Raw genomic sequence first — 72,089 nt, 5'->3', positions numbered from 1 at the left:
ACATCAATGAGCTCAATTCTCTTCGGGACCTTCTGTATCCAAGGAGTGAGCAGAGTGTTTCACTTGGCAGGTAGGGCTTGGTGCATCTCAGGAGAAACTGGATCACTGCATGACCGAGTAAGGAATATACCGACGGGGGTGGGAATGAAGCAGGGCTTTGGGGAGAGTACGGGCCACCTGGACCGAATGGCCTGCACAGATGTTTTGCTTCGATAAGTAAGTTGCAATTCTTTTGACATGTGACCTGCAAACGAGTTAAGAGAGAGGGCTGCCTTTCATGACACTGGGTTGAAATGAAGATCACATTTATTTCTCGATGTTCAGACCAGGTCAGGGCTGGCTCCAAACAGTGTACACATCACTCCCCCTACAGTTACCTCTCCTCCCTTCAGTATTCTGTGGGTCAGCTCCGTGAAAGGCTGAGATTTCATACTCAGGAGATTCCTAGCTTTGATTCAGCTTCAGAGATCAGATTCCCTACAGAGCGGAAACAGGCCCTTCGGCCCAACAAGTCTACACCAACCCTCCGAAGAGTAAACCACCCAGATCCATTTCCCTACTCTACACTTACCACAACTAACACTACGGGTAATTTAGAATGGCCAATTCACCTGACCTGCACATCTTTGGACTGTGGGAGGAAACCAGAGCACCCGGGGGAAACCCACACAGACACGGGGAGAATGTGCAAACTCCACACAGAGAGTCACCCGAGGCTGGAATCGAACCTGGATCCCTGGCGCTGTGAGGCAGCAGTGCTAACCACTGAGTCACTGTGGGGTTAGTCAGTAGAAGATTAGCCAGATCTCGAGCTGATCGACAGTGGTATCTCCTGCGGTCACTCACTGTGGTCAGTTACAGGAAGAGTTGGGCTACACGATCAGGTAAAGACAAATTAAATGTTGGCCTTTACTTCAAAGGGAACGGAGAATTAAAGTAGGGAGGTTTTGATAAAACTATACAAGGGACTAATCAGACAACCACCATTATTGGGGGGATTCAGGGAGACCGTGCCAATTGGATGCAAAATTGGTTGAATGGCCAGAGACAGAGGCTGGTTGTGGAGGGTTGTTTTTCAGACTGGAGGCCTGTGACTAACAGTGTTCCACAGGGGTCGTGCTGGGTCCACCATTTTGTTTGTCATTTGTATAAATGAGTTACATACAAACACAAAAGGCACAGTTCGTAAATTTGCAGATGGCCCCAAAGCTGGGGGACAGTGAGGAAGGTTACCCAAGGTCTTGATCGATTTGGTCAATGAGCTGAAGAGTTTAATTTGGATAAACGTGAGCTATTGCATCTTGGTAAAACAAGAAAAGGACTGAGACAATTAAAAGTAAGGCCTTGGGCAGTGTAATAGAACAGAAAGACCAAGGAGTTTAGGTGGATAATGCTTTGAGGTTTACATTCCAGATGGACAGGGTGGTTCAGAAGGTAGTTAGCCTTCATTTACTCAGACCTTGGAGTACAGGAGTTGGAACATTATGTTGAGATTGCACAAGATGAGATTACACAGGCCTCTTCTGGAGCACTGTGCCCAGTTCTGGTCAACCCTACTATAGGAAGGATATTATCAAACTGGAGAGGGTTCAGGAGAGATTTACCAGGATGTTACCGGGTAAGGAGGGTTTGACTTATAAGGAGAGGCTGGATCAGCTGGGAGTTTTCTCCCTGGGAGTTGAGGGATGGTTTATAAAATCACGAGGGGTATAGATAAGGTGAATAAGATAAGCAGGTCTCTGTTACTCAGGGTGAGAGATTTTCGAGACCAGGGGACATGGTTTTGAGATGGGAGGGGAGAGATTTAAAAAAAGGCCTGAGGGACTTTTGTTTTAGTCAGGAGAGGTTCATGTGCGGATTGAATTTCCAGAGGAAGTGGTGGATGCGGAATCAGGCGCAACGTTTAAAAGGCATTTCGATATGTACATGAATAGGAAAGATTGGGAGGGATATGGCTCAAGGGGGGACTAGTTTAGTTTGGGATATTGGACAGGTTGGACCCAAGGGTCTGTTTCCATGCTGTAAGACTCTGTAACTCAATAACAGCTTGGAATAGGATGAAGAGTGTTGACTATCTAAGGAAAGACATGCTGGCATTGGACGCAGCCCAGAGAAGGTTCACTGCACTGAGGGAGGGACTGTCTTATGAAGCGAGGTTGAGTAGGTTTGGAGAATGAGGGGTAACTTTATGGAACCATGCAGGTTTCTCAGAGGGATTGACAGGGTCAATGGGGAAAGGGCCTTTCTCCTTGAGGGCATAATCTCAGACTAAAGGGTCCCACATTTGGTGACACAGTGGAATTTCTTCTGTCAAACAGTAGGGAATCTGTGGAGGTCCGCACTGCAGTGGGTTGTTAACGTATACTCAAGGCTGAGACAGGCAGATTTTTAATTCGGACTGGAGTCAAGGGTTAGGGGGAAAAGGCAGACAGTGGGAGAATGAGCACCTCCCGAAGGGGAAGGATACTGGCCTGTGGGATGCAGAGGACAACAGCGGAAGAGCCACCCTTATCGTGTGAAAACATCTCAATGTTTCAAAACCCCGGGGGGGGTAGTAACAAACCCCAGCAAAGGCCATCCACAGTGAGAACGTTCCGACATACTTTGTGTCTCCTTCCGAGCTCAGAGATGTTCGTAACCATGAGAAAGGATAGGGTTTACAGGGAAGTCGGAACAACGAGCACAGCAAGATCTTTACAGAGAGTCACCTGGAGCTGTGTGAGAACACACCTCAGACTGAGGCCGGGCTGAGGCACAGCTCGGAGGGGAAGGCTGCTGTCAGCCCTAGGGTCTACCTGACCCACAACATATCACCAACACACTAACACACAACTCACACTCACACATATTCACATACACACACTCACACACACACACTCACACACACTCACACACACTCACACACACACACACTCACACACACACACACACTCACATTCACACACACACTCACACACACTCACACACACAGTCACACACACTCACACACACTCACATACACACACTCACACACACACACTCACACACACACTCACACACACAGTCACACTCACACACACACACTCGCACACACACTCACACATACACACACTCACACACACACACACAAACTCACACACACACTCACACACACACACAGTCACACTCACACACACACACACACACACACACACTCACACATACTCACACTCACACACACACACACTCAAACTCGCACACACACACTAACACACAACTCACACTCACACTCACACATACACACACACACACACACTCAAACTCACACACACACACTCACACAAACACATACACTCACACTCTCACACAGACACACACACTCACACACGCACACTCACACACACACATTCACGCACACACATACACTCACACTCACACACACACACTCACACACACATACACTCACACTCACACACAGACACACACACAGACACTCACACACACACACACTCACACACACACACTCACACTCACAAACACATACACACACACTCACACACACACACTAACACTCACACACACACACACTCACACACACATACACCCACACTCACACACACACTCACACTCTCACACACACACTCACACACACACATACACTCACACTCACACACACACACACACTCACACTCACACACGCACACACACACTCACACTCACACTCACACTCGCAGTCACACACACACTCACACACACAGTCACACACACACACTCACACACACACTCACACACACAAACACTCACAGTCACACACACACTTACACTCACATTTACACACACACACAGTCACACTCACACACACACTCACATTCACACTTACACACACACTCACACACAGTCACACTCACACACAGTCACACACATACACTCACACACACACATTCACGCACACACTCACACTCACACACACACTCACACACACACTCACACTCACACACACACATTCACACATACACACACACATACACACACTCACATACACACACTCACACACACTCACACACACACACTCACACACACACATACACCCACACTCACACACACACTCACACACACTCACACTCACACACACACTCACACACACTCACACTCACACACTCACACACACACTCACACACACTCACTCTCACACTCACACACACACTCACACTCACACACGCACACACACACACACTCACACTCACACACACACTTCACAGTCACACACACACTCACACACACAGTCACACACACATTCACACACACAATCACACACACACTCACACACACAAACACTCACAGTCACACGCACACTCACACACAGTCACACTCACACTTACACACACACACACTCACACACAGTCACACTCACACACACATTCACACTCACACATACACACACAAACACTCACAGACACACACTCAGACACACACTCACACACTCACACACTCACACACACACACAAACACACACACTCACACTCACACACACACTAACACACACACTCACACTCACACACACTCACTCTCACACACACTCACACACAGACACTCACACACAGACACACACACACACAGACACTCACACACAGACACTCACACACACTCACGCTCACACACACTCACACACACACTCAAAGTCACACACACACTCACTCACACACACACTCACACTCACACAGACATAGACACTCACAAACACACTCACACACACTCACACAGACACATACACACGCTCACACTCACACACACACACTCACACACTGGCAAACATGCACACACCCACACACTCACACTCACACACTCAGACTCACCCTCACACACACTCATGCTCACACTCATAAAAACACACACAACTTACACTCACACACTCACACTCACTCACAGACACACACACACACTCACAATCACACTCACACACACTCACTTACACACAGACACACACTCACACTGACACGCACAGACACACACACACACTTACTCACACACACACTCAAACCTTCTCACTCACGCTCACTCACATAAACACACACTCACACTCACACACCCTCACTCACTCTCACACAAACACTCACACACGCACACTCGCACACACTCTCACACACACACAGACACACACACTCACACTCACACACACATACTCACACTCACACACACACTCACACTCACACTCACACACACTCACACACACTCACACAGACTGTTACACACACTCACTCACACATACACACACACACTTACTCACACACACACTCACACACACTCACACTCACACACACTCTCACACTCTCACACACTCATACTTACACACACTCACACTCACTCACACAGTCACACTCACACACACACACATACTCACACACATTCACACACACACATACTCACACTCACACACACTCACTCTCACACACACACAGACACACACACTCACACTCACACATACTCACACTCACACACACACACTCACACACAGACACACACACTCACACTCACACACACACTCGCACACTCACACACACTCACAAACACACTCATACTTACACACACTCACACACTCTCACACACAGTCACACTCACACACACACGCATACTCACACACATTCACACTCACACACACACATACTCACACTTGCACACACTCACAATCTCACACACACTCACACACAGACACGCACGCCTACACTCACACACACACTCACACACTCACACACACTCACACACACTCACACACATACTCACACTCACACACACACACTCACACTCACACTATCACACACACACTCACACTCACACACACACTCACACTCACACACACTCACACACAGACACTCGCACACACAGACACTCACACACACACTCACACCCACACACACTGACACACAGACACACACACTCACACACACTCACTCACACTCAAAGACAAACTCACACACACACTCACAAGCACACACGATCACACACGCACTCAAAGTCACACACACTCTCACAGACATAGACACTCACAAACACATACACAGGCTCACACACACAGACACAGACACACTCACACTCACACACTCACACACATGCACACACCCACACACTCACACTCACACATGCACTCACACTAACACACAGTAACATTGACACACACTCACACAGACTCGTACACACACACTTACTCACACATAAACTCACACATACTCACACACTCACACACAGACACACACGCCTACACTCACACACACACACACTCACACACACTCACAAACACACTCACACTCACACACACGCACTCACACTCACACTCATACTATCACATACACACTCACACTCACACACACACTCACACACACACTCTCTCACATACACACTCACACACAGACGCACACACTCACACACACACTAACACACACACTCTCACGCACACACACTCACACACACATTCTCTCACATACACACTCACACACAGACACACACACACTCACACTCACACTCACACACACACTCACACACACACACTCACACTCAAACATTCTCACACACTCTCATACTTACACACACTCACACACTCACTCTCACTCACACACAGTCACACTCACACACACACTCCTACTCACACACATTCACACTCACACACACACATACTCACACTCACACACTCACTCACTCTCACACACAGACACACACACTCACACATACTCACACTCACACACACACACTCTCACACACACTCACACACAGACACACACACTCGCACAAACACACACACACTCGCACACTCACACACACTCACAAACACACTCACACTTACACACACTCACACACTCACACACACAATCTCTCACATACACACTCACACACAGACACACACACACACTCACACACACACTCGCACACTCACACACACTCACAAACACACTCACACTTACACACTCTTACACACTCATACTTACTCACACTCACACACTCTCACACACAGTCACATTCACACACACACTCATACTCACACACATTCACACTCACACACACATACTCACACTCACACACACACTCACTCTCACACACACTCACACACAGACACACACACTCACACACTCTCTCACATACACTCTCACACACTAACACACACACTCACACACACACACTCACACACACACACTCACACACACACTGTCTCACATACACACTCACACACAGACACACACACACTCACACTCTCACACACACACTCAAACTCACACACACACTCACACAAACTCACACTCACACTCACACACCCGCACCCTCACACTCTCACTCACACACACTCACTCACTCTCACACACACACTCACACACTCACACTCTCACATACTCACACACTCACACACACACTCACACACACTCAAACTCTCACACACACTCACACAGACTCACACACATTCACACTCGCACACAAACTCACAGACTCACACTCACACACACACTCACACACTCACACACTCACACACTCATACTTACACACTCACACACTCACTCTTACTCACACACAGTCACACTCATACACACACTCATACTCACACACATTCAAACTCACACACACACTCACACACTCACACATACTCACAAACACACTCACACTTACACTCACCCACACACTCACACACACACTCTCTCACATACACACTCACACACAGACACACACACTCACACTCACACACACACTCGCACACTCATACTTACACACTCACACATCACTCTTACTCACACACAGTCACTCTCATACACACACTCATACTCACACACATTCACACTCATACACACATACTCACACTCACACACACACTCACAAACTCACACATACTCACAAACACACTCACACTTACACTCACCCACACACTCACACACACACTCTCTCACATACACACTCACACACAGACACACACACTCACACTCACACACACACTCGCACACTCATACTTACACACTCACACACTCACTCTTACTCACACACAGTCACACTCATACACACACTCATACTCACACACATTCACACTCACACACACATACTCACACTCACACACACACACACTCACACATACTCACAAACACACTCACACTTACACTCACCCACACACTCACACACACACTCTCTCACATACACACTCACACACAGACACACACACTCACACTCTCACACACACTCGCACACTCACACACACTCACAAACACCCTCACACTTACACACTCTCACACACTCATACTTACACACACTCACACATTCTCACACACAGTCACACACACACACACATTCACACTCACACATACACACACAAACACTCACACACACACACACTCACACACACACAAACACACACACTCACACTCACACACACACTCACACACACACTCACATTCACACACACTCACTCTCACACACACTCACACACAGACACTCACACACATTATCACACACTCACACACAGACACACACGCCTACACTCACACACACACACTCATACACACTCACACTCACACACACGCACTCACACTCATACTATCACATACACACTCATACTCACACACACACTCACACACACACTCTCTCACATACACACTCACACACAGACGCACACACTCACACACACACTAACACACACACTCTCACGCACACACACTCACACACACTCTCTCACATACACACTCACACACAGACACACACACACTCACACTCACACTCACACACACACACACACTCACACACACTCACACTCAAACATTCTCACACACTCTCATACTTACACACACTCACACACTCACTCTCACTCACACACAGTCACACTCACACACACACTCCTACTCACACACATTCACACTCACACACACACATACTCACACTTGCACACACACTCACACTCTCACACACACTCACACACAGACACGCACGCCTACACTCACACACACACTCACACACTCACACACACTCACAGACATACTCACACTCACACACACACATACTTACACTCACACACTCACTCACTCTCACACACACAGACACACACACTCACACATACTCACACTCACACACACACAAACTCTCACACACACTCACACACAGACACACACACTCGCACAAACACACACACACTCACACACTCACACACACTCACACACAGACACACACACTCACACTCACACACACGCGCACACACACACTCACAAACACACACACTTAAACACTCTCACACACTCATACTTACACACACTCACACACTCTCACACACAGTCACACTCACACACACACTCATACTCACACACATTCACACTCACACACACACATACTCACACTTGCACACACACTCACACTCTCACACATACCCACACACAGACACCCACGCCTACACTCACACACACACTCACACACACTCACACACATATACTCACACTCACACACACACACTCACACTCACACTATCACACACACACTCACACTCACACACACACTCACACTCACACACACTCACACACAGACACTCGCACACACAGACACTCACACACACACTCACACCCACACACACTGACACACAGACACACACACTCACACACACTCACTCACACTCAAAGACAAACTCACACACTCACACACACACTCACAAGCACACACGATCACACACGCACTCAAAGTCACACACACTCTCACAGACATAGACACTCACAAACACATACACAGGCTCACACACACAGACACAGACACACTCACACTCACACACTCACACACATGCACACACCCACACACTCACACTCACACATACACTCACACTAACACACAGTAACACTCACACACACTCACACAGACTCGTACACACACACTTACTCACACATAAACTCACACATACTCACACACTCACACACAGACACACACGCCTACACTCACACACACACACACTCACACACACTCACAAACACACTCACACTCACACACACGCACTCACACTCATACTATCACATACACACTCACACTCACACACACACTCACACACACACTCTCTCACATACACACTCACACACAGACGCACACACTCACACACACACTAACACACACACTCTCACGCACACACACTCACACACACATTCTCTCACATACACACTCACACACAGACACACACACACTCACACTCACACCCACACACACACACACACTCACACACACTCACACTCAAACATTCTCACACACTCTCATACTTACACACACTCACACACTCACTCTCACTCACACAGTCACACTCATACACACACTCCTACTCACACACATTCACACTCACACACACACATACTCACACTTGCACACACACTCACACTCTCACACACACTCACACACAGACACGCACGCCTACACTCACACACACACTCACACACTCACACACACTCACACACATACTCACACTCACACACACACATACTTACACTCACACACACACTCACTCTCACACACACAGACACACACACTCACACATACTCACACTCACACACACACAAACTCTCACACACACTCACACACAGACACACACACTCGCACAAACACACACACACTCACACACTCACACACTCACACACAATCACACACAGAAACACACACTCACACTCACACACACACTCGCACACTCACACACACTCACAAACACACTCACACTTACACACACTCACACACAGACACACACACTCACACTCACACATGCACTCGCACACTCACACACACTCACAAACACACTCACACTTAAACACTCTCACACACTCATACTTACACATACTCACACACTCTCTCACACAGTCACACTCACACACACACTCATACTCACACACATTCACACTCACACACACACATACTCACACTTGCACACACACTCACACTCTCACACACACCCACACACAGACACCCACGCCTACACTCACACACACACTCACACACACTCACACACATACTCACACTCACACACACACACTCACACTCACACTATCACACACACACTCACACTCACACACACACTCACACTCACACACACTCACACACAGACACTCGCACACACAGACACTCACACACACACTCACACCCACACACACTGACACACAGACACACACACTCACACACACTCACTCACACTCAAAGACAAACTCACACACTCACACACACACTCACAAGCACACACGATCACACACGCACTCAAAGTCACACACACTCACGCAGACATAGACACTCACAAACACATACACAGGCTCACACACACAGACACAGACACACTCACACTCACACACTCACACACATGCACACACCCACACACTCGCACTCACACATACACTCACACTAACTCACAGTAACACTCACACACACTCACACAGACTCGTACACACACACTTACTCACACATAAACTCACACATACTCACACACTCACACACAGACACACACGCCTACACTCACACACACACACTCACAAACACACTCACACTCACACACACACTCACACACACTCTCTCACATACATACTCACACACAGGCACACACACTCACACACACACTAACACACACACTCTCACGCAGACACACTCACACACACACACTCTCTCACATACACACTCACACACAGACACACACACACTCACACTCACACTCCCACTCACACACACACATACTCTCACACACGCACACTCACACACATTCTCACACTCACACACACAGACACACACCCTCACACTCACACTCACACACACACTCACACACACTCACACAGACTCACACAGACTCAGACACACATACTCACTCACACATACACACACACACTTACTCACACACACACTCACACACACTCTCACACACTCATACTTACACACACTCACACACTCACTCTCACTCACACACAGTCACACTCACACACACACTCCTACTCACACACATTCACACTCACACACACACATACTCACACTTGCACACACACTCACACTCTCACACACACTCACACACAGACATGCACGCCTACACTCACACATACACTCACACACTCACACACACATACTTACACTCACACACTCACTCACTCTCACACACACAGACACACACACTCACACATACTCACACTCACACACACACAAACTCTCACACACACTCACACACAGACACACACACTCGCACAAACACACACACACTCACACACTCACACACACTCACACACACACGCGCACACACACACTCACAAACACACTCACACTTAAACACTCTCACACACTCATACTTACACACACTCACACACTCTCACACACAGTCACACTCACACACACACTCATACTCACACACATTCACACTCACAAACACACTCACACTTAAACACTCTCACACACTAATACTTACACACACTCACACACTCTCACACACATTCACACTCACACACACACATACTCACACTTGCACATACACTCTCACTCTCACACACACTCACACACAGACACCCACGCCTACACTCACACACACACTCACACACACTCACACACATACTCACACTCACACACACACACTCACACACACACACTCACACTCACACTATCACACACACTCACACTCACACACACACTCACACTCACACACACTCACTCTCACACACACTCACACACAGACACTCACACACAGACACTCACACACACTCACGCTCACACACACTCACACACACACTCAAAGTCACACACACACTCACTCACACACACACTCACACTCACACAGACATAGACACTCACAAACACACTCACACACACTCACACAGACACATACACACGCTCACACTCACACACACACACTCACACACTGGCACACATGCACACACCCACACACTCACACTCACACATACACTCACACTAACATACAGTAACACTCACACACACTCACACAGACTCATACACACACACTCACTCTCACATGCACACACACTTACTCACACATAAACTCACACACACTCACACTCACACACACTCAGACTCACCCTCACACACACTCATGCTCACACTCATAAAAACACACACAACTTACACTCACACACTCACACTCACTCACAGACACACACACACTCACAATCACACACACACTCACTTACACACAGACACACACTCACACTGACACGCACAGACACACACACACTCACACTCACTCACACACACAGACACACACACACAAACACATCACACTCATACTCACACACACATTCTCACTCACACACACACGCACATACTCACACTCACACACACTCATGCACACTCACACTCACACACACAGAGACACTCACACTCACAGACACACACACTCGCACGCACACTCACACACACACATACTCACACTCACACAAACACACAGACACTCACACTCACAGACACACACACCCGCGCACACACACACTTACTCACACACACACTCAAACCTTCTCACTCACACTCACTCACATAAACACACACTCACACTCACACACCCTCACTCACTCTCACACATACACTCACACACTCACACTCTCTCACACACTCACACAGACTCACACACATTCACACTCGCATACAAACTCACAAACTCACTCTCACACACAAACTCACACACACACACTCATACTTACACACACTCACACACTCACTCTCACTCACACAGTCACACTCATACACACACTCATACTCACACACATTCACACTCACACACACATACTCATACTCACACACACACTCACTCTCACACACACTCACACACAGACACACACACTCACACTCACAAACACACTAACACACACAATCTCACACACACTCACACACAGACACACACACTCACACTCACACACACACTAACACACACACACTCACAAGCACACACGATCACACACGCACTCAAAGTCACACACACTCACACAGACATAGACACTCACAAACACATACACACGCTCACACACACAGACACAGACACACTCACACTCACACACTCACACAAATGCACACACCCACACACTCACACTCACACTCACACATACACTCACACTAACACACAGTAACACTCACACACACTCACACAGACTCGTACACACACACTTACTCACACATAAACTCACACATACTCACACACTCACACACACTCACACACAGAAACACACGCCTACACTCACACACACACACACTCACACACACTCACAAACACACTCACACTCACACACACGCACTCACACTCACACTCATACTATCACATACACACTCACACTCACACTCACACACACACTCACACACACTCTCTCACATACACACTCACACACAGACGCACACACTCACACACACTAACACACACACTCTCACGCACACACACTCACACACACATTCTCTCACATACACACTCACACACAGACACACACACACTCACACTCACACTCACACACACACACTCACACACACTCACACTCAAACATTCTCACACACTCTCATACTTACACACACACACACTCACTCTCACTCACACACAGTCACACTCACACACACACTCCTACTCACACACATTCACACTCACACACACACATACTCACACTCACACACACACTCACTCTCACACACACAGACACACACACTCACACATACTCACACTCACACACACACAAACTCTCACACACACTCACACACAGACACACACACTCGCACAAACACACACAACTCACACAGATATAGACACTCACAAACACATACACACGCTCACACACACAGACACAGACACACTCACACTCACACACTCACACACATGCACACACCCACACACTTACACTCACTCTCACACTCACACTAACACACAGTAACACTCACACACACTCACACAGACTCATACACACACACTTACTCACACATAAACTCACACATACTCACACACTCACACACACTCACACACAGACACACACGCCTACACTCACACACACACACACTCACACACACTCACAAACAAACTCACACTCACACACACGCACTCACACTCACACTCATACTATCACATACACACTCACACTCACACACACACTCACAAACACACTCTCTCACATACACACTCACACACAGACGCACACACTCACACACACACTAACACACACACTCTCACGCACACACACTCACACACACACACTCACACACACTCACACTCAAACATTCTCACACACTCTCATACTTACACACACTCACACACTCACTCTCACTCACACACACACTCACACACACTCACACACACACACACTCACACACACTCACACTCAAACATTCTCACACACTCTCATACTTACACAAACTCACACACTCACTCTCACTCACACACAGTCACACTCACACACACACTCCTACTCACACACATTAACACTCACACACACACTTACTTACACTCACACACACACTCACTCTCACACACACAGACACACACACTCACACACACTCACACTCACACACACACAAACTCTCACACACACTCACACACAGACACACACACTCGCACATACTCACACTCACACACACACAAACTCTCACACACACTCACACACAGACACACAGACTCGCACAAACACACACACACTCACACACTCACACACACTCACACACAGACACACACACTCACACTCACACACACACTCGCACACTCACACACACTCACAAACACACTCACACTTACACACACTCACACACAGACACACACACTCACACTCACACATGCACTCGCACACTCACACACACTCACAAACACACTCACACTTAAACACTCTCACACACTCATACTTACACACACTCACACACTCTCACACACAGTCACACTCACACACACACTCATACTCACACACATTCACACTCACACACACACATACTCACACTTGCACACACACTCACACTCTCACACACACCCACACACAGACACCCATGCCTACACTCACACACACACTCACACACACTCACACACATACTCACACTCACACACACACACTCACACTCACACTATCACACACACACTCACACTCACACACACACACTCACACACACTCACACACAGACACTCGCACACACAGACACTCACACACACACTCACACCCACACACACTGACACACAGACACACACACTCAGACACACTCACTCACACTCAAAGACAAACTCACACACTCACACACACACTCACACGCACACACACTGACACACAGACACACACACTCACACACACTCACTCACACTCAAAGTCACACACACACTCACTCACACGCACACTCACACTCACACAGACATAGACACTCACAAACACACTCACACACACTCACGCAGACACATACACACGCTCACGCTCACACACACACACTCACACACTGGCACACATGCACACACCCACACACTCACACTCACACATACACTCACACTAACATACAGTAACACTCACACACACTCACACAGACTCATACACACACACTCACTCTCACATGCACACACACTTACTCACACATAAACTCACACACACTCACACTCACACACACTCAGACTCACCCTCACACACACTCATGCTCACACTCATAAAAACACACACAACTTACACTCACACACTCACACTCACTCACAGACACACACACACTCACAATCACACTCACACACACTCACTTACACACAGACACACACTCACACTGACACGCACAGACACACACACACTCACACTCACTCACACACACAGACACACACACACAAACACATCACACTCACACTCACACACACATTCTCACTCACACACACACGCACATACTCACACTCACACACACTCATGCACACTCACACTCACACACACAGAGACACTCACACTCACAGACACACACACTCGCACGCACACTCACACACACACATACTCACACAAACACACAGACACTCACACTCACAGACACACACACCCGCGCACACACACACTTACTCACACACACACTCAAACCTTCTCACTCACACTCACTCACATAAACACACACTCACACTCACACACCCTCACTCACTCTCACACACACACTCACACACTCACACTCTCTCACACACTCACACAGACTCACACACATTCACACTCGCATACAAACTCACAGACTCACTCTCACACACAAACTCACACACACACTCATACTTACACACACTCACACACTCACTCTCACTCACACAGTCACACTCATACACACACTCATACTCACACACATTCACACTCACACACACATACTCATACTCACACACACACTCACTCTCACACACACTCACACACAGACACACACACTCACACTCACAAACACACTAACACACACAATCTCACACACACTCACACACAGACACACACACTCACACTCACACACACACTAACACACACACACTCACAAGCACACACGATCACACACGCACTCAAAGTCACACACACTCACACAGACATAGACACTCACAAACACATACACACGCTCACACACACAGACACAGACACACTCACACTCACACACTCACACACATGCACACACCCACACACTCACACTCACACATACACTCAAACTAACACACAGTAACACTCACACACACTCACACAGACTCGTACACACACACTTACTCACACATAAACTCACACATACTCACACACTCACACACACTCACACACAGAAACACACGCCTACACTCACACACACACACACACACTCACACACACTCACAAACACACTCACACTCACACACACGCACACACACTCACACACACTCTCTCACATACACACTCACACACAGACGCACACACTCACACACACTAACACACACACTCTCACGCACACACACTCACACACACATTCTCTCACATACACACTCACACACAGACACACACACACTCACACTCACACTCACACACACACACTCTCACACACTCACACTCAAACATTCTCACACACTCTCATACTTACACACACTCACACACTCACTCTCACTCACACACAGTCACACTCACACACACACTCCTACTCACACACATTCACACTCACACACACACATACTCACACTCACACACACACTCACTCTCACACACACAGACACACACACTCACACATACTCACACTCACACACACACAAACTCTCACACACACTCACACACAGACACACACACTCGCACAGACATAGACACTCACAAACACATACACACGCTCACACACACAGACACAGACACACTCACACTCACACACTCACACACATGCACACACCCACACACTTACACTCACTCTCAAACTCACACTAACACACAGTAACACTCACACACACTCACACAGACTCATACACACACACTTACTCGCACATAAACTCACACATACTCACACACTCACACACACTCACACACAGACACAAACGCCTACACTCACACACACACACTCACACACACTCACAAACAAACTCACACTCACACTCATACTATCACATATCACTCACACTCACACACACACTCACACACACACTCTCTCACATACACACTCACACACTCACACACACTCACACACATACTCACACTCACACACACACATACTTACACTCACACACACACTCACTCTCACACACACAGACACACACACTCACACATACTCACACTCACACACACACAAACTCTCACACACACTCACACACAGACACACACACTCGCACAAACACACACACACTCACACACTCACACACAATCACACACAGAAACACACACTCACACTCACACACACACTCGCACACTCACACACACTCACAAACACACTCACACTTACACACACTCACACACAGACACACACACTCACACTCACACATGCACTCGCACACTCACACACACTCACAAACACACTCACACTTAAACACTCTCACACACTCATACTTACACATACTCACACACTCTCTCACACAGTCACACTCACACACACACTCATACTCACACACATTCACACTCACACACACACATACTCACACTTGCACACACACTCACACTCTCACACACACCCACACACAGACACCCACGCCTACACTCACACACACACTCACACACACTCACACACATACTCACACTCACACACACACACTCACACTCACTATCACACACACTCTCACACTCACACACACACTCACACTCACACACACTCACACACAGACACTCGCACACACAGACACTCACACACACACTCACACGCACACACACTGACACACAGACACACACACTCACACACACTCACTCACACTCAAAGACAAACTCACACACTCACACACACACTCACAAGCACACACGATCACACACGCACTCAAAGTCACACACACTCACACAGACATAGACACTCACAAACACATACACAGGCTCACACACACAGACACAGACACACTCACACTCACACACTCACACACATGCACACACCCACACACTCGCACTCACACATACACTCACACTAACACACAGTAACACTCACACACACTCACACAGACTCGTACACACACACTTACTCACACATAAACTCACACATACTCACACACTCACACACAGACACACACGCCTACACTCACACACACACACACACTCACACACACTCACAAACACACTCACACTCACACACACGCACTCACACTCATACTATCACATACACACACACTCACACACACACTCACACACACATTCTCTCACATACACACTCACACACAGACGCACACACTCACACACACACTAACACACACACTCTCACGCACACACACTCACACACACATTCTCTCACATACACACTCACACACAGACACACACACACTCACATTCACACTCACACACACACACACACTCACACACACTCACACTCAAACATTCTCACACACTCTCATACTTACTCACACTCACACACTCACTCTCACTCACACACAGTCACACTCACACACACACTCCTACTCACACACATTCACACTCACACACACACATACTCACAATCACACACACACTCATTCTCACACACAGACACACACACTCACACATACTCACACTCTCACACACACACACACTCTCACACACACTCACACACAGACACACACACTCGCACAAACACACACACACTCGCACACTCACACACACTCACAAACACACTCACACTTACACACACTCACACACTCACACACACACTCTCTCACATACACACTCACACACAGACACACACACACTCACACTCACACACACACTCGCACACTCACACACACTCACAAACACACTCACACTTACAAACTCTTACACACTCATACTTACTCACACTCACACACAGTCACACTCACACACACACTCATACTCACACACATTCACACTCACACACACACATACTCACACTCACACACACACTCACTCTCACACACACACACACAGACACACACACTCACACACTCTCTCACATACACTCTCACATACTAACACACACTCACACACAAACACACTCACGCACACACTCTCTCACATACACACTCACACACAGACACACACACACTCACACTCTCACACACACACTCAAACTCTCACACACACTCACACAAACTCACACTCACACTCACACACCCTCACCCTCACACTCTCACTCACACACACTCACTCACTCTCACACACACACTCACACACTCACACTCTCACATACTCACACACTCACACACACACTCACACAGACTCACACACATTCACACTCGCACACAAACTCACAGACTCACAGACTCACACTCACACACACACTCACACACTCACACACTCATACTTACACACTCACACACTCATTCTTACTCACACACAGTCACACTCATACACACACTCATACTCACACACATTCACACTCACACACACATACTCACACTCACACACACACTCACACATACTCACAAACACACTCACACTTACACTCACCCACACACTCACACACACACTCTCTCACATACACACTCACACACAGACACACACACTCACACTCACACACACACTCGCACACTCACACACACTCACAAACACACTCACACTTACACACTCTCACACACTCATACTTACACACACTCACACACTCTCACACACACAAACACTCACAGTCACACACACAGTCACACTCACACTTACACACACACACACTCACACACAGTCACACTCACACACACATTCACATTCACACATACACACACAAACACACACACACACACACTCACACACACACACAAACACACACACTCACACTCACACACACACTAACACACACACTCACACTCACACACACTCACACTCACACACACTCACACACAGACACTCACACACAGACACACACACACAGACACTCACACACAGACACTCACACACACTCACGCTCACACACACTCACACACACACTCAAAGTCACACACACACTCACTCACACACACACTCACACTCACACAGACATAGACACTCACAAACACACTCACACACACTCACACAGACACATACACATGCTCACACTCACACTCACACACACACACTCACACACTGGCACACATTCACACACCCACACACTCACACTCACACATACACTCACACTAACATACAGTAACACTCACACACACTCATACACACACACTCACTCTCACATGCACACACACTTACTCACACATAAACTCACACACACTCACACTCACACACTCAGACTCATCCTCACACACACTCATGCTCACACTCATAAAAACACACACAACTTACACTCACACACTCACACTCACTCACAGACACACACACACTCACAATCACACTCACACACACTCACTTACACACAGACACACACTCACACTGACACGCACAGACACACACACACTCACACTCACTCACACACAGACACACACACACTCACACACACACAAACACATCACACTCACACTCACACACACATTCTCACTCACTCACACACGCACATACTCCCACTCACACTCACACACACTCATGCACACTCACACTCACACACACAGAGACACTCACACTCACAGACACACACACTCGCACGCACACTCACACACACACACATACTCACACTCACACTCACACAAACACACAGACACTCACACTCACAGACACACACACCCGCACACACACACACACACACACTTACTCACACACACACTCAAACCTTCTCACTCACACTCACTCACATAAACACACACTCACACTCACACACCCTCACTCACTCTCACACACACACTCACACTCTCTCACACACTCACACAGACTCACACACATTCACACTCGCATACAAACTCACAGACCCACTCTCACACACAAACTCACACACTCACACACTCATACTTACACACACTCACACACTCACTCTCACTCACACAGTCACACTCATACACACACTCATACTCACACACATTCACACTCACACACAAATACTCATACTCACACACACACTCACTCTCACACACAGACACACACACTCACACTCACACACACACTAACACATAAATCTCACACACACTCACACACAGACACACACACTCACACTCACACACACACAATAACACACACACACTCACAAGCACACACGATCACACACGCACTCACACTCACACTCATACTATCACATACACACTCACACTCACACACACACTCACACACACTCTCTCACATACACACTCACACACAGACGCACACACTCACACACACACTAACACACACACTCTCACGCACACACACTCACACACGCATTCTCTCACATACACACTCACACACAGACACACACACACTCACACTCACACTCACACACACTCACACACACTCACACTCAAACATTCTCACACACTCTCATACTTACACACACTCACACACTCACTCTCACTCACACACAGTCACACTCACACACACACTCCTACTCACACACATTCACACTCACACACACACATACTCACACTCACACACACACTCACTCTCACACACACAGACACACACACTCACACATACTCACACTCACACACACACAAACTCTCACACACACTCACACACAGACACACACACTCACACAGACATAGACACTCACAAACACATACACACGCTCACACACACAGACACAGACACACTCACACTCACACACTCACACACATGCACACACCCACACACTTACACTCACTCTTACACTCATACTAACACACAGTAACACTCACACACACTCACACAGACTCATACACACACACTTACTCACACATAAACTCACACATACTCACACACTCACACACAGACACACACGCCTACACTCACACACACACACTCACAAACACACTCACACTCACACACACACTCACACACACTCTCTCACATACACACTCACACACAGGCACACACACTCACACACATACTAACACACACACTCTCACGCAGACACACTCACACACACACTCTCTCACATACACACTCACACACAGACACACACACACTCACACTCACACTCACACACACACATACTCTCACACACGCACACTCACACACACTCTCACACTCACACACACAGACACACACACTCACACTCACACTCACACACACACTCACACACACTCACTCTCACACACACTCACACACAGACACTCACACACAGACACTCACACACAGACACTCACACACACTCACACACACACTCAAAGTCACACACACACTCACTCACACACTCACACTCACACAGACATAGACACTCACAAACACACTCACACACACTCACACAGACACATACACACATACTCACTCACACATACACACACACTTACTCACACACACACTCACACACACTCTCACACTCTCACACACTCATACTTACACACACTCACACACTCACTCTCACTCACACACAGTCACACTCACACACACACTCCTACTCACACACATTCACACTCACACACACACATACTCACACTTGCACACACACTCACACTCTCACACACACTCACACACAGACACGCACGCCTACACTCACACACACACTCACACACTCACACACACATACTTACACTCACACACTCACTCACTCTCACACACACAGACACACACACTCACACATACTCACACTCACACACACACAAACTCTCACACACACTCACACACAGACACACACACTCGCACAAACACACACACACTCACACACTCACACACAGACACACACACTCACACTCACACACACGCGCACACACACACTCACAAACATACTCACACTTAAACACTCTCACACACTCATACTTACACACACTCACACACTCTCACACACAGTCACACTCACACACACACTCATACTCACACACATTCACACTCACACACACACATACTCACACTTGCACACACACTCACACTCTCACACACACTCACACAGAGACACGAACGCCTACACTCACACACACACTCACACACTCACACACACTCACACACATACTCACACTCACACACACACACTCACACTCACACTATCACACACACTCACACTCACACACACACTCACACTCACACACACTCACTCTCACACACACTCACACACAGACACTCACACACAGACACTCACACACACTCACGCTCACACACACTCACACACACACTCAAAGTCACACACACACTCACTCACACACACACTCACACTCACACAGACATAGACACTCACAAACACACTCACACACACTCACACAGACACATACACACGCTCACACTCACACACACACACTCACACACTGGCACACATGCACACACCCACACACTCACACTCACACATACACTCACACTAACATACAGTAACACTCACACACACTCACACAGACTCATACACACACACTCACTCTCACATGCACACACACTTACTCACACATAAACTCACACACACTCACACTCACACACACTCAGACTCACCCTCACACACACTCATGCTCACACTCATAAAAACACACACAACTTACACTCACACACTCACACTCACTCACAGACACACACACACTCACAATCACACTCACACACACTCACTTACACACAGACACACACTCACACTGACACGCACAGACACACACACACTCACACTCACTCACACACACAGACACACACACACAAACACATCACACTCACACTCACACACACATTCTCACTCACACACACACACTCACACTCACACTATCACACACACTCACACTCACACACACACTCACACTCACACACACTCACTCTCACACACACTCACACACAGACACTCACACACAGACACTCACACACACTCACGCTCACACACACTCACACACACACTCACTCTCACACACACAGACACACACACTCACACATACTCACACTCACACACACACAAACTCTCACACACACTCACACACAGACACACACACTCGCACAGACATAGACACTCACAAACACATACACACGCTCACACACACAGACACAGACACACTCACACTCACACACTCACACACATGCACACACCCACACACTTACACTCACTCTCACACTCACACTAACACACAGTAACACTCACACACACTCACACAGACTCATACACACACACTTACTCACACATAAACTCACACATACTCACACACTCACACACACTCACACACAGACACAAACGCCTACACTCACACACACACACTCACACACACTCACAAACAAACTCACACTCACACTCATACTATCACATATCACTCACACTCACACACACACTCACACACACACTCTCTCACATACACACTCACAAACAGATGCACACACTCACACACACACTAACACACACACTCTCACGCACACACACTCATGCACACTCACACTCACACACACAGAGACACTCACACTCACAGACACACACACTCGCACGCACACTCACACACACACATACTCACACAAACACACAGACACTCACACTCACAGACACACACACCCGCGCACACACACACTTACTCACACACACACTCAAACCTTCTCACTCACACTCACTCACATAAACACACACTCACACTCACACACCCTCACTCACTCTCACACACACACTCACACACTCACACTCTCTCACACACTCACACAGACTCACACACATTCACACTCGCATACAAACTCACAGACTCACTCTCACACACAAACTCACACACACACTCATACTTACACACACTCACACACTCACTCTCACTCATACAGTCACACTCATACACACACTCATACTCACACACATTCACACTCACACACACATACTCATACTCACACACACACTCACTCTCACACACACAGACACACACACTCACACATACTCACACTCACACACACACAAACTCTCACACACACTCTCTCACATACACACTCACACACAGACGCACACACTCACACACACACTAACACACACACTCACACACAGACACACTCACACACACATTCTCTCACATACACACTCACACACAGACACACACACACTCACACTCACACACACACACTCTCACACACTCACACTCAAACATTCTCACACACTCTCATACTTACACACACTCACACACTCACTCTCACTCACACACAGTCACACTCACACACACACTCCTACTCACACACACACATACTCACACTCACACACACACTCACTCTCACACACACAGACACACACACTCACACATACTCACACTCACACACACACAAACTCTCACACACACTCACACACAGACACACACACTCGCACAGACATAGACACTCACAAACACATACACACGCTCACACACACAGACACAGACACACTCACACTCACACACTCACACACATGCACACACCCACACACTTACACTCACTCTCAAACTCACACTAACACACAGTAACACTCACACACACTCACACAGACTCATACACACACACTTACTCGCACATAAACTCACACATACTCACACACTCACACACACTCACACACAGACACAAACGCCTACACTCACACACACACACTCACACACACTCACAAACAAACTCACACTCACACTCATACTATCACATATCACTCACACTCACACACACACTCACACACACACTCTCTCACATACACACTCACACACAGACGCACACACTCACACACACACTAACACACACACTCTCACGCACACACACTCACACACACACACTCACACTCAAACATTCTCACACACTCTCATACTTACACACACTCACACACTCACTCTCACTCACACACACACTCACACACACTCACACACACACACACTCACACACACTCACACTCAAACATTCTCACACACTCTCATACTTACACACACTCACACACTCACTCTCACTCACACACAGTCACACTCACACACACACTCCTACTCACACACATTCACACTCACACACACACTTACTTACACTCACACACACACTCACTCTCACACACACAGACACACACACTCACACATACTCACACTCACACACACACAAACTCTCACACACACTCCCACACAGACACACACACTCGCACAAACACACACACACTCACACACTCACACACAATCACACACAGAAACACACACTCACACTCACACACACTCGCACCCTCACACACACTCACAAACACACTCACACTTACACACACTCACACACAGACACACACACTCACACTCACACATGCACTCGCACACTCACACACACTCACAAACACACTCACACTTAAACACTCTCACACACTCATACTTACACATACTCACACACTCTCTCACACAGTCACACTCACACACACACTCATACTCACACACATTCACACTCACACACACACATACTCACACTTGCACACACACTCACACTCTCACACACACCCACACACAGACACCCACGCCTACACTCACACACACACTCACACACACTCACACACATACTCACACTCACACACACACACTCACACTCACTATCACACACACTCTCACACTCACACACACACTCACACTCACACACACTCACACACAGACACTCGCACACACAGACACTCACACACACACTCACACGCACACACACTGACACACAGACACACACACTCACACACACTCACTCACACTCAAAGACAAACTCACACACTCACACACACACTCACAAGCACACACGATCACACACGCACTCAAAATCACACACACTCACACAGACATAGACACTCACAAACACATACACAGGCTCACACACACAGACACAGACACACTCACACTCACACACTCACACACATGCACACACCCACACACTCGCACTCACACATACACTCACACTAACACACAGTAACACTCACACACACTCACACAGACTCGTACACACACACTTACTCACACATAAACTCACACATACTCACACACTCACACACAGACACACACGCCTACACTCACACACACACACACTCACACACACTCACAAACACACTCACACTCACACACACGCACTCACACTCATACTATCACATACACACACACTCACACACACACTCACACACACATTCTCTCACATACACACTCACACACAGACGCACACACTCACACACACACTAACACACACACTCTCACGCACACACACTCACACACACATTCTCTCACATACACACTCACACACAGACACACACACACTCACATTCACACACACACACACACACACTCACACACACTCACACTCAAACATTCTCACACACTCTCATACTTACTCACACTCACACACTCACTCTCACACACAGTCACACTCACACACACACTCCTACTCACACACATTCACACTCACACACACACATACTCACAATCACACACACACTCATTCTCACACACAGACACACACACTCACACATACTCACACTCTCACACACACACACACACTCACACACACTCACACACAGACACACACACACTCGCACAAACACACACACACTCGCACACTCACACACACTCACAAACACACTCACACTTACACACACTCACACACTCACACACACACTCTCTCACATACACACTCACACACAGACACACACACACTCACACTCACACACACACTCGCACACTCACACACACTCACAAACACACTCACACTTACACACTCTTACACACTCATACTTACTCACACTCACACACAGTCACACTCACACACACACTCATACTCACACACATTCACACTCACACACACACATACTCACACTCACACACACACTCACTCTCACACACACACACAGACACACACACTCACACACTCTCTCACATACACTCTCACATACTAACACACACTCACACACAAACACACTCACGCACACACTCTCTCACATACACACTCACACACAGACACACACACACTCACACTCTCACACACACACTCAAACTCTCACACACACTCACACAAACTCACACTCACACTCACACACCCTCACCCTCACACTCTCACTCACACACACTCACTCACTCTCACACACACACTCACACACTCACACTCTCACATACTCACACACTCACACACACACTCACACAGACTCACACACATTCACACTCGCACACAAACTCACAGACTCACACTCACACACACACTCACACACTCACACACTCATACTTACACACTCACACACTCACTCTTACTCACACACAGTCACACTCATACACACACTCATACTCACACACATTCACACTCACACACACATACTCACACTCACACACACTCACACATACTCACAAACACACTCACACTTACACTCACCCACACACTCACACACACACTCTCTCACATACACACTCACACACAGACACACACACTCACACTCACACACACACTCGCACACTCACACACACTCACAAACACACTCACACTTACACACTCTCACACACTCATACTTACACACACTCACACACTCTCACACACACAAACACTCACAGTCACACACACAGTCACACTCACACTTACACACACACACACTCACACACAGTCACACTCACACACACATTCACATTCACACATACACACACAAACACACACACACACACACTCACACACACACACAAACACACACACTCACACTCACACACACACTAACACACACACTCACACTCACACACACTCACACTCACACACACTCACACACAGACACTCACACACAGACACACACACACAGACACTCACACACAGACACTCACACACACTCACGCTCACACACACTCACACACACACTCAAAGTCACACACACACTCACACACACACTCACACTCACACAGACATAGACACTCACAAACACACTCACACACACTCACACAGACACATACACATGCTCACACTCACACTCACACACACACACTCACACACTGGCACACATTCACACACCCACACACTCACACTCACACATACACTCACACTAACATACAGTAACACTCACACACACTCATACACACACACTCACTCTCACATGCACACACACTTACTCACACATAAACTCACACACACTCACACTCACACACTCAGACTCATCCTCACACACACTCATGCTCACACTCATAAAAACACACACAACTTACACTCACACACTCACACTCACTCACAGACACACACACACTCACAATCACACTCACACACACTCACTTACACACAGACACACACTCACACTGACACGCACAGACACACACACACTCACACTCACTCACACACAGACTCACACACACTCACACACACACAAACACATCACACTCACACTCACACACACATTCTCACTCACTCACACACGCACATACTCCCACTCACACTCACACACACTCATGCACACTCACACTCACACACACAGAGACACTCACACTCACAGACACACACACTCGCACGCACACTCACACACACACACATACTCACACTCACACTCACACAAACACACAGACACTCACACTCACAGACACACACACCCGCACACACACACACACACACTTACTCACACACACACTCAAACCTTCTCACTCACACTCACTCACATAAACACACACTCACACTCACACACCCTCACTCACTCTCACACACACACTCACACTCTCTCACACACTCACACAGACTCACACACATTCACACTCGCATACAAACTCACAGACCCACTCTCACACACAAACTCACACACTCACACACTCATACTTACACACACTCACACACTCACTCTCACTCACACAGTCACACTCATACACACACTCATACTCACACACATTCACACTCACACACAAATACTCATACTCACACACACACTCACTCTCACACACAGACACACACACTCACACTCACACACACACTAACACATAAATCTCACACACACTCACACACAGACACACACACTCACACTCACACACACACAATAACACACACACACTCACAAGCACACACGATCACACACGCACTCACACTCACACTCATACTATCACATACACACTCACACTCACACACACACTCACACACACTCTCTCACATACACACTCACACACAGACGCACACACTCACACACACACTAACACACACACTCTCACGCACACACACTCACACACGCATTCTCTCACATACACACTCACACACAGACACACACACACTCACACTCACACTCACACACACTCACACACACTCACACTCAAACATTCTCACACACTCTCATACTTACACACACTCACACACTCACTCTCACTCACACACAGTCACACTCACACACACACTCCTACTCACACACATTCACACTCACACACACACATACTCACACTCACACACACACTCACTCTCACACACACAGACACACACACTCACACATACTCACACTCACACACACACAAACTCTCACACACACTCACACACAGACACACACACTCACACAGACATAGACACTCACAAACACATACACACGCTCACACACACAGACACAGACACACTCACACTCACACACTCACACACATGCACACACCCACACACTTACACTCACTCTTACACTCATACTAACACACAGTAACACTCACACACACTCACACAGACTCATACACACACACTTACTCACACATAAACTCACACATACTCACACACTCACACACAGACACACACACCTACACTCACACACACACACTCACAAACACACTCACACTCACACACACACTCACACACACTCTCTCACATACACACTCACACACAGGCACACACACTCACACACACACTAACACACACACTCTCACGCAGACACACTCACACACACACTCTCTCACATACACACTCACACACAGACACACACACACTCACACTCACACTCACACTCACACACACACATACTCTCACACACGCACACTCACACACACTCTCACACTCACACACACAGACACACACACTCACACTCACACTCACACTCACACACACACTCACACACACTCACTCTCACACACACTCACACACAGACACTCACACACAGACACTCACACACAGACACTCACACACACTCACGCTCACACACACTCACACACACACTCAAAGTCACACACACACTCACTCACACACTCACACTCACACAGACATAGACACTCACAAACACACTCACACACACTCACACAGACACATACACACATACTCACTCACACATACACACACACTTACTCACACACACACTCACACACACTCTCACACTCTCACACACTCATACTTACACACACTCACACACTCACTCTCACTCACACACAGTCACACTCACACACACACTCCTACTCACACACATTCACACTCACACACACACATACTCACACTTGCACACACACTCACACTCTCACACACACTCACACACAGACACGCACGCCTACACTCACACACACACTCACACACTCACACACACATACTTACACTCACACACTCACTCACTCTCACACACACAGACACACACACTCACACATACTCACACTCACACACACACAAACTCTCACACACACTCACACACAGACACACACACTCGCACAAACACACACACACTCACACACTCACACACAGACACACACACTCACACTCACACACACACGCGCACACACACACTCACAAACATACTCACACTTAAACACTCTCACACACTCATACTTACACACACTCACACACTCTCACACACAGTCACACTCACACACACACTCATACTCACACACATTCACACTCACACACACACATACTCACACTTGCACACACACTCACACTCTCACACACACTCACACAGAGACACGAACGCCTACACTCACACACACACTCACACACTCACACACACTCACACACATACTCACACTCACACACACACACTCACACTCACACTATCACACACACTCACACTCACACACACACTCACACTCACACACACTCACTCTCACACACACTCACACACAGACACTCACACACAGACACTCACACACACTCACGCTCACACACACTCACACACACACTCAAAGTCACACACACACTCACTCACACACACACTCACACTCACACAGACATAGACACTCACAAACACACTCACACACACTCACACAGACACATACACACGCTCACACTCACACACACACACTCACACACTGGCACACATGCACACACCCACACACTCACACTCACACATACACTCACACTAACATACAGTAACACTCACACACACTCACACAGACTCATACACACACACTCACTCTCACATGCACACACACTTACTCACACATAAACTCACACACACTCACACTCACACACACTCAGACTCACCCTCACACACACTCATGCTCACACTCATAAAAACACACACAACTTACACTCACACACTCACACTCACTCACAGACACACACACACTCACAATCACACTCACACACACTCACTTACACACAGACACACACTCACACTGACACGCACAGACACACACACACTCACACTCACTCACACACACAGACACACACACACAAACACATCACACTCACACTCACACACACATTCTCACTCACACACACACACTCACACTCACACTATCACACACACTCACACTCACACACACACTCACACTCACACACACTCACTCTCACACACACTCACACACAGACACTCACACACAGACACTCACACACACTCACGCTCACACACACTCACACACACACTCACTCTCACACACACAGACACACACACTCACACATACTCACACTCACACACACACAAACTCTCACACACACTCACACACAGACACACACACTCGCACAGACATAGACACTCACAAACACATACACACGCTCACACACACAGACACAGACACACTCACACTCACACACTCACACACATGCACACACCCACACACTTACACTCACTCTCACACTCACACTAACACACAGTAACACTCACACACACTCACACAGACTCATACACACACACTTACTCGCACATAAACTCACACATACTCACACACTCACACACACTCACACACAGACACAAACGCCTACACTCACACACACACACTCACACACACTCACAAACAAACTCACACTCACACTCATACTATCACATATCACTCACACTCACACACACACTCACACACACACTCTCTCACATACACACTCACACACAGATGCACACACTCACACACACACTAACACACACACTCTCACGCACACACACTCATGCACACTCACACTCACACACACAGAGACACTCACACTCACAGACACACACACTCGCACGCACACTCACACACACACATACTCACACAAACACACAGACACTCACACTCACAGACACACACACCCGCGCACACACACACTTACTCACACACACACTCAAACCTTCTCACTCACACTCACTCACATAAACACACACTCACACTCACACACCCTCACTCACTCTCACACACACACTCACACACTCACACTCTCTCACACACTCACACAGACTCACACACATTCACACTCGCATACAAACTCACAGACTCACTCTCACACACAAACTCACACACACACTCATACTTACACACACTCACACACTCACTCTCACTCACACAGTCACACTCATACACACACTCATACTCACACACATTCACACTCACACACACATACTCATACTCACACACACACTCACTCTCACACACACTCACACACAGACACACACACTCACACTCACAAACACACTAACACACACAATCTCACACACACTCACACACAGACACACACACTCACACACACTCACACACATACTCACACTCACACACACACACTCACACTCACTATCACACACACTCTCACACTCACACACACACTCACACTCACACACACTCACACACAGACACTCGCACACACAGACACTCACACACACACTCACACGCACACACACTGACACACAGACACACACACTCACACACACTCACTCACACTCAAAGACAAACTCACACACTCACACACACACTCACAAGCACACACGATCACACACGCACTCAAAGTCACACACACTCACACAGACATAGACACTCACAAACACATACACAGGCTCACACACACAGACACAGACACACTCACACTCACACACTCACACACATGCACACACCCACACACTCGCACTCACACATACACTCACACTAACACACAGTAACACTCACACACACTCACACAGACTCGTACACACACACTTACTCACACATAAACTCACACATACTCACACACTCACACACAGACACACACGCCTACACTCACACACACACACACACTCACACACACTCACAAACACACTCACACTCACACACACGCACTCACACTCATACTATCACATACACACACACTCACACACACACTCACACACACATTCTCTCACATACACACTCACACACAGACGCACACACTCACACACACACTAACACACACACTCTCACGCACACACACTCACACACACATTCTCTCACATACACACTCACACACAGACACACACACACTCACATTCACACTCACACACACACACACACTCACACACACTCACACTCAAACATTCTCACACACTCTCATACTTACTCACACTCACACACTCACTCTCACTCACACACAGTCACACTCACACACACACTCCTACTCACACACATTCACACTCACACACACACATACTCACAATCACACACACACTCATTCTCACACACAGACACACACACTCACACATACTCACACTCTCACACACACACACACTCTCACACACACTCACACACAGACACACACACTCGCACAAACACACACACACTCGCACACTCACACACACTCACAAACACACTCACACTTACACACACTCACACACTCACACACACACTCTCTCACATACACACTCACACACAGACACACACACACTCACACTCACACACACACTCGCACACTCACACACACTCACAAACACACTCACACTTACAAACTCTTACACACTCATACTTACTCACACTCACACACAGTCACACTCACACACACACTCATACTCACACACATTCACACTCACACACACACATACTCACACTCACACACACACTCACTCTCACACACACACACACAGACACACACACTCACACACTCTCTCACATACACTCTCACATACTAACACACACTCACACACAAACACACTCACGCACACACTCTCTCACATACACACTCACACACAGACACACACACACTCACACTCTCACACACACACTCAAACTCTCACACACACTCACACAAACTCACACTCACACTCACACACCCTCACCCTCACACTCTCACTCACACACACTCACTCACTCTCACACACACACTCACACACTCACACTCTCACATACTCACACACTCACACACACACTCACACAGACTCACACACATTCACACTCGCACACAAACTCACAGACTCACAGACTCACACTCACACACACACTCACACACTCACACACTCATACTTACACACTCACACACTCATTCTTACTCACACACAGTCACACTCATACACACACTCATACTCACACACATTCACACTCACACACACATACTCACACTCACACACACACTCACACATACTCACAAACACACTCACACTTACACTCACCCACACACTCACACACACACTCTCTCACATACACACTCACACACAGACACACACACTCACACTCACACACACACTCGCACACTCACACACACTCACAAACACACTCACACTTACACACTCTCACACACTCATACTTACACACACTCACACACTCTCACACACACAAACACTCACAGTCACACACACAGTCACACTCACACTTACACACACACACACTCACACACAGTCACACTCACACACACATTCACATTCACACATACACACACAAACACACACACACACACACTCACACACACACACAAACACACACACTCACACTCACACACACACTAACACACACACTCACACTCACACACACTCACACTCACACACACTCACACACAGACACTCACACACAGACACACACACACAGACACTCACACACAGACACTCACACACACTCACGCTCACACACACTCACACACACACTCAAAGTCACACACACACTCACTCACACACACACTCACACTCACACAGACATAGACACTCACAAACACACTCACACACACTCACACAGACACATACACATGCTCACACTCACACTCACACACACACACTCACACACTGGCACACATTCACACACCCACACACTCACACTCACACATACACTCACACTAACATACAGTAACACTCACACACACTCATACACACACACTCACTCTCACATGCACACACACTTACTCACACATAAACTCACACACACTCACACTCACACACTCAGACTCATCCTCACACACACTCATGCTCACACTCATAAAAACACACACAACTTACACTCACACACTCACACTCACTCACAGACACACACACACTCACAATCACACTCACACACACTCACTTACACACAGACACACACTCACACTGACACGCACAGACACACACACACTCACACTCACTCACACACAGACACACACACACTCACACACACACAAACACATCACACTCACACTCACACACACATTCTCACTCACTCACACACGCACATACTCCCACTCACACTCACACACACTCATGCACACTCACACTCACACACACAGAGACACTCACACTCACAGACACACACACTCGCACGCACACTCACACACACACACATACTCACACTCACACTCACACAAACACACAGACACTCACACTCACAGACACACACACCCGCACACACACACACACACACTTACTCACACACACACTCAAACCTTCTCACTCACACTCACTCACATAAACACACACTCACACTCACACACCCTCACTCACTCTCACACACACACTCACACTCTCTCACACACTCACACAGACTCACACACATTCACACTCGCATACAAACTCACAGACCCACTCTCACACACAAACTCACACACTCACACACTCATACTTACACACACTCACACACTCACTCTCACTCACACAGTCACACTCATACACACACTCATACTCACACACATTCACACTCACACACAAATACTCATACTCACACACACACTCACTCTCACACACAGACACACACACTCACACTCACACACACACTAACACATAAATCTCACACACACTCACACACAGACACACACACTCACACTCACACACACACAATAACACACACACACTCACAAGCACACACGATCACACACGCACTCACACTCACACTCATACTATCACATACACACTCACACTCACACACACACTCACACACACTCTCTCACATACACACTCACACACAGACGCACACACTCACACACACACTAACACACACACTCTCACGCACACACACTCACACACGCATTCTCTCACATACACACTCACACACAGACACACACACACTCACACTCACACTCACACACACTCACACACACTCACACTCAAACATTCTCACACACTCTCATACTTACACACACTCACACACTCACTCTCACTCACACACAGTCACACTCACACACACACTCCTACTCACACACATTCACACTCACACACACACATACTCACACTCACACACACACTCACTCTCACACACACAGACACACACACTCACACATACTCACACTCACACACACACAAACTCTCACACACACTCACACACAGACACACACACTCACACAGACATAGACACTCACAAACACATACACACGCTCACACACACAGACACAGACACACTCACACTCACACACTCACACACATGCACACACCCACACACTTACACTCACTCTTACACTCATACTAACACACAGTAACACTCACACACACTCACACAGACTCATACACACACACTTACTCACACATAAACTCACACATACTCACACACTCACACACAGACACACACGCCTACACTCACACACACACACTCACAAACACACTCACACTCACACACACACTCACACACACTCTCTCACATACACACTCACACACAGGCACACACACTCACACACATACTAACACACACACTCTCACGCAGACACACTCACACACACACTCTCTCACATACACACTCACACACAGACACACACACACTCACACTCACACTCACACACACACATACTCTCACACACGCACACTCACACACACTCTCACACTCACACACACAGACACACACACTCACACTCACACTCACACACACACTCACACACACTCACTCTCACACACACTCACACACAGACACTCACACACAGACACTCACACACAGACACTCACACACACTCACACACACACTCAAAGTCACACACACACTCACTCACACACTCACACTCACACAGACATAGACACTCACAAACACACTCACACACACTCACACAGACACATACACACATACTCACTCACACATACACACACACTTACTCACACACACACTCACACACACTCTCACACTCTCACACACTCATACTTACACACACTCACACACTCACTCTCACTCACACACAGTCACACTCACACACACACTCCTACTCACACACATTCACACTCACACACACACATACTCACACTTGCACACACACTCACACTCTCACACACACTCACACACAGACACGCACGCCTACACTCACACACACACTCACACACTCACACACACATACTTACACTCACACACTCACTCACTCTCACACACACAGACACACACACTCACACATACTCACACTCACACACACACAAACTCTCACACACACTCACACACAGACACACACACTCGCACAAACACACACACACTCACACACTCACACACAGACACACACACTCACACTCACACACACGCGCACACACACACTCACAAACATACTCACACTTAAACACTCTCACACACTCATACTTACACACACTCACACACTCTCACACACAGTCACACTCACACACACACTCATACTCACACACATTCACACTCACACACACACATACTCACACTTGCACACACACTCACACTCTCACACACACTCACACAGAGACACGAACGCCTACACTCACACACACACTCACACACTCACACACACTCACACACATACTCACACTCACACACACACACTCACACTCACACTATCACACACACTCACACTCACACACACACTCACACTCACACACACTCACTCTCACACACACTCACACACAGACACTCACACACAGACACTCACACACACTCACGCTCACACACACTCACACACACACTCAAAGTCACACACACACTCACTCACACACACACTCACACTCACACAGACATAGACACTCACAAACACACTCACACACACTCACACAGACACATACACACGCTCACACTCACACACACACACTCACACACTGGCACACATGCACACACCCACACACTCACACTCACACATACACTCACACTAACATACAGTAACACTCACACACACTCACACAGACTCATACACACACACTCACTCTCACATGCACACACACTTACTCACACATAAACTCACACACACTCACACTCACACACACTCAGACTCACCCTCACACACACTCATGCTCACACTCATAAAAACACACACAACTTACACTCACACACTCACACTCACTCACAGACACACACACACTCACAATCACACTCACACACACTCACTTACACACAGACACACACTCACACTGACACGCACAGACACACACACACTCACACTCACTCACACACACAGACACACACACACAAACACATCACACTCACACTCACACACACATTCTCACTCACACACACACACTCACACTCACACTATCACACACACTCACACTCACACACACACTCACACTCACACACACTCACTCTCACACACACTCACACACAGACACTCACACACAGACACTCACACACACTCACGCTCACACACACTCACACACACACTCACTCTCACACACACAGACACACACACTCACACATACTCACACTCACACACACACAAACTCTCACACACACTCACACACAGACACACACACTCGCACAGACATAGACACTCACAAACACATACACACGCTCACACACACAGACACAGACACACTCACACTCACACACTCACACACATGCACACACCCACACACTTACACTCACTCTCACACTCACACTAACACACAGTAACACTCACACACACTCACACAGACTCATACACACACACTTACTCACACATAAACTCACACATACTCACACACTCACACACACTCACACACAGACACAAACGCCTACACTCACACACACACACTCACACACACTCACAAACAAACTCACACTCACACTCATACTATCACATATCACTCACACTCACACACACACTCACACACACACTCTCTCACATACACACTCACACACAGATGCACACACTCACACACACACTAACACACACACTCTCACGCACACACACTCATGCACACTCACACTCACACACACAGAGACACTCACACTCACAGACACACACACTCGCACGCACACTCACACACACACATACTCACACAAACACTCACACTCACAGACACACACACCCGCGCACACACACACTTACTCACACACACACTCAAACCTTCTCACTCACACTCACTCACATAAACACACACTCACACTCACACACCCTCACTCACTCTCACACACACACTCACACACTCACACTCTCTCACACACTCACACAGACTCACACACATTCACACTCGCATACAAACTCACAGACTCACTCTCACACACAAACTCACACACACACTCATACTTACACACACTCACACACTCACTCTCACTCATACAGTCACACTCATACACACACTCATACTCACACACATTCACACTCACACACACATACTCATACTCACACACACACTCACTCTCACACACACAGACACACACACTCACACATACTCACACTCACACACACACAAACTCTCACACACACTCTCTCACATACACACTCACACACAGACGCACACACTCACACACACACTAACACACACACTCACACACAGACACACTCACACACACATTCTCTCACATACACACTCACACACAGACACACACACACTCACACTCACACACACACACTCTCACACACTCACACTCAAACATTCTCACACACTCTCATACTTACACACACTCACACACTCACTCTCACTCACACACAGTCACACTCACACACACACTCCTACTCACACACACACATACTCACACTCACACACACACTCACTCTCACACACACAGACACACACACTCACACATACTCACACTCACACACACACAAACTCTCACACACACTCACACACAGACACACACACTCGCACAGACATAGACACTCACAAACACATACACACGCTCACACACACAGACACAGACACACTCACACTCACACACTCACACACATGCACACACCCACACACTTACACTCACTCTCAAACTCACACTAACACACAGTAACACTCACACACACTCACACAGACTCATACACACACACTTACTCGCACATAAACTCACACATACTCACACACTCACACACACTCACACACAGACACAAACGCCTACACTCACACACACACACTCACACACACTCACAAACAAACTCACACTCACACTCATACTATCACATATCACTCACACTCACACACACACTCACACACACACTCTCTCACATACACACTCACACACAGACGCACACACTCACACACACACTAACACACACACTCTCACGCACACACACTCACACACACACACTCACACTCAAACATTCTCACACACTCTCATACTTACACACACTCACACACTCACTCTCACTCACACACACACTCACACACACTCACACACACACACACTCACACACACTCACACTCAAACATTCTCACACACTCTCATACTTACACACACTCACACACTCACTCTCACTCACACACAGTCACACTCACACACACACTCCTACTCACACACATTCACACTCACACACACACTTACTTACACTCACACACACACTCACTCTCACACACACAGACACACACACTCACACATACTCACACTCACACACACACAAACTCTCACACACACTCCCACACAGACACACACACTCGCACAAACACACACACACTCACACACTCACACACAATCACACACAGAAACACACACTCACACTCACACACACTCGCACCCTCACACACACTCACAAACACACTCACACTTACACACACTCACACACAGACACACACACTCACACTCACACATGCACTCGCACACTCACACACACTCACAAACACACTCACACTTAAACACTCTCACACACTCATACTTACACATACTCACACACTCTCTCACACAGTCACACTCACACACACACTCATACTCACACACATTCACACTCACACACACACATACTCACACTTGCACACACACTCACACTCTCACACACACCCACACACAGACACCCACGCCTACACTCACACACACACTCACACACACTCACACACATACTCACACTCACACACACACACTCACACTCACTATCACACACACTCTCACACTCACACACACACTCACACTCACACACACTCACACACAGACACTCGCACACACAGACACTCACACACACACTCACACGCACACACACTGACACACAGACACACACACTCACACACACTCACTCACACTCAAAGACAAACTCACACACTCACACACACACTCACAAGCACACACGATCACACACGCACTCAAAATCACACACACTCACACAGACATAGACACTCACAAACACATACACAGGCTCACACACACAGACACAGACACACTCACACTCACACACTCACACACATGCACACACCCACACACTCGCACTCACACATACACTCACACTAACACACAGTAACACTCACACACACTCACACAGACTCGTACACACACACTTACTCACACATAAACTCACACATACTCACACACTCACACACAGACACACACGCCTACACTCACACACACACACACTCACACACACTCACAAACACACTCACACTCACACACACGCACTCACACTCATACTATCACATACACACACACTCACACACACACTCACACACACATTCTCTCACATACACACTCACACACAGACGCACACACTCACACACACACTAACACACACACTCTCACGCACACACACTCACACACACATTCTCTCACATACACACTCACACACAGACACACACACACTCACATTCACACACACACACACACACACTCACACACACTCACACTCAAACATTCTCACACACTCTCATACTTACTCACACTCACACACTCACTCTCACACACAGTCACACTCACACACACACTCCTACTCACACACATTCACACTCACACACACACATACTCACAATCACACACACACTCATTCTCACACACAGACACACACACTCACACATACTCACACTCTCACACACACACACACACTCACACACACTCACACACAGACACACACACACTCGCACAAACACACACACACTCGCACACTCACACACACTCACAAACACACTCACACTTACACACACTCACACACTCACACACACACTCTCTCACATACACACTCACACACAGACACACACACACTCACACTCACACACACACTCGCACACTCACACACACTCACAAACACACTCACACTTACACACTCTTACACACTCATACTTACTCACACTCACACACAGTCACACTCACACACACACTCATACTCACACACATTCACACTCACACACACACATACTCACACTCACACACACACTCACTCTCACACACACACACAGACACACACACTCACACACTCTCTCACATACACTCTCACATACTAACACACACTCACACACAAACACACTCACGCACACACTCTCTCACATACACACTCACACACAGACACACACACACTCACACTCTCACACACACACTCAAACTCTCACACACACTCACACAAACTCACACTCACACTCACACACCCTCACCCTCACACTCTCACTCACACACACTCACTCACTCTCACACACACACTCACACACTCACACTCTCACATACTCACACACTCACACACACACTCACACAGACTCACACACATTCACACTCGCACACAAACTCACAGACTCACACTCACACACACACTCACACACTCACACACTCATACTTACACACTCACACACTCACTCTTACTCACACACAGTCACACTCATACACACACTCATACTCACACACATTCACACTCACACACACATACTCACACTCACACACACTCACACATACTCACAAACACACTCACACTTACACTCACCCACACACTCACACACACACTCTCTCACATACACACTCACACACAGACACACACACTCACACTCACACACACACTCGCACACTCACACACACTCACAAACACACTCACACTTACACACTCTCACACACTCATACTTACACACACTCACACACTCTCACACACACAAACACTCACAGTCACACACACAGTCACACTCACACTTACACACACACACACTCACACACAGTCACACTCACACACACATTCACATTCACACATACACACACAAACACACACACACACACACTCACACACACACACAAACACACACACTCACACTCACACACACACTAACACACACACTCACACTCACACACACTCACACTCACACACACTCACACACAGACACTCACACACAGACACACACACACAGACACTCACACACAGACACTCACACACACTCACGCTCACACACACTCACACACACACTCAAAGTCACACACACACTCACACACACACTCACACTCACACAGACATAGACACTCACAAACACACTCACACACACTCACACAGACACATACACATGCTCACACTCACACTCACACACACACACTCACACACTGGCACACATTCACACACCCACACACTCACACTCACACATACACTCACACTAACATACAGTAACACTCACACACACTCATACACACACACTCACTCTCACATGCACACACACTTACTCACACATAAACTCACACACACTCACACTCACACACTCAGACTCATCCTCACACACACTCATGCTCACACTCATAAAAACACACACAACTTACACTCACACACTCACACTCACTCACAGACACACACACACTCACAATCACACTCACACACACTCACTTACACACAGACACACACTCACACTGACACGCACAGACACACACACACTCACACTCACTCACACACAGACTCACACACACTCACACACACACAAACACATCACACTCACACTCACACACACATTCTCACTCACTCACACACGCACATACTCCCACTCACACTCACACACACTCATGCACACTCACACTCACACACACAGAGACACTCACACTCACAGACACACACACTCGCACGCACACTCACACACACACACATACTCACACTCACACTCACACAAACACACAGACACTCACACTCACAGACACACACACCCGCACACACACACACACACACTTACTCACACACACACTCAAACCTTCTCACTCACACTCACTCACATAAACACACACTCACACTCACACACCCTCACTCACTCTCACACACACACTCACACTCTCTCACACACTCACACAGACTCACACACATTCACACTCGCATACAAACTCACAGACCCACTCTCACACACAAACTCACACACTCACACACTCATACTTACACACACTCACACACTCACTCTCACTCACACAGTCACACTCATACACACACTCATACTCACACACATTCACACTCACACACAAATACTCATACTCACACACACACTCACTCTCACACACAGACACACACACTCACACTCACACACACACTAACACATAAATCTCACACACACTCACACACAGACACACACACTCACACTCACACACACACAATAACACACACACACTCACAAGCACACACGATCACACACGCACTCACACTCACACTCATACTATCACATACACACTCACACTCACACACACACTCACACACACTCTCTCACATACACACTCACACACAGACGCACACACTCACACACACACTAACACACACACTCTCACGCACACACACTCACACACGCATTCTCTCACATACACACTCACACACAGACACACACACACTCACACTCACACTCACACACACTCACACACACTCACACTCAAACATTCTCACACACTCTCATACTTACACACACTCACACACTCACTCTCACTCACACACAGTCACACTCACACACACACTCCTACTCACACACATTCACACTCACACACACACATACTCACACTCACACACACACTCACTCTCACACACACAGACACACACACTCACACATACTCACACTCACACACACACAAACTCTCACACACACTCACACACAGACACACACACTCACACAGACATAGACACTCACAAACACATACACACGCTCACACACACAGACACAGACACACTCACACTCACACACTCACACACATGCACACACCCACACACTTACACTCACTCTTACACTCATACTAACACACAGTAACACTCACACACACTCACACAGACTCATACACACACACTTACTCACACATAAACTCACACATACTCACACACTCACACACAGACACACACACCTACACTCACACACACACACTCACAAACACACTCACACTCACACACACACTCACACACACTCTCTCACATACACACTCACACACAGGCACACACACTCACACACACACTAACACACACACTCTCACGCAGACACACTCACACACACACTCTCTCACATACACACTCACACACAGACACACACACACTCACACTCACACTCACACTCACACACACACATACTCTCACACACGCACACTCACACACACTCTCACACTCACACACACAGACACACACACTCACACTCACACTCACACTCACACACACACTCACACACACTCACTCTCACACACACTCACACACAGACACTCACACACAGACACTCACACACAGACACTCACACACACTCACGCTCACACACACTCACACACACACTCAAAGTCACACACACACTCACTCACACACTCACACTCACACAGACATAGACACTCACAAACACACTCACACACACTCACACAGACACATACACACATACTCACTCACACATACACACACACTTACTCACACACACACTCACACACACTCTCACACTCTCACACACTCATACTTACACACACTCACACACTCACTCTCACTCACACACAGTCACACTCACACACACACTCCTACTCACACACATTCACACTCACACACACACATACTCACACTTGCACACACACTCACACTCTCACACACACTCACACACAGACACGCACGCCTACACTCACACACACACTCACACACTCACACACACATACTTACACTCACACACTCACTCACTCTCACACACACAGACACACACACTCACACATACTCACACTCACACACACACAAACTCTCACACACACTCACACACAGACACACACACTCGCACAAACACACACACACTCACACACTCACACACAGACACACACACTCACACTCACACACACACGCGCACACACACACTCACAAACATACTCACACTTAAACACTCTCACACACTCATACTTACACACACTCACACACTCTCACACACAGTCACACTCACACACACACTCATACTCACACACATTCACACTCACACACACACATACTCACACTTGCACACACACTCACACTCTCACACACACTCACACAGAGACACGAACGCCTACACTCACACACACACTCACACACTCACACACACTCACACACATACTCACACTCACACACACACACTCACACTCACACTATCACACACACTCACACTCACACACACACTCACACTCACACACACTCACTCTCACACACACTCACACACAGACACTCACACACAGACACTCACACACACTCACGCTCACACACACTCACACACACACTCAAAGTCACACACACACTCACTCACACACACACTCACACTCACACAGACATAGACACTCACAAACACACTCACACACACTCACACAGACACATACACACGCTCACACTCACACACACACACTCACACACTGGCACACATGCACACACCCACACACTCACACTCACACATACACTCACACTAACATACAGTAACACTCACACACACTCACACAGACTCATACACACACACTCACTCTCACATGCACACACACTTACTCACACATAAACTCACACACACTCACACTCACACACACTCAGACTCACCCTCACACACACTCATGCTCACACTCATAAAAACACACACAACTTACACTCACACACTCACACTCACTCACAGACACACACACACTCACAATCACACTCACACACACTCACTTACACACAGACACACACTCACACTGACACGCACAGACACACACACACTCACACTCACTCACACACACAGACACACACACACAAACACATCACACTCACACTCACACACACATTCTCACTCACACACACACACTCACACTCACACTATCACACACACTCACACTCACACACACACTCACACTCACACACACTCACTCTCACACACACTCACACACAGACACTCACACACAGACACTCACACACACTCACGCTCACACACACTCACACACACACTCACTCTCACACACACAGACACACACACTCACACATACTCACACTCACACACACACAAACTCTCACACACACTCACACACAGACACACACACTCGCACAGACATAGACACTCACAAACACATACACACGCTCACACACACAGACACAGACACACTCACACTCACACACTCACACACATGCACACACCCACACACTTACACTCACTCTCACACTCACACTAACACACAGTAACACTCACACACACTCACACAGACTCATACACACACACTTACTCGCACATAAACTCACACTCACTCACACACTCACTCACACACACACTCACACACTCACTCACACACACTCACTCACACACACTCACACACACTCACACACACTCACTCTCACACTCACACTAACACACAGTAACACTCACACACACTCACACAGACTCATACACACACACTTACTCGCACATAAACTCACACATACTCACACACTCACACACACTCACACACAGACACAAACGCCTACACTCACACACACACACTCACACACACTCACAAACAAACTCACACTCACACTCATACTATCACATATCACTCACACTCACACACACACTCACACACACACTCTCTCACATACACACTCACACACAGATGCACACACTCACACACACACTAACACACACACTCTCACGCACACACACTCATGCACACTCACACTCACACACACAGAGACACTCACACTCACAGACACACACACTCGCACGCACACTCACACACACACATACTCACACAAACACACAGACACTCACACTCACAGACACACACACCCGCGCACACACACACTTACTCACACACACACTCAAACCTTCTCACTCACACTCACTCACATAAACACACACTCACACTCACACACCCTCACTCACTCTCACACACACACTCACACACTCACACTCTCTCACACACTCACACAGACTCACACACATTCACACTCGCATACAAACTCACAGACTCACTCTCACACACAAACTCACACACACACTCATACTTACACACACTCACACACTCACTCTCACTCACACAGTCACACTCATACACACACTCATACTCACACACATTCACACTCACACACACATACTCATACTCACACACACACTCACTCTCACACACACTCACACACAGACACACACACTCACACTCACAAACACACTAACACACACAATCTCACACACACTCACACACAGACACACACACTCACACACACTCACACACATACTCACACTCACACACACACACTCACACTCACTATCACACACACTCTCACACTCACACACACACTCACACTCACACACACTCACACACAGACACTCGCACACACAGACACTCACACACACACTCACACGCACACACACTGACACACAGACACACACACTCACACACACTCACTCACACTCAAAGACAAACTCACACACTCACACACACACTCACAAGCACACACGATCACACACGCACTCAAAGTCACACACACTCACACAGACATAGACACTCACAAACACATACACAGGCTCACACACACAGACACAGACACACTCACACTCACACACTCACACACATGCACACACCCACACACTCGCACTCACACATACACTCACACTAACACACAGTAACACTCACACACACTCACACAGACTCGTACACACACACTTACTCACACATAAACTCACACATACTCACACACTCACACACAGACACACACGCCTACACTCACACACACACACACACTCACACACACTCACAAACACACTCACACTCACACACACGCACTCACACTCATACTATCACATACACACACACTCACACACACACTCACACACACATTCTCTCACATACACACTCACACACAGACGCACACACTCACACACACACTAACACACACACTCTCACGCACACACACTCACACACACATTCTCTCACATACACACTCACACACAGACACACACACACTCACATTCACACTCACACACACACACACACTCACACACACTCACACTCAAACATTCTCACACACTCTCATACTTACTCACACTCACACACTCACTCTCACTCACACACAGTCACACTCACACACACACTCCTACTCACACACATTCACACTCACACACACACATACTCACAATCACACACACACTCATTCTCACACACAGACACACACACTCACACATACTCACACTCTCACACACACACACACTCTCACACACACTCACACACAGACACACACACTCGCACAAACACACACACACTCGCACACTCACACACACTCACAAACACACTCACACTTACACACACTCACACACTCACACACACACTCTCTCACATACACACTCACACACAGACACACACACACTCACACTCACACACACACTCGCACACTCACACACACTCACAAACACACTCACACTTACAAACTCTTACACACTCATACTTACTCACACTCACACACAGTCACACTCACACACACACTCATACTCACACACATTCACACTCACACACACACATACTCACACTCACACACACACTCACTCTCACACACACACACACAGACACACACACTCACACACTCTCTCACATACACTCTCACATACTAACACACACTCACACACAAACACACTCACGCACACACTCTCTCACATACACACTCACACACAGACACACACACACTCACACTCTCACACACACACTCAAACTCTCACACACACTCACACAAACTCACACTCACACTCACACACCCTCACCCTCACACTCTCACTCACACACACTCACTCACTCTCACACACACACTCACACACTCACACTCTCACATACTCACACACTCACACACACACTCACACAGACTCACACACATTCACACTCGCACACAAACTCACAGACTCACAGACTCACACTCACACACACACTCACACACTCACACACTCATACTTACACACTCACACACTCATTCTTACTCACACACAGTCACACTCATACACACACTCATACTCACACACATTCACACTCACACACACATACTCACACTCACACACACACTCACACATACTCACAAACACACTCACACTTACACTCACCCACACACTCACACACACACTCTCTCACATACACACTCACACACAGACACACACACTCACACTCACACACACACTCGCACACTCACACACACTCACAAACACACTCACACTTACACACTCTCACACACTCATACTTACACACACTCACACACTCTCACACACACAAACACTCACAGTCACACACACAGTCACACTCACACTTACACACACACACACTCACACACAGTCACACTCACACACACATTCACATTCACACATACACACACAAACACACACACACACACACTCACACACACACACAAACACACACACTCACACTCACACACACACTAACACACACACTCACACTCACACACACTCACACTCACACACACTCACACACAGACACTCACACACAGACACACACACACAGACACTCACACACAGACACTCACACACACTCACGCTCACACACACTCACACACACACTCAAAGTCACACACACACTCACTCACACACACACTCACACTCACACAGACATAGACACTCACAAACACACTCACACACACTCACACAGACACATACACATGCTCACACTCACACTCACACACACACACTCACACACTGGCACACATTCACACACCCACACACTCACACTCACACATACACTCACACTAACATACAGTAACACTCACACACACTCATACACACACACTCACTCTCACATGCACACACACTTACTCACACATAAACTCACACACACTCACACTCACACACTCAGACTCATCCTCACACACACTCATGCTCACACTCATAAAAACACACACAACTTACACTCACACACTCACACTCACTCACAGACACACACACACTCACAATCACACTCACACACACTCACTTACACACAGACACACACTCACACTGACACGCACAGACACACACACACTCACACTCACTCACACACAGACACACACACACTCACACACACACAAACACATCACACTCACACTCACACACACATTCTCACTCACTCACACACGCACATACTCCCACTCACACTCACACACACTCATGCACACTCACACTCACACACACAGAGACACTCACACTCACAGACACACACACTCGCACGCACACTCACACACACACACATACTCACACTCACACTCACACAAACACACAGACACTCACACTCACAGACACACACACCCGCACACACACACACACACACTTACTCACACACACACTCAAACCTTCTCACTCACACTCACTCACATAAACACACACTCACACTCACACACCCTCACTCACTCTCACACACACACTCACACTCTCTCACACACTCACACAGACTCACACACATTCACACTCGCATACAAACTCACAGACCCACTCTCACACACAAACTCACACACTCACACACTCATACTTACACACACTCACACACTCACTCTCACTCACACAGTCACACTCATACACACACTCATACTCACACACATTCACACTCACACACAAATACTCATACTCACACACACACTCACTCTCACACACAGACACACACACTCACACTCACACACACACTAACACATAAATCTCACACACACTCACACACAGACACACACACTCACACTCACACACACACAATAACACACACACACTCACAAGCACACACGATCACACACGCACTCACACTCACACTCATACTATCACATACACACTCACACTCACACACACACTCACACACACTCTCTCACATACACACTCACACACAGACGCACACACTCACACACACACTAACACACACACTCTCACGCACACACACTCACACACGCATTCTCTCACATACACACTCACACACAGACACACACACACTCACACTCACACTCACACACACTCACACACACTCACACTCAAACATTCTCACACACTCTCATACTTACACACACTCACACACTCACTCTCACTCACACACAGTCACACTCACACACACACTCCTACTCACACACATTCACACTCACACACACACATACTCACACTCACACACACACTCACTCTCACACACACAGACACACACACTCACACATACTCACACTCACACACACACAAACTCTCACACACACTCACACACAGACACACACACTCACACAGACATAGACACTCACAAACACATACACACGCTCACACACACAGACACAGACACACTCACACTCACACACTCACACACATGCACACACCCACACACTTACACTCACTCTTACACTCATACTAACACACAGTAACACTCACACACACTCACACAGACTCATACACACACACTTACTCACACATAAACTCACACATACTCACACACTCACACACAGACACACACGCCTACACTCACACACACACACTCACAAACACACTCACACTCACACACACACTCACACACACTCTCTCACATACACACTCACACACAGGCACACACACTCACACACATACTAACACACACACTCTCACGCAGACACACTCACACACACACTCTCTCACATACACACTCACACACAGACACACACACACTCACACTCACACTCACACACACACATACTCTCACACACGCACACTCACACACACTCTCACACTCACACACACAGACACACACACTCACACTCACACTCACACACACACTCACACACACTCACTCTCACACACACTCACACACAGACACTCACACACAGACACTCACACACAGACACTCACACACACTCACACACACACTCAAAGTCACACACACACTCACTCACACACTCACACTCACACAGACATAGACACTCACAAACACACTCACACACACTCACACAGACACATACACACATACTCACTCACACATACACACACACTTACTCACACACACACTCACACACACTCTCACACTCTCACACACTCATACTTACACACACTCACACACTCACTCTCACTCACACACAGTCACACTCACACACACACTCCTACTCACACACATTCACACTCACACACACACATACTCACACTTGCACACACACTCACACTCTCACACACACTCACACACAGACACGCACGCCTACACTCACACACACACTCACACACTCACACACACATACTTACACTCACACACTCACTCACTCTCACACACACAGACACACACACTCACACATACTCACACTCACACACACACAAACTCTCACACACACTCACACACAGACACACACACTCGCACAAACACACACACACTCACACACTCACACACAGACACACACACTCACACTCACACACACGCGCACACACACACTCACAAACATACTCACACTTAAACACTCTCACACACTCATACTTACACACACTCACACACTCTCACACACAGTCACACTCACACACACACTCATACTCACACACATTCACACTCACACACACACATACTCACACTTGCACACACACTCACACTCTCACACACACTCACACAGAGACACGAACGCCTACACTCACACACACACTCACACACTCACACACACTCACACACATACTCACACTCACACACACACACTCACACTCACACTATCACACACACTCACACTCACACACACACTCACACTCACACACACTCACTCTCACACACACTCACACACAGACACTCACACACAGACACTCACACACACTCACGCTCACACACACTCACACACACACTCAAAGTCACACACACACTCACTCACACACACACTCACACTCACACAGACATAGACACTCACAAACACACTCACACACACTCACACAGACACATACACACGCTCACACTCACACACACACACTCACACACTGGCACACATGCACACACCCACACACTCACACTCACACATACACTCACACTAACATACAGTAACACTCACACACACTCACACAGACTCATACACACACACTCACTCTCACATGCACACACACTTACTCACACATAAACTCACACACACTCACACTCACACACACTCAGACTCACCCTCACACACACTCATGCTCACACTCATAAAAACACACACAACTTACACTCACACACTCACACTCACTCACAGACACACACACACTCACAATCACACTCACACACACTCACTTACACACAGACACACACTCACACTGACACGCACAGACACACACACACTCACACTCACTCACACACACAGACACACACACACAAACACATCACACTCACACTCACACACACATTCTCACTCACACACACACACTCACACTCACACTATCACACACACTCACACTCACACACACACTCACACTCACACACACTCACTCTCACACACACTCACACACAGACACTCACACACAGACACTCACACACACTCACGCTCACACACACTCACACACACACTCACTCTCACACACACAGACACACACACTCACACATACTCACACTCACACACACACAAACTCTCACACACACTCACACACAGACACACACACTCGCACAGACATAGACACTCACAAACACATACACACGCTCACACACACAGACACAGACACACTCACACTCACACACTCACACACATGCACACACCCACACACTTACACTCACTCTCACACTCACACTAACACACAGTAACACTCACACACACTCACACAGACTCATACACACACACTTACTCACACATAAACTCACACATACTCACACACTCACACACACTCACACACAGACACAAACGCCTACACTCACACACACACACTCACACACACTCACAAACAAACTCACACTCACACTCATACTATCACATATCACTCACACTCACACACACACTCACACACACACTCTCTCACATACACACTCACACACAGATGCACACACTCACACACACACTAACACACACACTCTCACGCACACACACTCATGCACACTCACACTCACACACACAGAGACACTCACACTCACAGACACACACACTCGCACGCACACTCACACACACACATACTCACACAAACACTCACACTCACAGACACACACACCCGCGCACACACACACTTACTCACACACACACTCAAACCTTCTCACTCACACTCACTCACATAAACACACACTCACACTCACACACCCTCACTCACTCTCACACACACACTCACACACTCACACTCTCTCACACACTCACACAGACTCACACACATTCACACTCGCATACAAACTCACAGACTCACTCTCACACACAAACTCACACACACACTCATACTTACACACACTCACACACTCACTCTCACTCATACAGTCACACTCATACACACACTCATACTCACACACATTCACACTCACACACACATACTCATACTCACACACACACTCACTCTCACACACACAGACACACACACTCACACATACTCACACTCACACACACACAAACTCTCACACACACTCTCTCACATACACACTCACACACAGACGCACACACTCACACACACACTAACACACACACTCACACACAGACACACTCACACACACATTCTCTCACATACACACTCACACACAGACACACACACACTCACACTCACACACACACACTCTCACACACTCACACTCAAACATTCTCACACACTCTCATACTTACACACACTCACACACTCACTCTCACTCACACACAGTCACACTCACACACACACTCCTACTCACACACACACATACTCACACTCACACACACACTCACTCTCACACACACAGACACACACACTCACACATACTCACACTCACACACACACAAACTCTCACACACACTCACACACAGACACACACACTCGCACAGACATAGACACTCACAAACACATACACACGCTCACACACACAGACACAGACACACTCACACTCACACACTCACACACATGCACACACCCACACACTTACACTCACTCTCAAACTCACACTAACACACAGTAACACTCACACACACTCACACAGACTCATACACACACACTTACTCGCACATAAACTCACACATACTCACACACTCACACACACTCACACACAGACACAAACGCCTACACTCACACACACACACTCACACACACTCACAAACAAACTCACACTCACACTCATACTATCACATATCACTCACACTCACACACACACTCACACACACACTCTCTCACATACACACTCACACACAGACGCACACACTCACACACACACTAACACACACACTCTCACGCACACACACTCACACACACACACTCACACTCAAACATTCTCACACACTCTCATACTTACACACACTCACACACTCACTCTCACTCACACACACACTCACACACACTCACACACACACACACTCACACTCAAACATTCTCACACACTCTCATACTTACACACACTCACACACTCACTCTCACTCACACACAGTCACACTCACACACACACTCCTACTCACACACATTCACACTCACACACACACTTACTTACACTCACACACACACTCACTCTCACACACACAGACACACACACTCACACATACTCACACTCACACACACACAAACTCTCACACACACTCCCACACAGACACACACACTCGCACAAACACACACACACTCACACACTCACACACAATCACACACAGAAACACACACTCACACTCACACACACTCGCACCCTCACACACACTCACAAACACACTCACACTTACACACACTCACACACAGACACACACACTCACACTCACACATGCACTCGCACACTCACACACACTCACAAACACACTCACACTTAAACACTCTCACACACTCATACTTACACATACTCACACACTGTCTCACACAGTCACACTCACACACACACTCATACTCACACACATTCACACTCACACACACACATACTCACACTTGCACACACACTCACACTCTCACACACACCCACACACAGACACCCACGCCTACACTCACACACACACTCACACACACTCACACACATACTCACACTCACACACACACACTCACACTCACTATCACACACACTCTCACACTCACACACACACTCACACTCACACACACTCACACACAGACACTCGCACACACAGACACTCACACACACACTCACACGCACACACACTGACACACAGACACACACACTCACACACACTCACTCACACTCAAAGACAAACTCACACACTCACACACACACTCACAAGCACACACGATCACACACGCACTCAAAGTCACACACACTCACACAGACATAGACACTCACAAACACATACACAGGCTCACACACACAGACACAGACACACTCACACTCACACACTCACACACATGCACACACCCACACACTCGCACTCACACATACACTCACACTAACACACAGTAACACTCACACACACTCACACAGACTCGTACACACACACTTACTCACACATAAACTCACACATACTCACACACTCACACACAGACACACACGCCTACACTCACACACACACACACACTCACACACACTCACAAACACACTCACACTCACACACACGCACTCACACTCATACTATCACATACACACACACTCACACACACACTCACACACACATTCTCTCACATACACACTCACACACAGACGCACACACTCACACACACACTAACACACACACTCTCACGCACACACACTCACACACACATTCTCTCACATACACACTCACACACAGACACACACACACTCACATTCACACACACACACACACACACTCACACACACTCACACTCAAACATTCTCACACACTCTCATACTTACTCACACTCACACACTCACTCTCACTCACACACAGTCACACTCACACACACACTCCTACTCACACACATTCACACTCACACACACACATACTCACAATCACACACACACTCATTCTCACACACAGACACACACACTCACACATACTCACACTCTCACACACACACACACACTCACACACACTCACACACAGACACACACACTCGCACAAACACACACACACTCGCACACTCACACACACTCACAAACACACTCACACTTACACACACTCACACACTCACACACACACTCTCTCACATACACACTCACACACAGACACACACACACTCACACTCACACACACACTCGCACACTCACACACACTCACAAACACACTCACACTTACACACTCTTACACACTCATACTTACTCACACTCACACACAGTCACACTCACACACACACTCATACTCACACACATTCACACTCACACACACACATACTCACACTCACACACACACTCACTCTCACACACACACACAGACACACACACTCACACACTCTCTCACATACACTCTCACATACTAACACACACTCACACACAAACACACTCACGCACACACTCTCTCACATACACACTCACACACAGACACACACACACTCACACTCTCACACACACACTCAAACTCTCACACACACTCACACAAACTCACACTCACACTCACACACCCTCACCCTCACACTCTCACTCACACACACTCACTCACTCTCACACACACACTCACACACTCACACTCTCACATACTCACACACTCACACACACACTCACACAGACTCACACACATTCACACTCGCACACAAACTCACAGACTCACACTCACACACACACTCACACACTCACACACTCATACTTACACACTCACACACTCACTCTTACTCACACACAGTCACACTCATACACACACTCATACTCACACACATTCACACTCACACACACACTCACACATACTCACAAACACACTCACACTTACACTCACCCACACACTCACACACACTCTCTCACATACACACTCACACACAGACACACACACTCACACTCACACACACACTCGCACACTCACACACACTCACAAACACACTCACACTTACACACTCTCACACACTCATACTTACACACACTCACACACTCTCACACACACAAACACTCACAGTCACACACACAGTCACACTCACACTTACACACACACACACTCACACACAGTCACACTCACACACACATTCACATTCACACATACACACACAAACACACACACACACACACTCACACACACACACAAACACACACACTCACACTCACACACACACTAACACACACACTCACACTCACACACACTCACACTCACACACACTCACACACAGACACTCACACACAGACACACACACACAGACACTCACACACAGACACTCACACACACTCACGCTCACACACACTCACACACACACTCAAAGTCACACACACACTCACTCACACACACACTCACACTCACACAGACATAGACACTCACAAACACACTCACACACACTCACACAGACACATACACATGCTCACACTCACACTCACACACACACACTCACACACTGGCACACATTCACACACCCACACACTCACACTCACACATACACTCACACTAACATACAGTAACACTCACACACACTCATACACACACACTCACTCTCACATGCACACACACTTACTCACACATAAACTCACACACACTCACACTCACACACTCAGACTCATCCTCACACACACTCATGCTCACACTCATAAAAACACACACAACTTACACTCACACACTCACACTCACTCACAGACACACACACACTCACAATCACACTCACACACACTCACTTACACACAGACACACACTCACACTGACACGCACAGACACACACACACTCACACTCACTCACACACAGACTCACACACACTCACACACACACAAACACATCACACTCACACTCACACACACATTCTCACTCACTCACACACGCACATACTCCCACTCACACTCACACACACTCATGCACACTCACACTCACACACACAGAGACACTCACACTCACAGACACACACACTCGCACGCACACTCACACACACACACATACTCACACTCACACTCACACAAACACACAGACACTCACACTCACAGACACACACACCCGCACACACACACACACACACTTACTCACACACACACTCAAACCTTCTCACTCACACTCACTCACATAAACACACACACACTCACACACCCTCACTCACTCTCACACACACACTCACACTCTCTCACACACTCACACAGACTCACACACATTCACACTCGCATACAAACTCACAGACCCACTCTCACACACAAACTCACACACTCACACACTCATACTTACACACACTCACACACTCACTCTCACTCACACAGTCACACTCATACACACACTCATACTCACACACATTCACACTCACACACAAATACTCATACTCACACACACACTCACTCTCACACACAGACACACACACTCACACTCACACACACACTAACACATAAATCTCACACACACTCACACACAGACACACACACTCACACTCACACACACACAATAACACACACACACTCACAAGCACACACGATCACACACGCACTCACACTCACACTCATACTATCACATACACACTCACACTCACACACACACTCACACACACTCTCTCACATACACACTCACACACAGACGCACACACTCACACACACACTAACACACACACTCTCACGCACACACACTCACACACGCATTCTCTCACATACACACTCACACACAGACACACACACACTCACACTCACACTCACACACACTCACACACACTCACACTCAAACATTCTCACACACTCTCATACTTACACACACTCACACACTCACTCTCACTCACACACAGTCACACTCACACACACACTCCTACTCACACACATTCACACTCACACACACACATACTCACACTCACACACACACTCACTCTCACACACACAGACACACACACTCACACATACTCACACTCACACACACACAAACTCTCACACACACTCACACACAGACACACACACTCACACAGACATAGACACTCACAAACACATACACACGCTCACACACACAGACACAGACACACTCACACTCACACACTCACACACATGCACACACCCACACACTTACACTCACTCTTACACTCATACTAACACACAGTAACACTCACACACACTCACACAGACTCATACACACACACTTACTCACACATAAACTCACACATACTCACACACTCACACACAGACACACACACCTACACTCACACACACACACTCACAAACACACTCACACTCACACACACACTCACACACACTCTCTCACATACACACTCACACACAGGCACACACACTCACACACACACTAACACACACACTCTCACGCAGACACACTCACACACACACTCTCTCACATACACACTCACACACAGACACACACACACTCACACTCACACTCACACTCACACACACACATACTCTCACACACGCACACTCACACACACTCTCACACTCACACACACAGACACACACACTCACACTCACACTCACACTCACACACACACTCACACACACTCACTCTCACACACACTCACACACAGACACTCACACACAGACACTCACACACAGACACTCACACACACTCACGCTCACACACACTCACACACACACTCAAAGTCACACACACACTCACTCACACACTCACACTCACACAGACATAGACACTCACAAACACACTCACACACACTCACACAGACACATACACACATACTCACTCACACATACACACACACTTACTCACACACACACTCACACACACTCTCACACTCTCACACACTCATACTTACACACACTCACACACTCACTCTCACTCACACACAGTCACACTCACACACACACTCCTACTCACACACATTCACACTCACACACACACATACTCACACTTGCACACACACTCACACTCTCACACACACTCACACACAGACACGCACGCCTACACTCACACACACACTCACACACTCACACACACATACTTACACTCACACACTCACTCACTCTCACACACACAGACACACACACTCACACATACTCACACTCACACACACACAAACTCTCACACACACTCACACACAGACACACACACTCGCACAAACACACACACACTCACACACTCACACACAGACACACACACTCACACTCACACACACACGCGCACACACACACTCACAAACATACTCACACTTAAACACTCTCACACACTCATACTTACACACACTCACACACTCTCACACACAGTCACACTCACACACACACTCATACTCACACACATTCACACTCACACACACACATACTCACACTTGCACACACACTCACACTCTCACACACACTCACACAGAGACACGAACGCCTACACTCACACACACACTCACACACTCACACACACTCACACACATACTCACACTCACACACACACACTCACACTCACACTATCACACACACTCACACTCACACACACACTCACACTCACACACACTCACTCTCACACACACTCACACACAGACACTCACACACAGACACTCACACACACTCACGCTCACACACACTCACACACACACTCAAAGTCACACACACACTCACTCACACACACACTCACACTCACACAGACATAGACACTCACAAACACACTCACACACACTCACACAGACACATACACACGCTCACACTCACACACACACACTCACACACTGGCACACATGCACACACCCACACACTCACACTCACACATACACTCACACTAACATACAGTAACACTCACACACACTCACACAGACTCATACACACACACTCACTCTCACATGCACACACACTTACTCACACATAAACTCACACACACTCACACTCACACACACTCAGACTCACCCTCACACACACTCATGCTCACACTCATAAAAACACACACAACTTACACTCACACACTCACACTCACTCACAGACACACACACACTCACAATCACACTCACACACACTCACTTACACACAGACACACACTCACACTGACACGCACAGACACACACACACTCACACTCACTCACACACACAGACACACACACACAAACACATCACACTCACACTCACACACACATTCTCACTCACACACACACACTCACACTCACACTATCACACACACTCACACTCACACACACACTCACACTCACACACACTCACTCTCACACACACTCACACACAGACACTCACACACAGACACTCACACACACTCACGCTCACACACACTCACACACACACTCACTCTCACACACACAGACACACACACTCACACATACTCACACTCACACACACACAAACTCTCACACACACTCACACACAGACACACACACTCGCACAGACATAGACACTCACAAACACATACACACGCTCACACACACAGACACAGACACACTCACACTCACACACTCACACACATGCACACACCCACACACTTACACTCACTCTCACACTCACACTAACACACAGTAACACTCACACACACTCACACAGACTCATACACACACACTTACTCGCACATAAACTCACACATACTCACACACTCACACACACTCACACACAGACACAAACGCCTACACTCACACACACACACTCACACACACTCACAAACAAACTCACACTCACACTCATACTATCACATATCACTCACACTCACACACACACTCACACACACACTCTCTCACATACACACTCACACACAGATGCACACACTCACACACACACTAACACACACACTCTCACGCACACACACTCATGCACACTCACACTCACACACACAGAGACACTCACACTCACAGACACACACACTCGCACGCACACTCACACACACACATACTCACACAAACACACAGACACTCACACTCACAGACACACACACCCGCGCACACACACACTTACTCACACACACACTCAAACCTTCTCACTCACACTCACTCACATAAACACACACTCACACTCACACACCCTCACTCACTCTCACACACACACTCACACACTCACACTCTCTCACACACTCACACAGACTCACACACATTCACACTCGCATACAAACTCACAGACTCACTCTCACACACAAACTCACACACACACTCATACTTACACACACTCACACACTCACTCTCACTCATACAGTCACACTCATACACACACTCATACTCACACACATTCACACTCACACACACATACTCATACTCACACACACACTCACTCTCACACACACAGACACACACACTCACACATACTCACACTCACACACACACAAACTCTCACACACACTCACACACAGACACACACACTCGCACAGACATAGACACTCACAAACACATACACACGCTCACACACACAGACACAGACACACTCACACTCACACACTCACACACATGCACACACCCACACACTTACACTCACTCTCACACTCACACTAACACACAGTAACACTCACACACACTCACACAGACTCATACACACACACTTACTCGCACATAAACTCACACATACTCACACACTCACACACACTCACACACAGACACAAACGCCTACACTCACACACACACACTCACACACACTCACAAACAAACTCACACTCACACTCATACTATCACATATCACTCACACTCACACACACACTCACACACACACTCACACGCACACACACTGACACACAGACACACACACTCACACACACTCACTCACACTCAAAGACAAACTCACACACTCACACACACACTCACAAGCACACACGATCACACACGCACTCAAAGTCACACACACTCACACAGACATAGACACTCACAAACACATACACAGGCTCACACACACAGACACAGACACACTCACACTCACACACTCACACACATGCACACACCCACACACTCGCACTCACACATACACTCACACTAACACACAGTAACACTCACACACACTCACACAGACTCGTACACACACACTTACTCACACATAAACTCACACATACTCACACACTCACACACAGACACACACGCCTACACTCACACACACACACACACTCACACACACTCACAAACACACTCACACTCACACACACGCACTCACACTCATACTATCACATACACACACACTCACACACACACTCACACACACATTCTCTCACATACACACTCACACACAGACGCACACACTCACACACACACTAACACACACACTCTCACGCACACACACTCACACACACATTCTCTCACATACACACTCACACACAGACACACACACACTCACATTCACACTCACACACACACACACACTCACACACACTCACACTCAAACATTCTCACACACTCTCATACTTACTCACACTCACACACTCACTCTCACTCACACACAGTCACACTCACACACACACTCCTACTCACACACATTCACACTCACACACACACATACTCACAATCACACACACACTCATTCTCACACACAGACACACACACTCACACATACTCACACTCTCACACACACACACACTCTCACACACACTCACACACAGACACACACACTCGCACAAACACACACACACTCGCACACTCACACACACTCACAAACACACTCACACTTACACACACTCACACACTCACACACACACTCTCTCACATACACACTCACACACAGACACACACACACTCACACTCACACACACACTCGCACACTCACACACACTCACAAACACACTCACACTTACACACTCTTACACACTCATACTTACTCACACTCACACACAGTCACACTCACACACACACTCATACTCACACACATTCACACTCACACACACACATACTCACACTCACACACACACTCACTCTCACACACACACACAGACACACACACTCACACACTCTCTCACATACACTCTCACATACTAACACACACTCACACACAAACACACTCACGCACACACTCTCTCACATACACACTCACACACAGACACACACACACTCACACTCTCACACACACACTCAAACTCTCACACACTCACACAAACTCACACTCACACTCACACACCCTCACCCTCACACTCTCACTCACACACACTCACTCACTCTCACACACACACTCACACACTCACACTCTCACATACTCACACACTCACACACACACTCACACAGACTCACACACATTCACACTCGCACACAAACTCACAGACTCACACTCACACACACACTCACACACTCATACTTACACACTCACACACTCACTCTTACTCACACACAGTCACACTCATACACACACTCATACTCACACACATTCACACTCACACACACATACTCACACTCACACACACACTCACACATACTCACAAACACACTCACACTTACACTCACCCACACACTCACACACACACTCTCTCACATACACACTCACACACAGACACACACACTCACACTCACACACACACTCGCACACTCACACACACTCACAAACACACTCACACTTACACACTCTCACACACTCATACTTACACACACTCACACACTCTCACACACACAAACACTCACAGTCACACACACAGTCACACTCACACTTACACACACACACACTCACACACAGTCACACTCACACACACATTCACATTCACACATACACACACAAACACACACACACACACACTCACACACACACACAAACACACACACTCACACTCACACACACACTAACACACACACTCACACACTCACACACACTCACACTCACACACACTCACACACAGACACTCACACACAGACACACACACACAGACACTCACACACAGACACTCACACACACTCACGCTCACACACACTCACACACACACTCAAAGTCACACACACACTCACTCACACACACACTCACACTCACACAGACATAGACACTCACAAACACACTCACACACACTCACACAGACACATACACATGCTCACACTCACACTCACACACACACACTCACACACTGGCACACATTCACACACCCACACACTCACACTCACACATACACTCACACTAACATACAGTAACACTCACACACACTCATACACACACACTCACTCTCACATGCACACACACTTACTCACACATAAACTCACACACACTCACACTCACACACTCAGACTCATCCTCACACACACTCATGCTCACACTCATAAAAACACACACAACTTACACTCACACACTCACACTCACTCACAGACACACACACACTCACAATCACACTCACACACACTCACTTACACACAGACACACACTCACACTGACACGCACAGACACACACACACTCACACTCACTCACACACAGACTCACACACACTCACACACACACAAACACATCACACTCACACTCACACACACATTCTCACTCACTCACACACGCACATACTCCCACTCACACTCACACACACTCATGCACACTCACACTCACACACACAGAGACACTCACACTCACAGACACACACACTCGCACGCACACTCACACACACACACATACTCACACTCACACTCACACAAACACACAGACACTCACACTCACAGACACACACACCCGCACACACACACACACACACTTACTCACACACACACTCAAACCTTCTCACTCACACTCACTCACATAAACACACACTCACACTCACACACCCTCACTCACTCTCACACACACACTCACACTCTCTCACACACTCACACAGACTCACACACATTCACACTCGCATACAAACTCACAGACCCACTCTCACACACAAACTCACACACTCACACACTCATACTTACACACACTCACACACTCACTCTCACTCACACAGTCACACTCATACACACACTCATACTCACACACATTCACACTCACACACAAATACTCATACTCACACACACACTCACTCTCACACACAGACACACACACTCACACTCACACACACACTAACACATAAATCTCACACACACTCACACACAGACACACACACTCACACTCACACACACACAATAACACACACACACTCACAAGCACACACGATCACACACGCACTCACACTCACACTCATACTATCACATACACACTCACACTCACACACACACTCACACACACTCTCTCACATACACACTCACACACAGACGCACACACTCACACACACACTAACACACACACTCTCACGCACACACACTCACACACGCATTCTCTCACATACACACTCACACACAGACACACACACACTCACACTCACACTCACACACACTCACACACACTCACACTCAAACATTCTCACACACTCTCATACTTACACACACTCACACACTCACTCTCACTCACACACAGTCACACTCACACACACACTCCTACTCACACACATTCACACTCACACACACACATACTCACACTCACACACACACTCACTCTCACACACACAGACACACACACTCACACATACTCACACTCACACACACACAAACTCTCACACACACTCACACACAGACACACACACTCACACAGACATAGACACTCACAAACACATACACACGCTCACACACACAGACACAGACACACTCACACTCACACACTCACACACATGCACACACCCACACACTTACACTCACTCTTACACTCATACTAACACACAGTAACACTCACACACACTCACACAGACTCATACACACACACTTACTCACACATAAACTCACACATACTCACACACTCACACACAGACACACACGCCTACACTCACACACACACACTCACAAACACACTCACACTCACACACACACTCACACACACTCTCTCACATACACACTCACACACAGGCACACACACTCACACACACACTAACACACACACTCTCACGCAGACACACTCACACACACACTCTCTCACATACACACTCACACACAGACACACTCACACTCACACTCACACACACACATACTCTCACACACGCACACTCACACACACTCTCACACTCACACACA

Source organism: Chiloscyllium punctatum, chromosome 22 (assembly GCF_047496795.1).
Source record: "Chiloscyllium punctatum isolate Juve2018m chromosome 22, sChiPun1.3, whole genome shotgun sequence".
Taxonomy (NCBI): Eukaryota; Metazoa; Chordata; class Chondrichthyes; order Orectolobiformes; family Hemiscylliidae; genus Chiloscyllium; species Chiloscyllium punctatum.
The sequence above is the reverse complement of the archived record's forward strand: the minus strand, read 5'-3'. Positions refer to the sequence as shown.